General features: G+C 49.7%; 1 protein-coding gene across 9 annotated transcripts; it reads left to right on the forward strand.

Moving 5' to 3' along the window:
* Window positions 1–462: 462 nt before the first annotated feature.
* IGSF9B (immunoglobulin superfamily member 9B) lies at window positions 463–57729 on the forward strand. 9 transcript variants are annotated; one of them, XR_012492722.1, is made up of 22 exons: window positions 472–811; window positions 11465–11662; window positions 13464–13610; window positions 18764–18915; window positions 19194–19311; window positions 20644–20785; window positions 21100–21245; window positions 23854–23996; window positions 24316–24456; window positions 24539–24655; window positions 24937–25087; window positions 26198–26321; window positions 28619–28794; window positions 29869–30095; window positions 30965–31049; window positions 33187–33348; window positions 33723–33768; window positions 34380–36023; window positions 36657–36746; window positions 37515–37560; window positions 43454–43825; window positions 46469–46494. XR_012492722.1 is itself a non-coding variant. In XM_019719071.2 (22 exons), the coding sequence occupies exons 1-20, from the start codon at window positions 748–750 to the stop codon at window positions 37558–37560; spliced, it is 4119 nt and encodes a 1372-aa protein (XP_019574630.1). In that variant the 5' UTR covers window positions 472–747; the 3' UTR covers window positions 43454–43490; window positions 43704–43825. The 9 variants fall into 9 exon arrangements, 7 of the variants coding, with proteins under 7 accessions (XP_074177733.1, XP_019574630.1, XP_019574629.1 ...); XM_019719071.2 differs by lacking the exon at window positions 46469–46494 and having other exon boundaries at window positions 43454–43490; window positions 43704–43825; XM_019719070.2 differs by lacking the exon at window positions 46469–46494 and having other exon boundaries at window positions 473–811; window positions 43704–43825.
* The last annotated feature ends 12233 nt before the right edge of the window (window positions 57730–69962 follow it).

Here is a 69962-nt window from a genome sequence, read left to right on the forward strand (position 1 = left end):
AGAGTGGGGGTGGGGGAGTTTGCGCGTGACCTCTTTGAAAAGCTCTCCAGCAAAGGACGTTCCTGAGCTTTCCCAGGCTGCCGGTTCCTGGGTTTCCCCATTATTGAATCAGCATCGTCCTCCCGGGAATTGCTTTTAGCTGGATGAAAACCGGATGTTGTGTTCCCTGGGTGGGCGGGGGCGACGTCCCCTCAGAACTGTCAGGGATAATTGAGACTCCCAGGGTCCCGTTATCAAGCCAGAGAAGCTACCATTTCCTTTACCAGAAACTTGCCATGCAGTGTGAGCAGAGAGGAGAACATAGCAGAGCCGCTACAACGCCTTCTCTCTGGCAATGCGCATGATTCTGCGGCTCTGTGCTCGCCACACTTCAACGCACCTTGAAATGGGCTCGCCTTCGCGATGTGACGGACAGACCTCTGAGCCAATCGGTCCCTAAGCTTGTGGGCAGTAACCAATAGGCGGGAGGCAGAGGCAGTACCAGAAGCCCGGCTGGCTAGGCTTCACCGTGGCGCTGGCTGCGCTCTGCCTGGGCTGGTAGTGCAGGTGCCGCTGCGCTGGGGCCGGGGAGGCTGCGCGCGGAGCGGATCCGCGGAGGGATGGGGAGCGGGCCGCCAGGGCTGCAGGAGTACCCGCGCGGGGCGTAGGCGGGCGCGAGCGGGCGTGAGCAGGAGCTCCGGAGAGAAGTGTGCGGCGCAGGAGCACTTTGCGATAGGATGAGGCTCCTGGCTGGCGCGCGGTAGTACTATGATTTGGTATGTGGCCACTTTGATAGCAAGTGTGATCAGCACCCGAGGTCTTGCGGCTCAAGGTGAGTTGAAGTGCAGCGTCCCTGCTTTGCCCCTCCCGGCTCTCTCAGCCCCTTCCTCCCCGCCTCCGGCTCCCGACCCCGGCGAGCGCCGCGCCTTTCCGCGGGCGAGGCTCAGGCTTGGGCCGGGCGCGCTCCGGGGCACTGCCGGGAAGGGCGGGGGACCGCGGGGCTGAGGGTCAGGCGGGAAGGGGCCCCAGCCCGCGGACTGTTGGGCACTAGGGAAAAAACATCTTGGGATCGGGGTCGACTTTGTCCACCTTTGGCTCTAGGGTTTCACACCAGCATGCGGAGCCGGGTACCCTTAGCCGGAGCAGCCGCGTCCTCCAGCGTCGGGGATCGGCAGCTTTGCTAACTCTGGGTGCCGGGGAGTTTGCGGGTGTTGGGGCAGGCTGCAGCACGCTGACGCCCCGCGCAGAGCTGCTGCTCCGCAGACCGGCCTTTGCAGGGAGGTGCGACCCAGAGCCTTGGGACTCTCGGCACCCACGGCTAAGGGACAGGGCTCTCGGCTTGAGCGCGCCCACCGCTCCAGCTCGCGCCCCTCCTGACCACACGTTTTGGCAGCTGGAGGTCGGATCCTCCTTGCTGGGCGTGGGGGGTGGGGTGAGGTGGCGCACGGAGCCCCGAGGGAGTAAAGAGCTGGTTAAGCACGGGGGTCCCTTGGCGGACTCCGAGGAGTGTCCGATTTTGGCTAACCCTGCCAGGTGCCCGCGCAGGTCTGAGCCGCACCTGGATCCCGCCAGGTAAAAGTTCCCTGGGAGCGCGTCGCAGCCGGGCGGACCCCACGCCGCCCTCCCAGGCGACGCGGCAGAGCTGGCTGGGGGCAAGGGCAGCGGGGTAGGGTGTTCCCATTGCTGCATCTCGGAATAGAGGGAGGTTTTTCTCTTTCCTTTCCCTCCCGCTTGAGCTGGGGAAGAGGCTAGAGGGAATCCAGCGAGTTGGGTGATGCGCGCGTGAACGCGCGGGCTTTTGCTCTGGAGACGGGCAAGGAGACCTACAAGCCTCTGGGTGGCACCCCCAGCTCTCGGCCCTTGTATGGAAGTAGAAGCGGAGCCGGGAGGGTGCCAGGACTCTGAGCTCACTGTTCTCAGCGCGCAGACACGACCCAGCTGCGGGCAAGTTCACAAAGCCGGGAGGAGATGGCCGCGGGTGGGTGGGTGGAAGTTAGCAGGGAGGACCCGCTGAGGACAGAACCCACTCCTAGCGGCGCTGGGCAGAAGGGGTAGGGTCCTCTTGTTACCTGGTCTGGGGGTGTGCCGGGGAGAGGGTGAAGTGATTTGAGAAAGTTTCTGGAATGGAATATCTCCCGTGCTATTTTGGGGGGCACCGGGTCTGAAAACAGAACCAGAGGAGGGCTAAGTGAAGGGTGATTTTGTTAAATGATATGCTGACCTCGATAGTCTTAAAACTCTCCATTTGTCGAGTGCGCAAACTGAGGCCTGGACACTGCAGGAGCTTATGGAATGGGGATGGGTGTGCGGCAGGTCAAGTTGTGCTTGAGAATCTGTCTCTAGCCTCAGCCTCCTTTCCCCTATTTCGTTGTAGTCTTCCAATGCCCTCGTCCTCCTCCCCTCCAGTTTTTGGTATGTTACTTATATGGGACTGTCACTGAAAGCACAGAAAGATATGCTGGGATCTTTGAATAAAAAAGAGACACTACAGGGAGGCTCTGAAATAGCCTCCAAAACGGAGAAGTCAGGGTGCGGGGAATGGACTTTTTGCAAGTTTAAGCAAAGAATAAAGGAAAATGGGTTGATGTTGCAGCAACACACCGAATGGGCAGACAGAAGGAATGACTTCCTAATACCCATTGTTGTTGGGCATGAAGGCTATGCCTTCTTTCTGGGTATGAAGAGGTCCTTCTCTCTGGATGGCCTCACATGTACCCCTGCCTGCCACCCCTTATTGGTCTTGGGGTCTTTATAGCCTAAAGAGTCTCTGTGTGTGGTGGTTAAAGACTTAGGACTAGAGTCAAATGACCTGGATTCAAATCCTGGCTCTGCCACTTGCTGGCCCTGTGACTTCGGACAAGTCGCTCAAGCTCACTAAATGTCACTTGACTCATGGCAAATGAGGTTAACAGGATGAGCTTGTAGGATTTTTTGTGTGTGACTATTAGTGCTGTAAAGAAATGAGTGACTACCTGTTATATAGTAAGTGCTCAATAAATGTTAACATTACTGTTTTTTTATTATTGTTATTTCATTATCTCTGAAGTTCCTGGCCTCTTCTCAGTTTCTTCCCTTTGGGCCATTCAGGGCATAGGGAGCTGGGACTGTCGGGGGAAGTTCATAAGGCTGCCTCTGTCAGGAACCAAGTACCCTTTCATGGGCTGACCTTGTAAGGGGAGAACCTCTTATCACCGAGCAGCCCAGGGAGATGTGTGGATGGCATGCAGGCTGCTTGGAAAGCCTTTGAAATATCTGCAAAACTGACCAGAGTCTTGTCAGTGGCCAGAGGCTTGTGGGAAGGACACAGGGAGCCCAGGAAGCAAGCAGGTCATAGCCTCACAGTCTCTGCAGGCAGAGACAAGGGGGACCTATGTGGCAAGTGCCTGCTCGAATGAGAAACACCAGCAGTGTTCAAATGCTGGCTCTGTATGAGAGCTCAGCTGTTCTCTGACTGGCAGAGGTGACTTCCGAGAAGATTCCTGAGGGGGAGGGACTTTGAGATGCCATGCTTAGGGTTTGCCTGACGCAGGGGCTGCTCTAGCAGAGGGACGGAAGGGAACAGGCCCCTTAGATATTGTTGGGTTGGGACAGAAGTAGGGATGGGATCCCCCTTTTGATTTGAATCATGTGTCTGGAGGGGAGGGAGGTCCATGGAGAGGTTGGGGTGGGTATGGAAAAGAGACTAGAGAAGTATCTGGAGCCTGGAAGATGGTGATTGGAGTCTCAGCATCCCAGACATTTGCTGAGCAAGCTTTGGGGAGGCCCTGAGCCATAATTGACTGACTCTGGGCCTTGATTCCCATGGCTGCTTCTTCCTGTCTACCACAGGTTCTGTGGTTAGATTATCCCTGACTACAGGTGTCCCCAAATAAAGTGGGGTTTGGACTGAGATCCTGCTGGTATCTGGACCAGTGCCCTCTTCTATCTGGTTGGCCTTGACCCTCCGTTCTTCCCTTTGGTGATGATGAGAGGGAGATTTAGACCTGGAGGCTTCTAGCAAGACCTCATGGGCAGCCTATCAGCTAAGAAGGACTCAGCTCAGGAAGTGGCCAAGTGCTATGTGTGTGTGTGCATGTGTGTGTTCCTAGCATGCACATACTCTAGAGGTAGGGGTGTGTCTGGCCGCGTGAACCTGGGAGATGCTGAGGAGGGGATGTGTCAGAAGAGGCATGGTGGAGGGGCAGTGGGAAGAATCAGCTTTCAGCTGCTGGCCTGAGGCCCAACATGTGCTAGACTTGGAGTTGTCAGGTCCCAGAGCTGGGTGGTTTCATGTTTATGGCTCTGAGACAGAAAGCTGGGATCTAGTTACCCAAGGAGCAGAGGCTGCCTAGCTGGGGTGATGCTGAAACCCAGCATCTCCCTACCCCTCCCTTTTTCCTGGCTCCTGGCACTGTTCTGTCCTGGTGCCTGTGTTTTCTCTCTCCCCTCTGCCTGCCCAGCCAGGGCGTGGTTCTCAGAGCCTGGCCTACTACTCTCTCTTCTCCCTTGGCCTCTTTTTTCTTGCCTGCTGGGCACCTTCATATGTACCTTGCACAGGGACTGAGGGCTGGGAGGTAAACCCCAAAGGGGACCAGGCCTAAAATTTGATGTACTTCTCTTCTCCAACCATGCACGTCTGCACCTCTCTTCTTCTCTCTCCCCCCAACACCCTGTGGCCTTCTCAGGCTGGGGCCCAGGGGCTCAAGGGAGCAGTTCTTTTCTGTCTGCTCCCTAGGATGGGTTAAGCAGCTTGTGTGAAGAGTGGATCTGAATCATGAAAAGAACTGTAATTGGTGCAAGCTGTGTGAAGGTGTGTGCATGTCTGTATGTGTGTGTGTGCGCATGTGTGTTTATGTGCACATGCCTGTGTGTGCATGTGTGTTTGCATTGCACCTGTATGTACGTGTGTGCACGTGGGATGCAGCAGGACAGGGGGCAGTCTGTCTGCAGGCACGAGGTGGGGAGTCATTCCTCTCCAAGTGCTGTGGGTGGCAGTGAGACTAGACGCAGAGCAGATGCCTTGCTTTCCTTAGTCTCTGGCTCTGCACCTGAGTAGAGGTAGCCCAGAAGTTTTCAAAGTTGGAGGCTCAACCCAGACTCTGGATTGAATGATGCCTGAGTCCCCTGAGAGAGGCTTAAGTGGAGGGACAAACCCAGGCAGAGCTCCCAGGGACACTGACAGTGGATCTGTCCTACTCCAGTGGCTCTGGCACCATTGTCCATTATCCAGCACACCCCGGTGTAGAAAAGGGCTGGGTCCCTGGGAAGATGGGAGACGGTTCTGGGTTGGAGAGGCAACCTATAGCCTGGCCCCTCAGGGGCACTGCCCACGGTTGCCAGTCCAGTTTGCCCCAGGCAGCTGACCTATTTTTCTTAGGAATCTCCTGCTTTTCTGTTCTCTCTTGTGTAAATAAGCAGCAGATTGGTGAGCAGAGACAGGCCGTCATTAAGGTTTGGAGAATGGCTCCATGTGTGCCAGGCTTTGAGGGAGGTCCCAGCTAGCTTAACTGTCTGCTGAGGAGAGGGGACTGCAATAGTCCTTTCTTGGCCTGTCCTTCTCTTTGTCCCTCCCTCATCTCCCTTAGCTCCCTCCTGGTCGCAGGTACTCACCAAGATGGTCTGTGGCAGACAGCTTCCACACAGGCTTGTCTTCACGAATTGTCTGAGGTGAGCCACTGTCCTCATTTTCTGGCTTCAGAGTAGGGAATGCTGATGTTTCACTGTGAGTAAATATACAGCTTCGATTGCCCACTGACTTATCATGTCTATGCAGTACCTTATCCGAGGAGCGTGGCATGTGGCAGGCAGAGCCCACGGTGCCCTCACCTGGCCAGGCCTGCCTTCTGGCCCTGGAGCACACACGTGTATTTGGCCATGCATGAGTGTGTAGGTGTAGGCCTCAGGCCAGGTGCTGGGGAGGGCTTGGAGTGGGGTGTGGCTTTGCCTTTCTGCTGAGGAGCCATTAAAGGAGCAGAGCAGAGGTTGAATTACTGACTGCTTCCTGTCAGGGGCTCTTGGGGAAAGGGCTCTTGGAAAGACAATCTAACCGCGAGCAAATTAAGGTTGCTAATAGCATTGCTGCCTCGTGAGCTGCTGGGGGAGCCCAGCTGAGAGGGATAGGAAGGAGAGGTACCCGTGGGGGAAAGGAGGTGTGCCATTCCTGTCCCTGCTCCCTAGGGCCTTGCTTCTCAGATGGGAGACTTCACTGGCTAGTCCAGTCTGGGCTTACCTGACCTCTGACTTCTGACCAGGAGAAGTTTCAAGAGTCGTGGTGGCCGGAAGGGCTATGAGGACACCTATGGGAGACCATAGGAGATGGGAACTTCTCTGAGGATCTGCCTAGGCTGGGTGTGGGGGTCTTTGCCGGAGGCAAAATGATGTCCCAATGATCTCTAGCCCACATGCCTTCTGGAAAGGAGAACAAGGACATTATCTGATGTTTTGGACACAGGCATCTTTTCCATCTCATACTTTTAGAGTGTTCTTAGCTTTGCTCTGCACAGGAGGGAGTCTGTCCTCTGCTTTCCTCCTGCCATCCTTCTAGGCGTGTGCCTCTGTGGGCTCCCTGGAATCTCCTGGAGCCTCCTGGCTTGTCAGGGAGGAGCGATTGGGGGACTATCGGGGGCTGTGCCTTTTTTGGACTCAGCAGAGATTATTTTTAGGCTGGCAGATGGAGGTAGTGGTGGCTGTCGCTGGTATTATTAGACAACAGGCCTGTGGTTTGGGAGTCTGGTGCCCAAAGGAGGAGGGGGAGGGGGGAGAAGGAAGAAGAAGAGGGGGCTCCAGTAAGGACCTGTACTTGGGGGCCATGGAGGCTGGTGCTCACTCACAGTTTTATTACAGCCACCACCAGACCCAGGCAGAGACTCCTGAGGCTCAGGCATAGTGAGGCTTAGCCCAGAGCCAGCCAGAGTCAGCCAGCTGCCTACTTAAATGCCCACCCTGTCATCCTTTTCTGGTCCTGGACTGCAGGAGTCTGGCTGTCAGAACCTGTGCAGAGCATGTGGTGGGGAGGACACAGTCGGTGGGGGCTGGGGGCTGTTTCTTGGGGCAGCGGGGGAGAGGCCTTCATCCCTGGCCTGTGATCTATAGGATGGTATGAATGGGTGCAGCCCGAGGAGATGCCGGCTCCCTCACCTGCCTGCGTGACCTGGCTGAGTCAGGGAGCCTCCCAGTTTGCTTATTTCTGAAATGGAGATGGTAGTACTTCTGTTAGGTGGGCATCATGGGTATTGCATGAACTCCGTGTCACATGTCCAGCACAGAGCCTGGCATATGGTAGGTGTGGAGAGAAAGCTAGGTTTCCTGACAGCTGAAGCTCTCCCTGCATGGGGTCCTGTACCTTCTCTGGTATTAAGAGTGTTTCCCATTGTCGGCTGCCCTTCCTCCTAGAGCCCTGTCTTGGTGGAAGAGTGCCAGGTTGTGAGTGTCAAGTGTGGGGCTGTGCCAGGCCTGGACGCCTCATGGTGGTGTGCTCACGGGGCATCCAATGGCAGCTCTGGACCCAGCTCCCTGCTGAGTACCACCTGGCCTAGGGAGCAGGAGATTTGTACCCTGTGGGCTTTCCAAAGGTCAGCCAGACCACAGGGGCCATCTCATCCTCCTTTGCCCTCCTGCTCTCTCTTCCCTATTGAGAGAAAACAGCTCCAAAGTGGGTTGGCAGAGCCTCAAGGTGCAGATTTGCTAGGCTCAGGGTATTGCTGTGTCCTGCCTTCTCTAAAACGGGCATGTGAAATCCAGGACACCTCACAGCCTCCTACTGTCCTCGTCCCTGCAGATGCGGCTTCCCTATGAAGTTGCAGCCTTTTCCCTTTGGGCTGCTTAGGCTTCTGTGATGGGGGACTGGATCTGGGAGTCTCTACCCTTCTTGCAGCCCTTCCACCTCAGGTCACATCCATCCTTCTCTTCCCCTCTTCCCTCCCTCCCTCTCCCTCCCTTCCTCCCTCCCACCCCCTCCTCCCTTCCTTCCTATTCCCTTCAGAACCAGTGGGCAGTTGCTCCAGCCAACCCTCCCAGAGAAGCCTGCCTGCTGGCTCCCTGAAGGAGCAGCCTTATCTCTGTCCCCCTCTTGGTTCTGGGTCCTTCAAAGGCCTGTGTCTATGTCTCAGTGGCTGAGTCCTCTGTGCCCCTGAGTGCACTCTCTCTTGCCCTGGGCTGGGCTCTGCCTGTGTCTGCTTTGCCCTATACCCATCTCTGTCTCCTTCCTTGCTTCTTTAATCTCTTGCACCTTCATTTTAGGTTTGATGTCCTCTTAGATTTGAGTTCCTCTGTCTCTCCGTCATCAAAACCCTCTTCCCTCTTCATTGCCAGCCTGTTTACTTTTTTTTTTTTTCAAATATAGTGAGCTTTTTCGGAGAAAGTGTTTTATTAGACATGCTTTGGCTCAGAAAGGATCAGGCTTAGGGAGAAGTGCTTGTGGGTGATGGAATGAGAGAATGTGTGTGTGTGTGTGTGTGTGTGTGTGTGTGTGTGTGTGTGTGGTGTGAGGAGATGAAAAAAGCTGATAGTTTAGGATTCAGAAAACCAGGAGGAGGTGCTGACTGTGGAGGCCCCCACCCCTTTGCCTTCTTCTTGGCAAATTCCTTCTCGTTTGTCTTCTCATCTTTGGGGTACTTATCTCACTGTGTCCTCTCTCAGCTGCTTGTTTCTAGTGGACAGAGTCCTTGAGAAGAGATTTGGGATGGGGCCACCTGGCTAGGGGGTGAGCTTTGGGTGGTGCCAGTGCTGGGAGAAGTGTTGATGAGGCTGCCTCATTGCCTTGCGGTGAGGATGAAGGAGCAGGAAGTGCAATGAGCAGCTGGCACTGTAGGAACCCACGTCAGAGCGCAGAGCCGACCCACCTCCAGGGCTTGCCCCTCAGAGTCCTGAACCCCAGCAGCTGGAGAGCTCCAGAGCCCAGCTTCTCTGGTAGAGGTGGGCAGCCACTCCGTCCAGCAGTGCCCACTATTTCCCTGGCCCCTCTTCCTGCTGCCCTAGTCTATAGGCCCAAAGCCTTGGGAAGGAGCCCCCTTTTGTGGGTAGCCTCCAGGTACCCCACAGGTAACTCTGCTGCTGGGAATAACTCCTTCCTCTTCCACCAGGATCCTGTTTTTCCTCCTTTCATCTGCTCAAAAGTCTGTGCTATACACACATGTGCACACACTCACACACACACGTCCACATGCATACACACATCCTTTGGCCAAAAGCTACTCACACAAACATGCACACACACATGTGTACACATGTTGCCCCCCCTTGCTCGCTCATGTTGCCCACTGTTCGCCCATTCCTCCTGGGTGCAGGATCAGCCTTTGTGCTCATTAGATACTGGGAGGCAGGCTCTGACCCTGGGATTATTGGGGAGGCACCTGCTGCAGCTGGGCCCTCTCTGTGCTTTCCCTGAGGGGCTGGAATTCAAACGTAGTCTGAAGCAAGGTTGGTGGTGGGGGGAGTTGGGAAACCTGCTGAGGCCTCAGGCAGGTGAGTGCAACACTCTGCTCTGCTCCAAAAATACTCTGTGATCTTAGCTCTTTCTCTAGAAAACAGTGATGTCACCAGTAGCCAATCAGCTTCTGGAAGGTCTTGCCTCCTCCTCCTTCCGCAACTTGCAGGGGAGAAGAGGGAGAGGGGGAGGGGGAGGGAGAGAAAGAGAGATGCACAGAGACACACAGACAACATACAAACACAGAGAGAGATGAAACACAGAAACACACAAGCACACAGAGACAGAGGTCCACACAGAAAAGCAGGCAAAACTCCTTCCCCTTGCACAGGTGAACAGAAATCCACGTATCCCCCACACGCGCGTGCACACACACACACACACACACACACGCAGACACTGATAGAGACACAGAAACAGGGAGACAGGCAAGTAGACAGTATTACCCACATAGAGTGGGAGCTAGACACACACACACACACACACACACACACACACGGGACTTGAAGAGAGACAGACATAGAGACATGGAGGAGGACAAGAGAGCAGACAGACACAGCAGAGAGACACATAGAGTTAGAAACAGGCACAGAGAGACAGACATGAGGGAGAGACAAAGATGGGAGGAGACAGGCAGGAGCACAGGGGTAAGAGATGCAGTAAGAATCAGACCCAGAGGCACTCGACACATAGACAGCCAGACAGATAGACAGACAGGCACGGATGCTGCTCCCCTGGGCATCCTCTCTATGCTGTGGATGGTCCCAGCAGCAACCTCGTTTTCAGTCTCAATGAGCAGCTGCTGTCCTTGGTGCTGCCTGCAGGGGCCAGAAGGGGAGGTGGGTAGGGATGTGGAAAGCCCTGGTCCAGTCCGGGTTGTGTTGGGTAGTGCTGGGTAGTGCGAGGGGAGGCGGGAGGGAGAGGCTTCCCCAGCTGTCCCTTTGACTGGGAAGTAAGCTGGACAAGGTGACATTTTGGGCACGGAGGCCTGGTGTGGGAGTGAGGAGTGTCTGGCTGGAGGTTGAGATGCCACACCTCGGACAGGGGCCCAGGAATTTAGGGGTCCAGGAGCATGCTGTCTAGGTATGTGGAGCAGTGTCTGGGTTACCTTCAGCTCCCTGGTAGGGGTGGGTGTGGGTCTTCCCGCCTTGTCCCCCTCCCCTGTCTGAAGGGTGGGTGCACCCTGTCCAGCTATATGTTTTGTCCTCTACCCAAAGTAGGGTAGTTTACTCTTAGCTGGCTGAGGTTAGTCGGCCTCAGGGACCCCTCCTCTGTCCCCAGCATCCTGCTCTCCTAATGGTGATGTCTGGGGCTTCACAGCCTGGTAGGTTTGGGGCTTAGAAACTGGAGGGCTGGAGGCCCCAGCACCCTCCTCAGCAGCAGGCACATCAGGGAGTGGGAGGCGGGGCCTGAGAGGCCAGCTCAGACCCGTGAGGTTTTCCCTCTGGTGCTGCCCCTAGCAGCCTCTGCTCAGCTTGGTAGGGATTCCCTCCTGCTGTATGGAGTCCTCTTGTTTTGTGCTGCAAACATCAGACTGAGTGGGGGTGGGACGTAGGAGGAGGGCGGGAGGAGGGCTGGCTGTGCGGCGGCTTCTTACTGGCTCGGGTGGGAAGCATCCTGGCGTAGGAAGATAGTCTGAGTTTCCCCTTGGCCATGGCAGCCTGGGCCGTGGGCCCCCACAGAGAGGCTGCGGCCCCTCCATTTTCTCAGTGTCCAGACCCTTAGAATTCTTGGGTGGGGGGGTGTCACAGGGGACGGTATTGTCATGGCTCTGCTCTTTGGGATTGGGGAGGGAAGGGCTGGCTTGTAGAACTGAAGAGAACTGTTTCCCTCTGCTTTTTTGTCCCCTCTCCTCCTCCCTTGCAAGTTCATGGTTGGGGGACTTGGGGAAAGAGGTAGAGGGTGCACTGGGTACCCTCTGGGGAGTGAGTGAACTTCTCTTCAGGAAGAGGCTGGGGGGAAGCCGGCCTTCGGGAGGGGGCAGAGGTCCTTGAACATGGGCTGGGGGCTGCCTCTGGGGCTACCAAGGCAGGCTCTCCTTGTTACCTCCTTCTCTGCATCCCAACTTTGCTGTCCCATTAGCTGCCCACGGCCTGCGAGAGGAGCCCGAGTTTGTGACAGCAAGAGCCGGTGAGAGCGTGGTCCTGAGATGCGATGTGATCCACCCCGTGACAGGACAGCCCCCGCCCTATGTTGTGGAGTGGTTCAAGTTTGGGGTGCCCATCCCTATCTTCATCAAGTTTGGCTACTACCCCCCACATGTGGACCCTGAGTATGCAGGTAAGGTCTCGGCTGCTTTACCTCCAAGCCTTGGTTTTGGCAGGGCTGCCCCACCCCTCCAGGGACCCAGCTCTCAGTGGTCACGCTTCCTCCTGCCTTTATCTCTGTTCCCTCCTCTCTTTCTCTGACTGGTGTGTTATCTCTATTTTCCACAGTCTCTGCCTCTTTATTCCCATCCTTTGGACTCTGGTAGGTTTTAATTAAGTGGTTGGGAGGAGAGGGACAAGGGCGTGAAATGCAGACAGGAAGCCCTCCTAAACCTCACAGCCTGGGGCTTGCAGGGGCAGAGGCAGGAGGAAGAGACAAGGCAGCTGAGAAAGCCCACCTGTGGGCGTGCCAGGCTGGGCTGAGGGCCACTGTGTGAGGTAGGAAGCTGAGTCAGAGCCGCTGCCCGTGACTAGTCGTGTGGCAGCGGCAGCTGTGGGGCTTGCTCTGTCTGCCTGCACCCACACCTCCCTCTGGTTCTGAAGTTGGGCCTCATCCTGTCCCTGAGTGTAAGTGTGTGTCTGTGCCTCTGGCAGACACCTGCTCTCTGCCTCCTCTGCCACAATTATTCCTGCCAGCAGTGGCCTCACTGTGAGTCACTGCCAGTGCCTGCCTGGGGCGTGGGGCATGTGTCTGTGCATGTGAGGTGTGGGAGTGGGTGTACATACGTGTGTGTGTATATGCATGTGTATTGGGGTTTAAAAGAAGAGAGGAAGCCTGTGGGACACTGCTTTTCTTTACTTCTGGCTACTGAGGTGTGCATTGCATTTCTCTCAGAAAGCTTCCTTTTCTCTCTCTCTCCCCCTTTCCCTCCCTCTTCCTCCTCTACCTATGTCTCTGTTTCTCTTTTTGGCCTGATGGGTTTTGATAGTCTATTTTTTAGGCAGATTGCCAGTGCTGAGACAAGGAAGAAGGCAGAGAAGGTTGTGACTCTGGGGTGATGGAGGGCTGAGGTGGTGGGTGAGGGGAGAGAGGATGCTGAGGGCTACTGGGCATCCTCCCTCATCATGGAGGAAGTGGGGGCTACTCCCCATTCTACTTAGCTCCTGCTGCAACTCTTACCTCCTCAGCTCTGTGAGACAAAGATGGCTTCCTAAGTGGAAGAAAATGGAGTTAAGGAGGGGTCTTTGCTCTGCTGGCCAGCCCTTTCCTCATTCTCAGGCTTCTAGGCCTTGTGGCTTCACTTCCTGAGGGCGTTGGGCTCTGGCTAGATGAGCAAGCTCTCTGGCTCTGGCACCAGGCCTAGGAGGAGATCCCAGCATCTTGCTCCCCAGCCGGCGTTCCCTCTGCCCTGCCACAGGGTCGTCAGACAGAGAAGTGTGGGGTGTGGGCCTCAGCTTGCATAGAGGTGTTACTCCACCCGAATGGAGGTATCCAGGGCCTACCCTAGACCTTCCACCTCCCCTCTTTCCCGGCCTCTCTTCCTCTTTCCCTCCCTCCTTCCCTCTCTTTTCCCCCTCAACTCTGTATCTCTCATGCCTTTCCTTTGTCTCAAGAGATCTTCAAAAGAAGGGGCATATTCTAAGGAACTGAGGCTCTTCTCAGTGCCAAACACAGAGTTGCAGTGGCAGCTTGGATGGGGCCAGCTGAGGCTGGAGGGTTTGGGAGGGCTTGTGGCTCCATGGCGAAGGCTTCATGTTGTTTCCTTTGCCACCTGTGGCTGGAGGTTGGTACCAGCTATTCTTTTGGGGCCCTGCCATGGGAAGTGGTCTGCAGGGTATGATGAGCCCTCTGCCTTTGGCTGAGGTGGGGGGGTGTGTGGAGATGCTGGCCTCACCCTGATGGCTGCTGGAGCTCTTGTCCATTTTGTCCGCAGGTCGGGCTAGTCTTCATGATAAAGCATCCCTGCGGTTGGAGCAGGTTCGCTCCGAGGACCAGGGCTGGTACGAGTGCAAAGTGCTCATGCTGGACCAGCAGTATGACACCTTTCACAATGGCAGCTGGGTCCATCTCACCATCAACGGTGAGTATGGGCCTCCTTCCTGGGGATGGGGGAGCTACCTGGAAAGCCCACTCTCTGAGGGCCTGCTTTAGGGGAAGCCTGTTTGCCAACCGCACCCCATTCCTGCTGCAGAAGGAGCCTCGGTGTGACTGGGCCCTGCACTCCCAGAGTTGTCTCCCCGGAGCCTGTTGGGTTAGTGCAGTTCATGGGAGGAGTAGCTCCCTGGGCATGAGGTGGGGGTTTTCTGTGGGTGGTAGCGTCAGAGTTCCTTAGAAGGAGGTAGGAATCTGGTTCTTGAAACCAGGAGGGTCAAGGCATTGTGGAGGCCAAAGTGGTAACAACTGGCGCCATTTTCCAGCCCCTGGAAGACGCTGCTAGCCCAGGAAGTGCCTCCCCACTCTCTAGTGGAATTCCCAGAGCCCCACCATTGCAGTCTTCCTTTTCAGGTTGACATTTTGGTTCCTTGTTAAATGTAGTCATTTGCATAATATGTACAGAAGGTCTGCTGTGTACTAAGTCCTGCACCAGGTGATGGGAACACAATGCTGAGCAAACCCAGACTCAGTCCCTGCCTTTACTGGGTTTACTGTCTAATAAAATGGAAGAATCCTGAGAAGAGTAACAATTTTAATGGCTCTCAGTTATTTACAGCTCAGGTTAAATGAATTGTGCTGTGTGCGATGCTTTTCAAGTATCTGGGCAGAAAGCCCCAGGGAAGTTTAACTGTTTCCGGTGTTGGCCTAGGTTGGGGTCCTGGGTCTGAGGTGGTGATGGCACCCTGGGTCTCCCCTGTTGGAGTGTCCTGCTTATGTCACTGGGAGTCCTGACTTGGGAGGAGATCCTCTGAAGGAGCCAGTAGAGGCTGGAACTATGGAGAAAATTTGAAGGAGGGTGGTCCCCCATTGTGTGTGGGGAGCAGAGTTTTTTTGTTTTGTTTTTCTGGCCAGACACTTCTTGTTCTTTATTCAGTTTATGACAAAATGTATTCAGCCACTACTGTGTTGTGGACACTATGCTAGTTATTGAGGTTTCAGTGGCATATATGCTTTGGATGTGCACACACAGCTTCGGTCCTTATGGTTTGGATGTCTGCGACTGTAGATGCTGTGGTTGGGAGAGAGAAATTGATGTTGTTCCTGGCTTGGGAACTTCTCTCAGCGTTGATCTGCCCTGAAGGACAGCTCTGTCTGCCCTGCCTTGTGGGGCTGGGTCATTCTTCCCAGGGGTTGGATCAGGCCATGCTCCTTCTGGCTTGAGGATCTATCCAGGGTCCTGGAAGCACAGATTATTTTAGCCAGAGCTCTGGCCTCTGGGAAAAGCAAACTTAGAGACGGCAGCCCTAGGTCATTGTTAGTCTAGGCTGTCTGACCCGTTAGATGCAGTTCGCTCCTGTCAGCTAGTCCCAAGAGATTGAATGGAGGCTGATTTTAAATCTTGGGTGGGTTGTCCCACCACCTAGCAAGCTATTGAGTCACTTCCTTTTGGTGCCAGCTGTTGTGTGTGCTGGGAATGAAAACTCATCTTAATATTAGTGCGAGCAAAACATAATTAGGAAGGTAAATCTGCTGCTAAAAGCTTCACTGACAACACTGAGCAAGAAGTCCCCATGTTGCTTTCTTTCTCGTTCGTGCCCTTTCCTAAACTGGGCTGAAATCTCCTCCAAGCACCACCTCCTTTTCCTTTCTCATCGTCCTGCTAGTGTTCATTTTAGCAATCTGAGACACCCGGCGTTCAGTAGACACATAATAGGAAGTAGAATTTGGTGTAGAATTGTGTGTTCTATTACATCTCTGTCTTAGTTTTCACAAGTGAGAGTTGATTCTTTGGGAATTCCTAATTGCTCAGAGTGGAATGCACAGGAAACAAGATGCTGAAGAGATTTAGTTTATTTCATGAATCTATTGCATGTTAGCTGTATGATCCTTGGCAATTTAAGTCACTTCTCTGAGCTTCAGTTTTCTCAGTTATCAAAAACAATGCCTGTGTGCAGGGCTATTGTGAGGATTAAATGAAGTGCTGTGTGAGAAAGTGTCTTGCCCAGTGTCTGAAACGTTAATTACATGTGGGTAATTATGTGTAAGATGCTGGCCATCCTCCTTCTCAAGAGCGAAAACAGTTGAGATCAGATGGAAATGTATCAGCAGGGATGTGGTAACACAGGAGGTTCCCTAAGGCTGGAAGATGCAGAGGACTGTGGTAGTTTGAAAGTCCTTGCAAATCCACCGATAATTTTGCATTCAAAACACATTCGTGGATGTCCACTCTGTAGCAGGCTCTGGGGATTTGCAGCAGTGGGCAGGGAAATCCAGAGATAATTGCAATATGGACCTTGGGAGCACAGGGGACGGAGAGTTTTCTGAGGAACCTCTCAGAAAGTAGTTAGCCAGGTTCCAGAGTGGGAGAGAGGGAAGAGTATAACAGGCAAAAGGAACAGCAGGCCTGAAAGGCCAAAGGAAGGAGAGCCGGTGCACTCGGAATGTGAAAAGCTTGTTTATATGGAAGTGTCAAGCAGGAAAGCTAAGAATGTGCACCACCTGTTCCAGGTTTTAGAACCAGGGCTCCTCATAGAATACCAAGGAGCCTACCTCCCAAATAGGTAGAACAGCACAGACACTGTCCCAAGGTGACAGTGAGTTCTCTCTCCCTTTTTATGTCCCCTTCCCTTCATCTCAAGTTCTGAGGTTCCTTCCAGCATAAATATTTCTGCTATTGAAGGAAAGCGTCTGGAGCACCAACATCCCATTGCTTCCAAACTAGAGTGTTTAACGTCAGGCATTTCCGGACAGGGATCACCTTTGGAAAATGAAAGTCCAGTGAAAAATTAGAATTACAAATTGTCTCATTCTCTTTCTGTGTTTTTTTTTTTTTTTTGAAGATCAGTTGGGTGGAAATAAACCCAACCATTTCTTTATCACATATAAAATACCTGAAAAGTCCAAGCCAAGCCTTGCTTTAGGTTGGTGAATTCCTTGGAGGAGAGACCAGCCTATTTCTAACCTGCACTATTAATTATAGGGCACTCGTAAAAAAGAATTAAGCCTGGAAATTCAGTTGGCAAGCTAACACATAATTCAGTAAATAATTGAGAGTCAAACCATTATTTTCCTGAAAACTTGAAATTGTTCAAAGTACTTTTCTGATTAGCACCTAAATAATAAAGTAATTATGTAATTAGTAACTAATTTGTCACTTCAGGACGTAATTTAATTTATTATCTTTTCTTTTAAGCTTGACACCAGAGGTAATAGAGGCTGTGGCCATATTAACTGTATTTCAAGGGGCACGCTTGGTGAGGAGGGCTCTGTTAGAGACGACAGCACATTCCAGGACAGGAAGAGAGGCCTGGAAGTTAGGATTCCAAGGATCCCTTTGTAAGGATTTGGGTGACTTTAACCATTGTTTTTGGTATATTAGACCTTGGATGAGATTTGACTCTCTTGAGGATGTCTGTTGTGGTGTGTGTGTGTGTGTGTGTGTGTGTGTGTATGATGAACTGTGCTTCTTAATTCATTCAATATTCATTCACTCTCCAAGTGCCCCCCGTGTACCCGTACTGAGCTAGGGGCTCAGGAGATTATCGAAGAAAGTGATCATGTCATGTTCGTGCTCTTGAAGAGTTTTATGTATTTACATTTGTATTGGTCTATGGGTGTGTGTATATGTGTGTGTGCATTCATTCATTCGTTCGTTTGTTCATTCATTCGTCCATTCAACAAATGTTTGTTGAGTGCTCTATTACATGCCAGGAACTATGCTAAAAGCAGGGCATATAGTGAGATTTACAGAAAAGATCTCTGCTCTCAAGGAGGATTAGTGATAAGTGCTTTAAAGAAAATAAAACAAAGGGGATAGAGAATGCTGGAAGTGCTATCTCAGATTGACTGACCAAGTGAGGCAGAGCTGGCATCTTAGCAAAGACTTGCATGAACTGAAGGAGGGAGATCTGGGTATAGAGCTCCAGGCAGATAGGATGGCGAATGCAAAGGTCCTGAGGTTGGATGTTCTTGGCACATTTGAGGAAGACAAAGAAGACAGTGTGGTTAGAGCACAATGAAGGGAAAATGTGATAGATGAGGTTGGCAGAGGGGTGGGGTGGGGGGACCAAATCCTAAAGCCCTCTGACTAGTTCTTGGGTCAGCGCTGTCTGGAGAGGAGAGACCCCTCTGAAAGCTTCTCAGAGGCTCCTGGGGAGATGATAATGATAGCACTGGCAAGATAACCAACATTTTACATGTTTACATTTCACAAGATCCTTTTCACACAGTTTATCTCATTTGTTGCTCACATCAATTCTGGAGGGTGGGGGAAGTTTAGGTGAAGCCCAAAGAGGCTGAGTAACTTGCCCAGGGTTACACAACAAGTGGTGGGTTGACAGTTGAACTTGGCCCTGAGCTTTGGGTGCCTTGAGATGAGCTCACAATGGCCTGTCCCAGCCTGGCGTGGACATGTAGGGCTGGTGTTCAAAAGTGGGACCCTTTCTTGTCACTTCAGAGAAGCATAGCACTGATAGTCCCAGGGGCAAGGTTGACCAGGTCACCTCTACAAGCAGCTCAGAGAAATAAGACAGAGCCTCCGAAATGCTGATTATGCAAATAAGATGGAATTTTGGTCAAAACTCCAATGCAGGTGGTGGTATACAGGGACAACCTAGCATAATCAGAGGAGAGTTCAGAGGGGTGCAGCTTGTGGTACATCCTGGCTTCCATGGATAAAGACAGACAGCCTAGATGGAGCAGACAGCACACAGCCCAGATGTGAGGACCTGGCAGGGTCCTGGAAGATCATGAGGTGAAAGACGGAAGGATGATGGAACAGCCTGTGGAGCTGGTGGTGAATGTGGGCTCTGTGAGGGCCAGGGGAGAGCTGTCTGTCTCAGCGCTGAGTTCAGTGCTTCCCTACGGATGCTCAACAAACATGCATTTATTAGGAATTAGCCAAGGAAAATGGGAAAAGTTTAGAATTTGGACCCAGCCAGACTGACTTTGAATTCCAGGTCTTCCCTTCCTGTGTGAGAGTCATGGGTGGAGTGTTTTACCTGCCTCTGCCTTCCTTCCTTCATCCTCCACGTGCAGAGTTGTGCACGCTCACACGGACACAGGGCCTGGGGTGGGTGGGCGAGGCAAGCAGGGCTGTGGCCCCGAATCCCACCCTGAGCCTTTGTGGTTTCTTCGCAGCTCCTCCCACCTTTACAGAAACACCCCCCCAGTACATCGAGGCCAAGGAGGGTGGCAGTGTTACCATGACCTGCACAGCTTTTGGGAACCCTAAGCCCATTGTCACCTGGCTCAAGGAGGGGACACTCCTAGGTGCTAGTGGGAAATACCGGGTAAGTGTGGTTCTTCACTGGGGCCACTGCTCTTCCTTCTCTCTTCCTTTGCCTCTTTCTCCCTCTCCAAGTCTGTCTCCTACTTCATGTGCCCAGTGACACTGTGCAGAAGCACAGAGGGGAAATGAAAATAGAAAGCAGACTGGCTGGTGTCTGTGTTGCTGGAGGGAGACAGAAAAGGAGGCACCTGCCTCCGTATCCCGAGGCCACTTCCACCTGAGGGTAGTGTTGGCAGGGCCCACTGGTGGGTGCTGAGCTCTGTTTCACCTTGGCCCCAGGTGAGTGATGGGAGCCTGACGGTGACATCAGTCAGTCGGGAGGACAGAGGCGCCTACACCTGTCGTGCATACAGCATCCAGGGGGAGGCTGTTCATACTACTCACCTGCTTGTCCAAGGTAAGAGTGATTTATCCAGCCTCTTTGTGCCCCAGGTCTTTTTCAGGGACTTCCAGCCCCGCCAGCGGAGCTGAGGAGGGTTTTCCCAGGGCGTGGTTCTAACAGCTGGGGGCAGGTGGATGTGGGCAGCCCATGAGGAACTGGATGGGGCTTCTCCTACGTATTGTGTGCGCCATGGCTGGAGCTCCCGTGGTAGCCTGCTGTGGCCATCACACGGCTGGCATGAGGCCCCATGCTGGGTGGGTTTCTGGTTTTTGTATCTGTCCAGGTAGTGTCCTGCTATGCATCCACCTTCCCCAGGGGGGAAGACCTCCCTTAGGTCTCCATCCATTAGAGATCGCATCAATAAATAACGATAGGAATTCATCTAAACTTCAGACATTTAAATAACACTGAGGGCATTTCTGCATTTGGTAGAGCTGGGGGCTCTATGGTCCGCACCTGGAGATGTCAGTCTGCTCTGTCCGGGGCCCCAGAGTGCCCCAGAAGGGGAGGCATCTAGATGGCGGGGTCTCTTCTCTGTGCTTTGCCCATCTACCCGCTCCACCTCTGACCCACCACCTGCTGGAGGAGCAGGTGAAGGTTGGTGGCAGCTGTCCAGGCTGCGGGATGCTGAGGCACATGCTCTTCCTGCCTCCTTCCAACTTGGAGTGCTGAGTGGCAGCTTGGAGGAGAGCTGGCCTCTCAGGAGAGCCAGGTGGCAGCTCCAGCCTGTCTGGAAAGCCAGCACCGGGGACTGCTGGAATTCTACCCTCTGTTCACTCTGCTGTCCCCAACTCCTCTCCCCTGAGTTTGCCCTCTTAACCTCTGCCTGGTAAGCAGCACAAACCTCGTGCTCCTTCAGAGGCGAGATTGTTCCTTGCTCTGGACTGAAAGACGGGCTTTCACCCTTCTTCATGCCTCCTGCTTGGGGCTCTGCTGGAGAGCAGGATGGGCAAGAAGACCCGTGTGTTTATGGGGGAGGGGTTAGGTGGCTGGTTTGGGGAGCCAGAATTTATGAGGGATTTTGCATGGAGGTGGGGTACAAGTATGTACCAAGAAGGCGTCTACAGCTGGCTCAAGGGGGTGGGGCTCTCTGGCCACATCCAACACCATCTGCATCTCTGGGACCCATGGGGAGAAGAAGAACCTGAGCACTGATAGCATTGGAAGCGTCTCCATGACAACTGCCTGGTGTTATGCTGCTGACTCTTGGGGGCCAGTGCTGCCATAGCTCTGTCTCAGGGTTCAGGGCACTTTTCTGAGGCATCTCAGAGCTTCCTGGGAGGCCCTGGTGCTCTAGTTCTTCCCTGCCTCCCCAGGTGAGGTCATATTTGTTTCCTGTGTCCCCAGGGCCTCCTTTCATAGTGTCCCCTCCTGAGAACATCACTGTCAACATATCCCAAGATGCTTTGCTCACCTGCCGTGCGGAGGCATATCCCGGCAACCTCACTTACACCTGGTATTGGCAAGATGAGAACGTCTACTTTCAGAAGTGAGCACCCTGCCCTGATCCCTCAGGGAGGCGCCCAGACAAGTCCCCAAGGGCAAGGCTTCTGAGAAGAGGATGCTGCACGCTGCCTTTGGCCTCTAAGAACTTGGAGAGGGGGTGGTCGGTCCACATGTGCCACATGTGAGGGCCAGTGTCTGCATACTCCAGAGGGGCCCTGGGAATGCCAGGGCACACCGGGTCCCTTTCATGCAGGGGAGTGAGGGGACTCATTGCTATCTTGCCTCTGGTGTTTCATGGAAGATCCGTCTTCTCACTTGCCAACACTTTCCCTTCCATGTCTCCTTGTCTCCTCATAGTGACCTGAAGCTGAGAGTTCGGATCCTGATTGATGGGACCCTGATAATCTTTCGGGTGAAGCCTGAGGATGCGGGGAAGTACACCTGTGTTCCTAGCAACAGTCTGGGGCGCTCCCCCTCAGCCTCGGCCTACCTGACTGTGCAGTGTGAGTAGGGGTGAGGGAGAGCTTTGGTTGGTGGGGGTTCCAGAAGGTTCAGGCCACACTAGCCAGACTGGAGGCTGGAGGGCAGCAGACACCAAATGTTATTCAAGGTAATGTGGGGTAGAGGAATGACTGAGGCAGGAAGGAGGGACAGCGCAAGAAGAGGCCGAAACCTGGGCTAATCAATTGAGATGAAACAAGCCCTTATGGTGTGTCTTCTGTGGACCAGGTGTCACTACATGTGCTAGCTAACTCATTCCATCAGCCGGGCTTTGGTTGGATTCAAGGATTGGCAGACCTTCTGAACGACTGTGCTTGCATTGAATGCTAGCCAGCACCTCTGTACCTTGAGTGAGATGCTCTCTGGTGCTTTTTTCCTCAGGTATCTGAGGGACTGTAGCTTGAACCTGTGCAGGGTTAGAGTTCCTGCCAGCTGTCTGCCTTCACCTACCCTGGACAGGTGTGTGGGGTGAGGGTACACAACCCTCTTCTGGGGTGACCTGATGCAATTCTACCAACAGTTGCTCCTCCTTGCGTTTCTCTGGGGCTGCCAGAGATCCAAATCAATGAGCTGCTCCTCGTGCCAGAACAATCGAGGGCTTTTGTGCAATCAGAATAATTTCGTTTGCTAATCTTGAATACTTCAGCATAGTCATTGTTTCCCCACCCCCTGGCAAGCTGATAACTGTGAGAGAGAAGGATGAGTAATGAGGATTAATTTCTTCCTTTTGATTTGTTGTTGGCCCTGTCACTCAGGCAACAAATGCCCCATGTGGTTGTTGTAGGTGACAGGCTCTCCATCACTTGAGGGCTGGTGTGGAACTGCTCACCTCCAGGGGTGTGGAGTGGCAGGGTGAGAAGTGTAACAGTCTGGAGTCCGCATTTGAGCTGGGGACAAGTAGAGGAACAGTTGATAACTCCAGGAGGTGGGGCTCTTCTCCAACCCTGCTTCACAGAGCTGGTATTTGTACTGTCTACCGCTGCATGGATGTGGTGGTGGAGCCAGGCGAGCCCCATCCAACTCCTAACCTCTCATTCTCATCGTTTTCTTTTCTGTGTAATACTTTTGCTGTTGGGGGCATAGGCGTAATTTCTCCACTTCTGCTCTCAGCAAATTCCAAGGACGTTCAGCATGCTGCATTATGAGTCCCACGATTTTAAGAGCTATGAGGCCCATGAAAAGCTGTGTGATCCAACATCAGGTCTGTCCCACCCAGAACTGCAGTAGAAAAAAACAAGTCAAGAAGCTATTTATCAGTGACTTACCATGTGCCCTAAGCTGTGCTGGACATGAAGGAGCTGAGGGAAGGAAAGATGCCACTTGGAGCAGCATCTCGGCTGGCTTTTGTCGCCTGGGCAAGAAGGTGACAGTGGAGGATGCGGGAGAGAGCCAACGGGGGGTGATCTTCAGAAGGGTGATGAGTATAACCAGGTTGAGGCCCCATTCGCAGAGCGATGGGCCATTTGGTTTTTGAGAGAGGGGTGTGGTTTCCTGGTCTCTCTCCAGCACCGTCACCCACTTCCACTTGTCCTTTTTTACCTCCTTCCTGCCTTCAAAGAGAACCCGGGGGGTGAGATTTTCAGGTGGGTGAAACAAGGATCTTTATTTCTGCTAAAAAGCAGTGTTCAGAGTATTTCTCATTCATAAACCCTTTGAAAACCTTGGAGAGGAAAAAAAAAAACCCTCCACCATACAAAAGTAGGAAGCTATGTCTAAATATATAACTCGGCCTGGTATTTATGTAATGCTGTTCTCTGAAGAGCTCCAAATGCTTAAAAGATACCAGCTCATTCATCCTCACTGCTTCCCTGGAAGTTCTGGATCTTTCTCCTCGGTAGCCCTCAGGGAAATTGGGGAGAATCAAAAGGTGATGACTCACGCATATGACAGGGTGTGTGGCTCTTGCTGCTGTCCCGGGATCCTGGCATCTGTTCTGTGTCCAAGGCTGATTCTGTATGCCAACTGCACAAGTGGGAAACTGAGGCCTGGGAGACTGGACAACCAGCAGACCAGAGAGGAGAGAAGAACCACCTGTGGTTATGCCTCTGCCCACCTTATGCATAGAACTGCCATTCCTCTTTTGGCTTAGGATGTGGAAAGAGAGGTGCTGCTTGGTGATAAGGACTTGGGATAAGGAGCAGGTGGGGGAGGGTGTGGCCAAGTGTTGACTTTGAGGTTTTGAGTGTAGTAGGGGCTGAGGAAATGGGCATGAGAGCCCCTACCCAGCAGTAATGTTCACGAGTAGAAACATTTGAGGAGTGCTGCGGACTGGAGCTGGCCAGCATGTGCCTTTGAGTGCCTTCGAGCATTCAAAACAGAAGTGCTTAAGAATACTATAGGCCGGACAGACAAAAGAAGACTGCAGCCTGTGCTCGGTGGCCCGATGTGGCCTCTGGGCTGTCAGCCCAGGAGGGCCAGGGTTGCTCCATCTTGTTACAGCACTTTGCCCTGTGTTGAGCACTGAGGACACGCAGTGTTTACTGAATCAGTGGGTGTGAAAGGTGGTGCCTTGGGGTGCCTGTGTGGTGGCCCAGCCCCCTGCCTGGATTTCTCCCTTCGTGACTTCCCTTGTGTCTTTCTTCTCTCCTACCCCACACTACCCCTCTGCAGACCCAGCCCGTGTCCTCAACATGCCCCCCGTAATCTATGTGCCCGTGGGAATTCATGGCTTTATCCGTTGCCCTGTGGACGCAGAGCCACCGGCCACTGTGGTCAAATGGAACAAGGATGGCCGCCCCCTGCAGGTTGAGAAGGTGCTAGAGAGATGCATGCGGGGTCCCAATGAGATGCACCCTCCTGACCCTACGATGCTGCCTCTGGGGGTCTGGTTTCCTGCTAGGACTCCTCCACTTGCCACCAAAACCTCTGGGGAAGCAAAGAACTCCTTCCCATGGGGGTCTGCAGTCCGGCAGGGCACTTGACAACCCTGTCCCCAGGGTAACCGGTGCTCTGTCTGAGCCTGTCCCCAGGTTGGCTCGTGGAGATGGCCCAGCCCATGTCTGGTCTGGTGGGTCTGGGACTGAGTGTTCACCCTCTGACCATGGCTCACTGCTCTACTGTCTGCTCTGGCAGAATCTAGGTTGGACCTTGATGGAGGATGGCTCCATTCGAATTGAGGAGGCCACAGAGGAGGCCCTTGGCACTTACACCTGTGTGCCTTATAATACCTTGGGGACCATGGGCCAGTCTGCTCCTGCGCGGCTTGTCCTGAAGGTGAGGCCCAGGGCAATGAGCAGCCTCTGTGTGGCAGGTGCCCTTAATGCCTGCCTTCACAGCCTTGCCGTGTTCTCCCTAGGACCCCCCGTATTTCACGGTGCTACCAGGCTGGGAGTACAGGCAGGAGGCCGGCCGGGAGCTACTTATTCCCTGTGCTGCCGCAGGGGACCCCTTCCCTGTCATCACGTGGAGAAAGGTACCTCTGGGTTCTGGAGCTCCCGGGAAGCATGGTGGAGGGGAAGGACCCGATAGTGGCTCTCTTCTGAGGGGCCAAGTGCTGTGAAGCCTGGGTGACTTCCAGATGGGAGCGCTGGAAGAGGGGCCTGGAGGGGTGTAGGCCGAGTGCGCAGGCACTGCCCTCTCCATCCTCTTCTCCGACCCCTGAGTTGTTGGTGGCTTCTCTTCTCCCCTGCCCGACCTGACTCCTCCCCTGCCGCCCTGCTCCTGCCCTCCTCCTTGCCCCCTTGTTTGGCCAAGGTAGGGAAGCCCAGCAGAAGCAAGCACAACACCCTGCCTAGCGGGAGTCTCCAGTTTCGAGCCCTGAGTAAAGAGGACCACGGGGAGTGGGAGTGCATCGCTACCAACGTGGTCACCAGCATCACTGCCAGTACCCACCTGACTGTCATCGGTACGGGGCCCCGGGCAGGCGGGTGGTGGCCTGGGTGCTCGGGAGGTGTAGGCATCTTTCCCAAGTTATTCCACCCTGAACCAGCAGCTTGCCACAGGCAGCCCCAGACCTCTGTGGACTCTGTGTAAGGGAGGTGACATGGGGCCTTCCCGGGATAGGTCTTTTTCTGATGAGGACAGGCAGAATGTACCCAGCAACCCCCTCTGACACAGAAACAATGCACCTGCGTGGCCAGTAGCAACTGCTCAGAGCTCTGAGGGTAGACTCTAGAGGGAAAGCTGGAAGACCTGGAATGAGGGGATCTAGGAGGGGTGACTGCGCTGAGATCCACGGGCTGAGCCTGGCACTGAGCAGGTAATTGATGTTCACATTTCCTGGGGCACCAGGCATTCTCATCCCAATTACCTACCTGAGGTATGTATCCCCAGGACCTCAGTGTGCACCAGTTTGCCTGCCCCTCAGGGGATAGCTACAGTTGAAACAACAGCCAACACTTTTGTGGCATTTACTAGCAGTTCTAGACTCTGTACCAAGTGGTGCCTTGTCATTTACAACTTACGTAGTGGGAGCCACTATTGCCCCAGTGGACATTCATCGAAAGCAAGGCTGGCAGGGATCAAACACGTTGCCCAGTGCCACATCACTGATGAGTGGTAGGCCCAGGCCTCAAATCCAAGTTGAAGTTCTTAATTGCTGTGCTGTGCTGCCCCTCACGTTGGTGTTTGGGTGGTTATGGCTGTCTCCTGAGGCTGGGAAACTTTACAGGAGAGGGGCCTTTTGGCTTTGCCTGTGACCTTAACGGAGAGTGTTTCTGTGCTTGATAGGTGAGCACAGGACGTTGTCCTAGGGTGATGGAGGGTTCTGGTTTCCCGTTGGCCCACACTTCATGCTTATGCCCTTTCTTGCTAGATGGACTGGGCTGCATTGTGGGCTGGGTCTCCTCCTCCAGCCCTCCCACCCAGTAGGCCTGGGGGCCAGCTCCTCAGTGTCCCCACCCCTGGTCACTCCACCTGCGGTACGGCCTTTTGCTATACGCAGCAAGGTTACGGGTGCCCAGCTCAGTGGCCTCAGTTCTTTTCAGTCTGACAGAAGTCTCCACTTGGTCTCCAGGCACCAGCCCCCATGCCCCAGGCAGTGTCCGGGTCCAGGTCTCTATGACAACTGCCAACGTGTCCTGGGAGCCAGGCTATGATGGAGGATTCGAGCAGACATTCTCAGTTTGGTACGGACCTCTGTGAGTCAGCCCCGCATGCTTTGCTCTCTGCTTCTCCCTCCCCACCCCCACTTCAGTCAGTCCCTGGGGTGGGTGGAGGTTATGCAAAGGGTATGGTTCTTCGCCAGTCCTCCAGACGATGAGCTGTGTTGACACAGTGACTGAGTCCTTGTGGGGAATGGGCATGTCTAAGGGACTCTGGGTGCTCCTGTATTCCCAGCCCAGAAGGTTTGGGAAGCCGATTTGGGCTGTTGCCTGAGCTGTTACCCTCTGTTGCTCTCTCCCCAGCTTATCTCACTGCCCCTTTTTTGTGTCCTTAGTTCATTCTTCCTTTAGGTTCCTCTATCCTCTGGAGTCTGGAAGAGACTCCTAATCTTCAAGGGCATTGTGAAACCGCCTAGCTGGAAGCATAGAATCCAATTTTTATTCTGTCCCTTCCCCAGTGGTTCCAGAAGCCAGTATGAAGGGGCACTTACCTCCTGGCCTGGTCTTTAGCATGCGCACTTTCTCTGTAGGACTGTGTGTCTCCATTGTGTTTATATCTCTGTTATTAATTTAGCCAGATGCAGCATTTGACATCTTTGCCCAAACCTCGGGGTAGACAGAGATCTCAGAGTTGCACGAATCAGGATGAAGACAGGACGTATAGAAAAGCTGACCCACTTCCAATCACCTTAGGATCTCCCTCTCCACCACATTCCTATTACGAGCCAGGAACTGGCCACCTGAGTCATGGGTTCATCCTTGAGTGAGGAAGATGGGCCCCCTCACTTCCTCCTTCTCAGACCTGTGTCACGTGGGTGGGTGTTCTCCACCAGGCTCAGCCAAGGCCTAGGGAGGAGGAAACCTCAGATACAGAGGGTAACTCAGTGAGAGCCCTTGATATACTTCTCAACAGCAGGGGAAGTTAAGAAGGAACCTGCTCTTTCCCGTCATGGTGATTTGGTGGATATTTCCGAGTTTGAATATCCTAGGCATTTTGAGTTCTGGAGAGGCAAACTGGACCTAAATGGTGAGCTTGGGGAAGTCTGAGTTGCAACCAGAACACCCTCCCACCCCTTTTCTCTAGCCTTCCTGAGGCAGGGTAGGGGCGGGGTCAGGAGCTGGGGGTGCTCCTAACAACCCTGCTGGGTGCTGGGCGGCCAGGGCAGGGCATTTAGCATAGGTAAGCCACCTTTGGGGATGCCAGATCTGGGCATAGATCGGGGTTTCCCTTGCTGCTTGAAGCTATGCTCCATGCTGCTGCTCACCTGCATTGCTTTGTCACACTTTGCTCACTTGCTTTGGTGCCTGGGCGGGAAATGGCGGGTGCCAATGTTGGGAGATCTCCTTCCCTCCATTCTTTCTGACTGCCTCTAACTCTCCATGTATTGACTGAGACATTTGGCTTTTAGCTCCTTTTGCTATGCTTTCCACTGCCTCAGCTCCAACTCCTGGGCATACATGGTAGTGAGCCTTTAACTTAGAGGGGAACCCGTTAACCCCTAAGTGAGCCTTTAACTTAGAGAGGCATCCACTAAGTTGTAGCACAGGGCTGTGAGAGGGTTGCCTGATGTCTCCGTACGCAGGACGATGGCTCCTCCCAGTGGTGATGCCGGCCACTGCACCTGTAGAGTGCAGACAGGCTGTCTTCATTGCCAATGGGATTAGGTGGGCCGTGTAGAACAAGTGTTAGTGTTCTCCACGCACAATGTGCCCTTCCCTTTCATAGTGATTTTTAACCCTTAAGGCCTTAGGGATCCTGGTCCCCACTGTGGGGTAACCCCTGGTCATCTTTGTCATGTGCTCTGGACTTCCTCAGAGGACTCAAACCTGGTTGGACTGAGGGAGTCGTCTGGGTTTCTCTAGGTCCCACTTTTGGCTGTCCCTGGGAGGGTGGGTGGCCGAGGTCACTTGGGTTCCTTCTTTAGTCCTGCTATTGCTCAGTTGCTCATCGTCACTTTCGTACTGTGGTACCTGCCTTGTTTCCAGTGTCCTCGCTTTCCCAAGGCAGAGCCACTCTTAGGGTTATGACCAGGGTGAGATTCTCCTAAAATGCAATTGGTAATTTGACCAGGGTTTTGAGCATGACTTACACCTAAGGGTCCCTTTGAGAAGAAGAGGTACTGGCAGCAGCTGGTGACCTGGCATCGTGAGGATTGGCACAGCCAAAGTTGGGTAGGGCATCCCACCTTGGTCATTACCTCTTCCCGTCCTTGAACCTGGGAAAGCCAGGTCCACCAACTGCCACCTCCTTGAGGACCTGGCCTGCACTCCTGTGTCTCCAGTGTAACCCACCGCACCCCTTGTCCCCGATCCTCTCTCCTTCTCTTGGCCAGGATGAAGCGGGCACAGTTTGGACCCCATGACTGGCTGTCTTTGTCCGTGCCACCAGGACCCAGCTGGTTGCTAGTGGATGCCCTGGAGCCTGAGACAGCATACCAGTTCAGTGTCCTGGCCCAGAATAAGCTGGGAACGAGCGCCTTCAGTGAGGTGGTCACTGTGAACACTTTAGGTGAGGGCCCGGCCGGTGATGTCTTGTGGGTATTTCCCAGAGGTTCCGGGGTAGATAAAGGCAGTGAGGGCAGTGATGGTCCTGGCAGCTAACATTTACTGCTGACTATATGCCAGGCACCTTGCTAAATGCTTTATACAATCCTGTCATTTGATCTCCAATAGGATTTCTCATGTCATTCTGTGAGGTTTGTCTGGACCAAAGTGCCTCGACCAACATCGGAGCACTTTTGGGCCAGATTCCTGTTGCACCCTTAGATAGAAGGAAGAGGCTTTGAATTTTATGCTTCCTGGTCAGGCCACATGTTTGCATCTTTATGTGGCTTCACAGGGGAAATTGGGAATCCTTCGTCCTTCTGTACTCCTGCTGGTTCTCTCCTCTGGCCCCCGGCCTCATTCGGTGGCAGGCGTGTGGCTGACCCTTCCTGGACCCAGTGGCTCACTCTGTCCCTTCTGGCTGCAGTTTTGTTTGTTTTCCTCTCTGGGGCCAGAGAGAGCAGCTGGGAACAGGTGGCACCACTCCAGCCTGCTTTACTGCCACCAAGTGGGGCAGCAGTGACAGAGGGCTTACCCCACTCCTGAGCTCCCGTGTTGGGCCTTGATTTTCCACCTGGGCTAAGAAGGGAATTGGAAGAGTGAAGTGTGTGTGGGAAGATATTCCTACTTCCTTAGAGGAGAACAAGAGATACATTTTGTAGTATTTTTTTTTAAAGATACTATCTTATTAAAAAGATAATTGCAATTAATTCTTCCTTGTTCCCTGTAGTTCCCATTTGTTTCCTTTTGAGGAACTCAGTTCCCTCAGAAAAGACTTTTAGAAGTACTCTGAAAACAGGAGCATGGAGCTTTGGGCCCACTTGCCCTGCCTCCTTCCTTTGCGTCAGGAGGGCTCTTTCCTGTAACACTTTTGCCCCTGAAATGATGCATGCACTGGCATGTGGACTTGTGGCCTGTCGCCTTGGGGCCATGGTGCCCCCGGGGACACATGCTGAGCCAGAAGATGGCCCCAGGCTGATGAGGATGAGGTGACCTCAGCGCTCCTGTGCTGTCTCCCTTCTCTCTCCTGCCACTTCAGCATTCCCCATCACAACTCCAGAACCTCTGGTGCTGGTTACCCCACCACGGTGCCTCACAGCCAATCGGACCCAACAGGGTGTACTCCTGTCTTGGCTCCCACCTGCCAACCACAGCTTTCCTATTGACCGCTATGTCATGGAGTTTCGTGTCGGAGAACGCTGGGAGATGTTAGATGACGCCATCCCAGGCACCGATGGAGAATTCTTTGCCAAGGATCTGTCACAGGTGAGGACCTAGCTTTCCCTTGCTTCTTCTTTCCAAATTCTGAAAGTGACAGGACTGTTTCTAGAGGCACTGGAAGCTTTGAATGTCCTAACTCGGGTGTATGAGGTCTGGCCATGTACTGTGCCACACTGCTGTTCCGATATTCTCTCAGATCTGCTACCAAGGTTTGGAGTACTCTGATCCTCGTGACTGAGGTCCTGAACATTGAGGTCCAGCTCGGTGGCAGTGGGGAGTTGTATCGCCTGAGGGGTTTCTCTAGGCGCTGACACAAGCTAGGGCAGGGCAGGGCATGAGTCCCTCACGGTAACCTGACACTGACCTCAGCTCCTTGCTAGCTGCCTAACTGGGATGGGCAAGGCATTCCTCAGAAGGACTGTCTTCTAGCTTCACCCTTTAACAATTTAGAGCTCTGGAGAATATATTATTTTTATCAGCTGACCCCCTTTAAACTTTGATGTCTCTCTAGCTGGAGAGAGGGAAGCAGCTTATTTCAGGAATATAGATAATCTCATCTCTCTTTCTGTCTTTCTTCCCTGAATATTCATTTAGTACTGGGATTGGCAAATGGCGGCCCCTGAGAGCCCCTGTGTGTGTCTCTTCCCAACACTTCCTTCAATGACCTCACTTGAAATCAGCCATGGTCCAAGTGCTTACACTATGGTGATTGGCAAATGCTACAAATCAGGACTTTTTTTATAACCCGAGAGCTGGTGGTTAAACATCTCTAGTACTCACTGCTTTGGGTGCTGTGTTCTATGAGCCATCATTGCAGGGTCAGTGGTGCTGGGGTCAGTGGTGGCGGGGTCAGTGGTGGGTCAGTGGCTGTCTCCGGTCCCTTGGCTGATAGGGTATTGTTCCTGGGGCTGCAGGACACCTGGTACGAGTTCCGGGTTTTGGCTGTCATGCAGGATCTGATCAGCGAGCCCAGCAACATTGCCGGCGTCTCCAGCACAGGTACTTTGGGGGTGGGGGTGCTCGTACAAGGGTAGGGACATAGGCCCCAGAGCTCCACGGGAGTCCCTTTGTGAAATAGCTAATACCGGAAGAGAGGCCGAATTAGAAGCAAAGGAGTGCTCTAGTTGAAACTGTGAGTTGTTGTATTTCTTCTTCAGCCCATCAGATCCATGTTTCTTTGTCCATGATGGAATGGGATTTCTCTCACTAAGAGCTGCATTAATGACAGTTTCTATAAGATGGCCACAGAAAAAAAGTCGGCTACTATTCTCATTATAATAGTCAAAAAGAACTTGCTTTAAGTTATTTTGCTTAAAATTTGTTTCCTCCAGTGCGATCCTCTGTAATTGGTGGGGTGGTGAATAGGAGCAAAGAGACAGCAGGTCAACACGTATCTATTAAATGCCTATTGTAAGACTGCTTTATAATTATGGTGGTTTTATTTGGAAAATTGTTGTTTGGTGTTGTTTCCCTCCACTCCTTCCTCTCCCTGGATTTTTTTTTTTTTTCAGGCTCAGTAAAGGCAGTTCCCCAGCATTTTCTCAATTTCTCTTTCTTTTTCTTGGCCCTGGTCCCATTTCTACACATCTTTCTCCAGTTACAGTTACTGAAACATAGCAGGGTCCTTCCCTCCCCTTGTGGAGTGGTTCTTGGTATGGGAAGAGGTGCTTGCTTAGTGATAAAGCAGTGGCACCTTTTTCATGGGTGCTGCTCACACAAAGACCCCTGGGACCAATTGGCAAGGAGCTTGACCAAGCGCTGGGGTGGGCAGATATGGGGAGAGTAGGACAGGACAGAAGTGGCATTAGAGCATTTGGGAGGAGTGGAATGTGACTTCTGTCTCATATATTATGCACAGTGGGGCTTTTTTCTCTTAATACACAAAGGTACCTCCTTTAGGCAGCAGAACCCAGCATCCTTCTGTCTTGACTTCCCTTCAGGGAAGAGATGCAGAGAGATGGAGAAACAGGGAATCGAGCTTGCAGCAAGGCCAGGATAAAAGACTTGAGGGTTTTGTGGGCTTATCTCAGTGAACTGTTTTGTATTCAGTGGCTTTGTGTCTGGCTCCCAAAGGGAAACATACATAGTTGGATGATTCCTCGGGGTGAATGAGGATGCAGCAACCTCAGCATTCCCTGTAGTTAAGCCCCCATTTCCAGAAACTGTAGCAGTTATTCTTCTACTCAGCCAATCAGCATGCTTTGGATTATTTTAACCATTGTTATTATTGACATAGGAATGGATTCTGGCCAAATGTATTAGAGTATATAGATTTCCCCTTTGATGAACCTAAAGAATGACATAGCTAATATAACTATCCTTTGTATAATATGATAGACTGGGGTCTAGTCATGGCTCTGTCACTAACAAGCTCTCTGAATTTGGGCACAAAGTGAGCCTTGGTTCTTTACCTGCAAACGAGGAAATTGGACCTATTAACTACATCACTGCTGGCTCTAGCATTCTGTACCTAAGATGACCAAGATGTGCTCTTCCTCCCTGTAGAAGTTGCTCACCCTGTAGTTAAGGAGTTAGAAATGGATGGATCAGAATTGTATAGTCATAGCCGCTACCCCGGCTGTAATATTTTACCCTCAAGGAGCCTTCACATCTAGGCTCTCATTTGGTAGAGATGATATAATGGACGGTAGAAAACACCGAACTAGAAGTCAGAGTAACTGTGTGCAGTTGTGGCACTGATATGCAGTGTCTGTGTAAGCAAGCCTCTCTCATGCAGTCATTCACAGATTTTTCACTTCGAGATTGAGCACAATAACATGTGCCCTGTCATGGGGTTAATGTGAGAATATCTGATAATGTGCATGACAGCACTTTGTAAAAAGCTCTAGACAAGTCTAGATCATTATTGAAATTATTATTCCCCTAGGGGTAAGATATAAATGGTGTTTATTCTTTACTAGCTATGTGGTGACTGCTTGCGTTCTGTAAACTATCCCCTCTTCTCCCTACTCCCTGCCATTCAAACCTCTTCAGGGCTAGAATTGAACATGGCGCCTGAGCCTAAAATTGTCTGTACAACAGAGGCAGGGGAAATACCTGGCGACTGGGTGGGGTCCTGGGGTGGGGGGAGAGGGGGCAGAGAGGACTCATACATGCTCTCGGCCCCTCCCTGCAGACATCTTCCCACAGCCAGACCTGACCGATGACGGGTTAGCGCGGCCTGTGTTGGCTGGAATTGTAGCTACCATCTGCTTCTTGGCAGCTGCCATCCTGTTTAGCACCCTGGCCGCCTGCTTTGTCAACAAGCAGCGCAAGCGTAAGCTGAAGCGCAAAAAAGGTGGGTGTCTCCCCACACACACACTTTCCCTGGCCCTGTTTCAAAAGCTCCCCATCAGGAGAGATGGTCCATTTTTAGCATGGTCCCCCTTGAAAGAGGGAAACTGGATCTTATGGTTAGAGCTGCCAGTGGGACTTGATTTGAAAGAGGGAGAAAGGAAGCAGGGATAGTGGGGAGAGTCTGGTGGACCAGAACTAGGGTGAAGGTAGGGCCTGGTGGTGCGTGGGCACAGGACTCTAAAGTGGACCCAAAGCCACCAGATGTTGAAAGGAGCTGCCTCCCTCTGTGGCTCTGCGTGAGGTCCTGTTGACAGCTGGTACATGTTTCGCTGTCTCAGGCCTCAGCAGGCTCTCTCTCCCCTTGTTTCCTTCCAGACCCTCCACTCTCCATCACTCACTGCAGGAAGAGTCTGGAGTCTCCGTAAGTGTCCCTCGCCCCAGGAGAACTGTGACATGGCTGTTTGTGGTGTGTGGGTGGAGGGTGAAGGGTCGGGACAGGGAGATGGTTTGCTTCGCTCAGCCCCATGACAGTGTTTCTAAGCAGTTGACTGGTAGTGATCTGTGTAGTAATTTGAAGTTGTCCGCACTGTCTTCCATGGAGGTAGCAGTAACAAGGACAATCCAAATTCACAGATAACACATGTCTCTTAGCTTTGGAGTGCATTTCTGTGTTTTTTCGGGTCATCATAACAGATTTGCCTTCTTAATATATTTTTTATAAGTTAATATTAAAATGAGCTTGCCTTTCGTGAGCAACTTGGGAGTAAAGTTGTAGGTGTGACTAGAGCATGGCCAACAAGAGGGCCAGGGCAGAATAAAAGTAGAAATGTGGGTGTTCACTCAGTAAACACATCTAGACAATCGAGTTGGCCAAAGAGTTTCATGCCAGAATATGCAGCCCATCTGCAGTCTTTTTCCTTAGTCTTATCTTCCCAAGTGTTTGTGGTTGGTGTTTGTTAAGAGAGCGAAAATAAGTGATGGACCGGTGTGTCCCTTGCCTCATCCCTCCTGCTCTCTTGCCTGTTCCCACAGCTTGTCCTCTGGCAAGGTGAGCCCAGAGAGCATCCGGACGCTCCGGGCCCCATCGGAGTCCTCCGATGACCAGGGCCAGCCAGCAGCCAAAAGGATGCTGAGTCCTACCCGGGAGAAGGAGCTGTCCTTGTACAAGAAGACCAAGAGGGCCATCAGCAGCAAGAAGTACAGCGTGGCCAAGGCTGAGGCTGAGGCTGAGGCCACGACGCCCATTGAGCTTATCAGCAGAGGTCCTGACGGCCGCTTTGTGATGGGTCCCTCCGAGGTGGAGCCCTCAGTGAAAGGCAGGCGCATCGAGGGCTTTCCCTTTGCAGAAGAGACGGACATGTACCCTGAGTTCCGCCAGTCTGACGAGGAGAATGAGGACCCACTCGTGCCTGCCTCTGTGGCGGCCCTGAAGTCCCAGCTGACCCCTCTGTCATCCAGCCAGGAGTCCTACCTGCCACCACCAGCATACAGCCCTCGGTTCCAGCCCCGTGGCCTTGAGGGCCCCGGAGGCCTGGAAGGTCGGCTCCAGGCGACAGGCCAAGCCAGGCCCCCTGCTCCCCGGCCCTTCCACCACAGCCAGTATTATGGGTACCTCAGCAGCAGCAGCCCTGGGGAGGTGGAGCCACCACCCTTCTACATGCCAGAAGTGGGCAGCCCCTTGAGCTCTGTCATGTCCTCTCCACCTCTGCATACTGAGGGGCCTTTTGGCCACCCCACCATCCCTGAGGAAAATGGCGAGAATGCTTCCAACAGCACGCTGCCCTTGACTCAGACACCCACAGGCGGACGCTCCCCTGAGCCCTGGGGCAGGCCAGAATTCCCCTTTGGGGGACTGGAAACCCCGGCCATGATGTTCCCCCACCAGCTGCACCCCTGTGATGTAGCTGAGAGTCTGCAGCCTAAGGCCTGCCTCCCCCGAGGACTGCCCCCCACCTCCCTCCAGGTGCCCGCGGCCTACCCGGGCATCCTGTCTCTGGAAGCGCCAAAGGGTTGGGCAGGCAAGTCGCCAGGCAGAGGCCCTGTCCCAGTGCCCACCGCCGCCAAGTGGCAGGACAGACCTATGCAACCTCTGGTGAGCCAAGGGCAGCTAAGACATACCAGCCAAGGTATGGGCATACCCGTGTTGCCTTACCCCGAGCCAGCCGAGCCGGGGGGGCACGGCAGCCCCAGTACATTTGGCCTGGACACCCGGTGGTATGAGCCCCGGCCCCGGCCCAGCCCCCGACAGGCCAGGCGCGCCGAACCCAGTTTACATCAAGTGGTGCTACAGCCCTCCCGGCTCTCGCCTCTGACCCAAAGCCCCCTCAGCTCCCGTACTGGCTCCCCTGAGCTTGCTGCCCGGGCCCGGCCTCGCCCCGGCCTCCTGCAGCAGGCTGACATGTCAGAGATCACCCTCCAGCCACCGGCTGCTGTCAGTTTCTCTCGCAAGTCCACACCGTCCACGGGCTCCCCATCCCAGAGCAGCCGCAGCGGGAGCCCCAGCTACCGGCCCACCGTGGGCTTTACCACTCTGGCCACGGGCTACCCCTCCCCTCCGCCAGGCCCTGCAGGGCCTGGGGACAACCTGGATGTGTTTGGACAGACACCTTCGACTCGAAGGATGGGGGAGGAGCTGCTTAGACCAGAGCCCCCCCCGCCACAGTTATCTACTTCAGGGTGAGTGTGAGCTGGTTTCTCCTGCCCATCTTCACCTGGTCATCTTCCTGCCCCCATACCTTACCCACCCTCCACCCTGCCATCAACCCGAATGACAGGGCTTGTCTGGACATGCTGCAGCATCCCTTCGGGAGAGGAGTTCTGGTCTTGACGTCAGCAGGGTGTGGTCATTGGGGTGGGAGTGGGGCTTACCTGCCCAGGTACTCTGCCAGGAGCGTGAGGAGCTCAGCGCTCCCAGGAGGCCCCCCAGGGTGATGGAGTGGGCACACATGGGCAAGGGGTGGGACATGGCATGTCTGAGTAGTCACCCCAGTTCCTTGTGGAGTGGAGCGCTCACCACATCCCTGTGCTCCTGGCTCTGGGGATGGTTCCAGGGTTTGCCCAGAGACCTCGCCGTAGCCTCCTTTGCTTCACCAGCCTCTCCTTGTTTAGCAAGACTCTGAAACCTGACTTCCCTGGACCATCAGGCCAGGGGCTTCTATTCCCAAACTCCCGCCCTTAACAGCCTAGTGAGCCCCGGGCCCCTCCCACAGCCTCTCCAGAAGGCACATCCTGGAGGCTGAGAGCCAAATCTCAGGCTGTGAACCCCGTGCCTGGAGCCACATACCCCACCCCAACCTATATGCCTCACAGGAAGCTGCAGACAGACAGACAGACAGACAAGCTCCTGCAATCAGCCTGCCTGAGAGAGCACACTCTAAACTGTAGCAGCTGGTGTTCCAGGTACCAGAGTCAGCCTGGATGCCTGTCTGTGCCTCTTTTTCTCTGGTCTTTCTTTCCCTACCTTCCTTTCTCCTCTTCCTCCCCTTCCTTCTCCAGTCTGTCTTTCTTCCTTCTCCATCTTCTTGGGGTTGGCCCGACTTGCTCAGAAGAGCCTGCGATGTCTCCATAGTGCCCCCCCAGTCCCTCCCGCCCTCCCACCCTCCCTCTCTTTCTCTTTCTCTCTCTTTTTCTCTGGTTCCGTCCTTTGGTCGCTCTTCTTGATGTGGCCGCCTGTGCTGGGGAGCAGAGAGTTCCAGAGGCTGGCCTGGTGGTAGGCAGGATGGGAGGCGGCTGAGGAGGAGGGAGCCCCGTGCCCTTCCCCTGCCCCGTTTACTCCCACCCTCTCTGGTACCTGGAAGTGCAAGCCTCATCTCCCACTGCCATCCTGCTCCTGGTGGCAGCAAAAGGAGTGGGCCTCGGGAGGTGGAGGAGAGCTCTAGCTAGGACGCCAGGCGTGTGGGGCTGTGGCCGTGGCCGTCGTGCCTGTGTCTGTACAGGAGATGCTGTGTGCGCAGCCCTGTCGTCTGTGCTTTGCAGCGCTTTCATCTGCTTTGTCCCATCGTGCCGTCTGGTTCTCTGTCTCTCTCCTCTCCTTCCCCTCACCCCATTCTCTGGCCTCACTTGTCGGTTCTCTGGTCCCTGTGCTCCTCCCCTCCTCCCCTCTGGGTGTGCGTGGGTGGTTCCCCCACAGCCTGTGTTGATAACTGCTTTGTTTCTGATTGATCTCAGCTATCTGGGCAGTGTTGTCGAGACAAGCCTCTCCTCAGCTCAATAGGTAAGGGAGCTCCGCGGCTGGGGTGGGGTGGGGGGTGGACAGGCGGACGGGGCTTTGGCAGGGCCATCGCTTCCTTTACAGGGGAATCCAGACCATATCCCCTCACCCCCTCTGTGGGGGCAGCAGCCTCTGCTCCTCGATCCCCACGGCTTCTGGGTTCCCCACATCATGCTGCTCCAACAGTCCCACCAGGCCACGCTCGGGCACTGCCTAGCTGCAGCTTATCACCCCACCCTACATGTCAAGCCCTCTCCCACAGCCTCCCTGCAGTTTTCCTCACTCAGACACCTCGCCATCCTGCTGCCAACACACCTAGAGCTTCCACAGAAGCCCCTTGGGACCCTGCATGCACTCTGAGGGACCCAGAATGCCTAAGTTCCGCTTCGCATCTCTGCACCCGTGGAAACCTGTCTGGGGCCACACCGGTACCCAGAAACACCCTACCCCCTTCTCTGCCCTGTTTCCCCAGCAGCCTCAGGCATAGTACCCCCTTCCCCTAACCCACCCAAAACAGACCTTCAGGGTGGCTGGTCCCTCACTGTCTTCTTGAGTTCTTACTAATAGTTGGTCCTCTCACAGACCACAGGATTGGGGTGTGGCCAAGGTCCTTCCCTCAACCACTGGGTCTTCCTTAGGACCAGATCACCTTTGGTTCTGTGAGGGCAAGGGCAGGGAAATGTCACCACTTCTTATGATTCTTTCATTCTGCAGCCTGTTCTTGGCTGTTACAAGACTGAGATGTTTGCCCTCAGGTTCAAATTGCTCTCAAGGTCCCTGTAGTAGCCACTTCTGACCCCTTTGGATGACAGCTGTAGGGAGAGAGTCTTGGGAGGAGCTCCACAAGAGAGAGCACAGGCTTCCCCAGGCAGAAGGAAGTTGAGTTGGCAGGAGGCAAACATGGGGATGCAGCACTGCACTCCTTTCTCTGCTCTCCACCATGGTGACACATCTCCCACCTTCTTCCTGGTCTCAGGGGGTCTCAGGAACTGGGCATTTAGAGGGGTATCAAGTCTCTTAAAGAGGCTCTTAGGCTCTCTTGCTCTCATGGTAACTGAGAAGATGCTTCTTTTTGCCATGGTTGCCATTGCCATGCTTCTGGGAACACGTAGACCCCTGGCACTCAGATGGGAGAGGGAGAGCCTCCTTCTGGGGCCTCTGACTTCCCTAGGTGAGAAACAGCTGCCTCCCTTCGCCACCTGGAGCTGTCCAGGAAGGCCGATCATTCCAACTCAGTCATAAGAAAAGCGTCCCATAATGAGGATACCATGCTGTTTCTTTACAATCTGCAGTTATAAAAGTGTAGCAGCCAACAGGCTGTGGGATTGTATGAGGCCAGCTGGGGGCCCCACTTTCACTGTTAGCAATGAAAGAGCATGGAGGGGTCAGGAAGTCTTTGTGAGTTCAGCTAGGGGTCTGCTGTGGCCTGCCGGGTGGATGCTCCAGAGTGACAGTGACTAGACCGTCCTCCACTCCCCTGCTGTCCCTCCTCGTAGCCCCAATTATGACCCTCTGTCACCTCCAGAGGTGTGACAGCTCCAGGACCAGCTCTCACTCCTGGAAAGTGCCTGGCCCCCATTCTCATTTGCCACCCCTCCCCCACCCAACTGTTGCCCGCTCTCTCCCCATTCTCCTACTGCGTCAGATCTGGGACAGCTCAGCTAGCATACACTCACTGTTGTGGCAAACCCAGAAACCAGGGACCCTGGTGAGAAAGCATTATTTCCTCTGGGCCTGCCCAGCATCCCCAGCCTAGGAGAATAAGATCCTCCCGCAGCCTTGGAGTTAGACCTTGATGGTGCTGGGCAGCAGGAGCCACCGCTCGCCCTTCTGCTTGCTGAGGGCCTCCCTGGGCACGGTAGCTGCTGGGGCCATTGGGAGGCGTCAAGCTCCTCTTCAGATGCTGTCTTCATGCTGCGCCTTTGCATGTGTCTCCACTCAGTCTTGCTTGGAGAAGATGTGACACGTCTTGTCTACGTCCGTTCTCACTCTGTTCCTATTTCCTTCAATTTCTCTCCTGTTCCTTTTCCCCACACCTACAGTTGTTTCCCTGCCTCTCCTCCTCCTCTCTCTCCCCTTTCTTTCCTTCCCAACTCCCGTCTCAAAACGGGGAGTTGTATTGCGTGGACCTGTTCTTTTGTGAATGGCTGGGAGGCTGAGTGTTTTTCTCAGCTCCCTGTCTGATACCTGTAGCACCCCTATTCTCATATTGCCCTCTAACACCCTTTCCCATTAATACCGACCTTGACCTCCCTGATGCAGGTGGGTCTGGGAGCATGGATGGGGCCCCCTTTTACTACATGGATCATAGGCAGGAGCTGCTGTTTGGAATAAACTTCTCCCGACTTCTGAGGCCAAGCACATGGTTTGTGCCCTGATCCCACTAGAAAGGTACCATCTGTGGGCAAAGCTGAGTAGCAGCTGACCTCCAGACTCCTGGCTTTCTGTTTTGTATATGGAGAATAGATTTGCCCTTTTCCTGGCTACACCTTGTACGTGCGTAGATTTCCTCGGCCTTCCACCCACAATATGTAGTCAGATAAGCAGAGTCTGCTCTCAGGCAATTAAGAAGAGGATGGAAATGCTGTTTAAATCATTGCTTCTGCCTGTTGACTAGAAGATAGCTGCAAACTGGGTCAGAACGGTCAGCAATTCAGGCATTAAGGGCAGGAAATGTCCTTAATGGATTTTGGATTTTGACTTTCCTGTCCTGTAATTTGCCTGCATTTTGAATCAGGCTGTGTCTTTCTTCCACTACTCTGGGTCAGCACAGAGCTAAGCAGCTAAGGAAAGCTTAGCTGAATGGTCATGATTTGGGTTTTCTATGGATTTTATGAAGAGAGAGAAAAAAACGAGAGTAAATTCCAGGCTATTTTTGGTAGTTCTGAATTGCAAAGGAACACCACTGGGATAGAAAACTGCCGTTTATGGGGAAGACAGGTATGGAAGATCCAGAAATAACCCTAGGCTTTGAGGTCTTCACCTTTCAGTAATGCTTTTTCTTCCTGGCAGAAGGAGCACCACAGAGTTTGCAGAATTCCTGCATGTTTGAGAAGAATTGAGTCTGGTTAGAAAGAGAACTGGGGCCTCAACTTCCTGGAGAGCCCAGGGCTGGATTCAGTTCTGAGAGGGTCACCTATGGGTCAACCTCAAGTTTACTTGCCAATTTTATTCCAGGGGTAGATGGAACTGCTTAACCCATGCTTCCTACTGTCTAAAAGACACCAGCACCAAAAGCTTCATTACCTGAAGATCCCCCAGGTGGGCTTGACATTGACAGGGGACATGGTCACCCTTCCTAGAAAAGGGAGCCAAGTTGATTCCAAAGGGCTTTACACACTGCAGGTAAAGTCTTTTGGACCCCATTTCATATGTCTTTTCTGTATAATTTGCTAAAAATAAAGACCCATTTTGCCCCCTTCCCCCCTCCCTCCTGTCCTTCTGGACACTTGTTTATGTTTTTCTCCTGCATTGGGATTGTGTCTTTGTGCCTCCAGGAGCCTTCTTCTGTCATGTTTCTGTGTCTGAGTGCTGAGCCAAAAGCGAAAACAGGTGGACAGCAGGTGTCCTGGAAGGGCTGGAGCTTGGCTCTTTCACGAGGGTAAACTGGCTTATCCTCCTCAATGGATTTACTGTTTGAGAATTTTTGCCTAAAGCAGCCAGCTGAGAACATCAGTGACTGTTACAGCTAGTGCATTCTGGGGCAGATGACTTTCTCAGATGATGTGTGGAAGCAGTGTTTTTTTTTTTTTTGGATGTAGCTTCTATCCCTGCGTTACTAGGAAGAAGTTGGAAAAACAGTTTAGCCTAGTGTTGACAGTCTTGGCTCTACCACATAATAAATGGATTATTGGACAAGCTACCTGGCTTAACTTCAGTCTCTCCATCTGACAAATGGGGTCAATGTAGTATTTACCTCTTAGGATTGTTGTAAAGATTAAAGAAAATTATCATAGGGAACATAAATCGGTGCCTGGCATGGTAAGTGGTAAATAAATTCTGTATGATAAAAATGATAATGGTAACAATTTGTTGATTGTAATAATAAAAACATCCCTGGAAGTTTCACCTGGCTTGGAGGATCCATAGGAATTTTCCGGGTTTCTCTCATGCCCTAGTGAAACACCCTGGATTATGTCTTTATAGCACTGTTCCCTGGGTCCACTTGCTTGTCGTACGCCTCCTCAGACCACACATCACTCATCAGTATGGTTCTTCTGAAGAGGCTGGCTCGGTGGCACCAGGAGACAGATAAACTGAACAGTAGATTCATATCTTTGATTTTCCTTTTAGGCAGCATGAGAAGCCTTAGTCAAGGATGAGAAGGGGGTGAGGACATTCCACCAGCCCCCTCACGCCCTACTCATCTCCATCCTTTGCCCGCCTTCCAAATTCCCTTCCAGCTGCCGCTGCTGCTGCTGCTGCTGTATAGATCTCTGTGGGTAGACTGTGCAGTTTGTGAAAGAGGAAGGAATGGGGAATTGGCAGATTGGGTCTTTGGGGGTAGAAGACCTGACTTCTAATGGTGAGTGGACTACTTCTCTATGAGACTGTGTATGTGCCTGTGTGCACATGTAGGTGTGACTTCTTAGCTCCGTGCTATCAGGGGAAAATCAAGAAGTTGTCTCTGACCTGAACTTTGGAGGAGCTTCTTGATACTTTGTTTATTGAAGTGCTGTGGAATGATGACATCCATCAAAGAAGATGAAGGTTGCTTCATTGCCAATTAATACAGGAAACCCCAGAGACCAGAGGCTTACCTACAATTAGTCTGTAAGTTTTTTCTTCCCTCATTCCTACAAAGATACCCATTGTTGGGGCAATGCAACTGCAATCTTGCCATCCCTCTGTCATTTTTAAAAATACTTTGGACTGCTTGCTCACCATTGGGAACTTCTTTTCCCCTCACAGGGTTATCTGTTCTTCTTAATCAGGATACACCCCAAACCAATTGGGATGGAGATGGAAGAGGGAGATGTGGGGACTGAGGCAGAGTGTTTTTCATCTCAGTCCACCACGGCCCTAGAATGTCTCTGCTTCCCTGATTGTGTGCTAATGTCAGCACTGGTGAGAAGGAAAGAGTGACCTGTCTGTCTGTTTCCCCCTTGCTTTCTCAGGCTCCAAGTTTGGCTTATTTTGAGAAGAAATGCCATTGATAACATACCTTCTAGATTTTCTTCTTGTATGACTCTTGAAAAATTCTCTCCAATATGCACAGATTGTCACAGATAGCCTATCCTCTCAGCTTTCTTTGGTCCCCTTTGTCACCTGGGCTGCATAGGCTTCAATTAAATCATTGACTAACCATGCATTTGATCTATCAGGCAAATGGCAACATCCACTCAACTGGGGGAGAAAAAGAAACCTATACACATGGTCTCTCCTAACAACCTCGGTTTCTTTGTTAAATCTTAAAATATAGAGATTCACTGGATACTAGCTACAGATGTCATGGGTTTTGCAAGGCTGCCAGTTTTGGACACTAACAATTGTGATCTCCTTCCACCCTCTACTATTCTCTTAACATGACTGAAGAAATCTGAGCCCAATCTGCAGAGGGTCATGGAGACAGTCCTGCTGAAATGTTGGTAGATGACAAGTGTTTGTTGCTGTTAGCTGCCTAGATCTTGTAGATGGAGCAGAAGGACACCAGTGAAGCCGGGTTTCTTATTTGGCCTTGGCCTTCTTTTTTCTAGGGGAGGACAGTTAATTGGGGTTGGAGTTACTCACCTCCTGCTTTAATCTGCTCTTTTCCTTTTCATTTAAAGGTCTTGATTGTGATGGTTCCTAAGAACTTCAGGAGTTGAAGCTGCTTCCTTCTCTGACCTTACTCTTCCCAGCTTGAGTTCTGTGTGACGGGGCTTCCTATTAAAGTCTCTCTCTCTCCCTTTTCTAGGTCTTCTGATTGCTCTACAGATTCGTTTCCGTCTGAGGTAGGCCTCCCACTGCTGGAGCTTTCTACTAGGCTTTCTCCCTTCCAGGAACAATAGAAAGACAGGTGTCAAGGAACCCTTGTGGACACCTGGGACTCCATTGAACTGTACTCTGTCCTCCTATGGGCCAGCTATTTGCCTTTCTTCCAGTCCCGCATCAAAAGCTCCCTGTACTGGGAACTGACCTGTGCCTCTCTAATTGTCCCTTTCCAGAACCCATCCACCTGCACCCGGGGATGCTGCTGCACCTGAGAGGCTGGAGGCTCTGAAATACCAACGAATAAAGAAGCCCAAAAAGTCATCCAAGGGCTCTTCGAAGTCAAAGAAACGATCTGGTAAATGGCGGGAGATGCCATGCTCCTCTTTTTCTACTTTGCCGGCCGTTTTTATGGGATTGTTTGGCTCAGGATCTCAACCTTGGGTTGTGTCTAGAATTGAATCCACCAGTTCTTTGTTTCTCTTTAACACTAACTTTCAAGTAATACACAAATATAATTTTCATGAAAAAATGAGAAAGATGAGGTTAAAATCTCTTGGTTGTCCTCTCATTTCTGTTTCCTCCTATCTGGAAACCATCCCTTTCAGTGCTATGTGTGTTTTCAGAACCTTTCTGTGCACAGGTGTGTACCTTTAGAAAAGATATTATATTGTTTTAATGTATTTTTTTTATAACATAAGTAGTATCTTAGTTTTTTCAATTCTGTAATACACCTTATGTATTTCCTTGCTAGCGTATCAAGCCTTCTAGCTGGTCATGGGAATTATGGGGTCCTGTTCAGTGCTTAGGGGACATTGTGGCATGGACCCAGCTTCTGCAGGTTGACCAGGTTTTTCTCAATGAGATAGAGTAAAATCTCTTCACCTTGTAGACAGACACCTCTATTCAGCCCCTTTTCAGATGTTGAAAATTCGTTAATATTTATCATGTACTACTTTTTACCAATTGTTTTAGGAATGTGACAAGCTGTCAGACAGGACTGCTGAATGGTTTTTTGGCAGATCTTTAATAACTACTGTAGAGTAACTTTCTTTCGAGACTGGGTTATGGAAAAGTGTTATACAGAGGCCCCTGGAATCTTGGGGAGAATGTGAGCGCTTATTTCTTACTTAGCTTTTGGGCAGTGCTATTATCCTATTAGTTTATAGATGGGAATACTGAGGCAGAGAAAAAGGAAATGAATTTTTTGGGTTTAGGTGGGAAATTGGAGCCCAAAGCTGAATTTTCAACTCATGTAAACTCATTTCAGTTTAAAACCTATCTATCTATCTATCTATCTATCTATCTATCTATCTATCTATCTATCTATCTATCTATCTATCTATCTATCTATCTATCTATCTATCTATCTATCTATCATCTATCTTTCCTTCTCCTCCTTTTTCTCCTCCTCCTCTTCCTCCTCCTTCTTTACAAAAAAGTCACATCAGATGCCAATATTCTCTCTTGTTCTGTTTACAGTGGTCCTTTCCCCTTACGTGTTAACAACTCCAAAATATGTCTTTAGCCCTGATCTCTTCCAGGAGCTCAAGTCTCATATTTCCAGATGCCTGCTGAACATGTACTTGGGTGTTTTATAAGACTTTATGATGTCCAAAACAGAATTATTGACAGTCCTCTCCAAATCTACTTCTTCTCAGTTTTTCCCTAATTTCGTAAACGGCTGATACCAACCCAGTTGCTCAGGTTACGTCAGCCGTGATTCTTGATTTTTCTCTTGCTCTTATGTCTGACGTCCAATCCATTTGGTAAGGTCTGTTGGCTCACCTTTCAAAACAGATCCTGAATCTGACCACTGTTTTCCTGTCTCGCTGCTAAAACTAAATTCTGACTCATGCTTATCTCTCGCCTTGACTATTCAAACAGCTTCCCAAATGGTCTTCCTGCCTCCATCCTGACCACTTCTACAGTACATTGTACAAACAGCAACTAGAGTGATCTTTAGAAAATGTAATAGCATACTCTCTCCTTTGGTCAGGGGCATGCACACACACATACACACAAACTTCTGATTAAAACCTTCCAGAAACTTCCCACTGAAACCAGAACAGATTTCGAACTTCTGATGATACCCTTGTCTATCTTCCCTGCCTCACTTCCTCTGCTCCTTCTGCTTTAGCCCCGGTGGCCATCCTTCTGTCTCCAGAATATGTGACATTTGCTCTTCACTCAGGGTTTTCACACTTGCCATTCCTTCTGCTTGGTACACTTTTTTCTCAGATCTTGGGAAAGCTCATAATTTGACTCAACTCAAGAGTTATTCCAGAGAGTAGCAGTGCCTCCATTAGTTGCTATCTCATAACCCTCTTTTACCTTTTTTTGTAGCACTCACAGTATTTGAAAATTTTATTTCTGTACTTTTAAAAGTCTTTACATTTTGTCTCTTCCTCCCCACCCCACACTAACATATAATCTTCTATAAAGCAAGGGCTTTCTCTCTGTGTCCCCAGAAGGGCCGTGAGGCACAGGAGTGGCCCTGGAGTCTGGAAGGGCCATGCTGACTCCACTGCGTAGAACTGAGATCCATCATAGCTTTGGGGAGAGAAAGGAGTGGAGGATGAAACAAATGTTTTGAGTTCCAACCCCAGTACCTAGGATGATGCCTCAGACCCAGGAAGCATTAAAAAATGATATAGTAACACTTTTTTTAATAAAAAGAATATTAAGTACTAGACAAAAGATATTAAATAAATATACTTACTATTAAATAAAACATAAATATTGATTGACTAGATGCACCCTACTTTCTTAGCTTTCGTGAGAACTAGAGGAGCACACTTGGGGTATTGGTGGCCCTGGTGGTGAAGAAGGTGGTTTCTCTGCTACTGTTTGCTCTGGTCCCCACATTCTCAGGTGATCCCTTTGTTTAATACCAGAAACTCAGAATATGTGCCCTGGTGAGTGTGTGAGGCTGCAATCTTCCTTTTCACTCAGTTTCTTTTCTTTTCATCTGTTTCATGCACCTCTTCTTCCTTCCTAGATGGTCCTGCCTCCCAGGCTCAGCAGCTTCCAAACTCTCAGGTTCTGTGGCCCGATGAAGCTGTCTGTCTCCGAAAGAAGAAGAGACATTCTCGGCCAGACCCCTTTGCCCGCCTCTCAGACTTGTGCCACCGCCAGCTTCCAGAAGACCAGAAGGCGATTCTCAACAGCATGGATCATGATGACCCCGGCCATGCCACTCTCCTGTGACAACACAACTCTAAGTGCTCCCAGAGCGAGAATGCTGGGCTGAGCGCAAGGGAGGGACACGTGGTGATGGGTGCTGGGGTCTCGTCTTCCTCATCAGTGGAGGCATGGCATGGCCGGTAGTTCTGAGGGCTGCTCACACCGTTGTTCTCTCTGTTCTCTCTCTGGCCAGAGCGGGAGTCTCCTCCAAGTCCTGGCCAGCTGGCCTCGTCTTTGGGACATGGGGCTAGGGCAGACATTTTGGCTATGGGTGGAGATCAGAAAGTGAAGTGGGGACAGGGAGAAATCTTCCTCCTCCCCACCACTCCCCCCTTCACTAGACTGATTTCTCTCACCTCTTTAAAGATCTTTGGAAGTGAAGAAGAGGAAAGCAATGGCTTTTACTGCTCTCTGCTTCTGCTTCAGTTTTTAAGTCCTAGGAGAGGACTGAACCTCCATCCTGCCTTCCTAACTCTACATATATATAGATATAGATACAGATGCATAGGTATGTAGTTGGTGGGTTTCTCTATGTGTATATATATGTACATTGAAGCAAAGTGCTGTTTATTTCTGTGGTCAGTGAAAGAAGGAGGAAGAGGGCAGCAGACAGGTGGGGCTTGTGAGTAGGACAGGCAAAGACCTGGCTGGGTGCCCTGATGTCTGTCTTGGGGATTATTCTTTCTGAAATAGGATTCATGCCTTCTCAGCTGAATTCACCATTTGACTCTCTACTTTCTCCCACCCAGAGCAGACACTGGAGCTTGCTATGATTTCCAGCTGCCTGCACTGGGAGTTGGGCAATGAGTTACCACAGAACTAAACACAAGCCTTTATTTCTTGGTTCCTGGGTGGAGAAAGGGTGGCAGGCAAAGGGCAGACTGACATCTTCCTTGCATACTCTGGCTCAGAAGTAGAAGCTGCTTCACAGTAGGGCTGAGAGGCAGGCCCTGATGCACAAACTGGAGCTCATCCGTCAGTGCTTTCGGGTAGAGCCAGGGCCTGGAGCCTTGGGTCCAAAGGGCTTCCCATTCTGGAGCCGTGTGCGCTGATCGCCAAGCTGCTGCTGCTCTATTTATATTCAGCCTCTGGCTCGGCACCCTCTGGAGTGCTGTTCCAAAGCTGCTGACTGGGTTCCTCCTTTCCTTTTGTGGAAGCTAATTTCCCAGATTGATTAATTGCCACTTGTGGGGAGCCCGCCGGTGGCTCCTTTCCGTGTTCTCCACATGCTGCCTGCAGGCTCGTCTCTGCCCTGGACCCCCCTCCACCCTGTGGACCCCAGCTCCAACAGGATGGCAGCAGATGAACCTAGGATGCCTCAGATTTCTGGGTTCTGGGGGTGCTGTGGATCCCCTCTCTTTCCCCAGTTCTATTTAAGTGGAACTGGCTGAGGCCTGGGAATGAAGGTGGAAGGGGTGGTAGGTAAGCCTTTCTCTGCCAAAGTCTTGTCCTAGTTCAAATTGTCAGCACCCAGAAGCTTCCATGAGGTCATCTTAAAACAACTAAAGATGTCTGTTTCTCGCTCTTTTAGCAAGATAATGGTGCCGCCCAAGCACAGGGCAGACGGCCCTGAGGGTAGATGGGGGTGCATCTGGTTTCTCTTGCCTTCTTCTTGTGTAGGAGCCTGCCCTTCTAGCTGCCACAGAATAAAGGCGGCTATCAGGTTCTTTGAAGTATTTCCTTCTCGGTGCTGCTGTCTTGGTGGGTTTGGGGACATCCACCTCTCCCCAGTTACCTGCTTCGATGTTGGCCAAGTCAAGGCATTGGAGGCATCTGCAAGTCTCATTGCAGTTGCAGTGGCTCAGCCCGGTGACCTCGGCCAGGTTGGACCTCAGAGCCAGGAAGCTGCTCCTTGCTGGGAGCTTCCATTTTAGGGATGAGTTCTCTGCCACACAGACCCTAGTCCTTCTTTTCTGTCGCCTAGCGAATGGGGACCAGTTCCACCCATGGGGTTCTGCCATGCAAGTCGCACAGCCTCAGTTCATTTCTGAACACAATGAGCCATGGTGAAGAGGGGGAAAGTGGCAGTTTCTGGCCCTTATCTTGTTGACTGCCTCATCTCTCTGGGGCTGGACCCACAACCTTGGGGTGGAACCTGGACCTTCCAGCTAGCGCACTTCTCTGGGCATCTAAGTCCACTTTACCACTGGGAGGCAGCGCCAGCAAAACCGAAGAGCAGAGGGTTGGGTGACTGTCTTTCCTGAGGCAGCACTACCTCTGTCACAGTACCCCGATCAGTGTGACTCACTGAATACCATTCCTAGGGCATGTGGGGCCTCATACCGTGTCAGTTGGTAGCCCCTGTCTACTCTTCAGGGCATGCCATTTCTCACTCTAGGCCAGATCCTGGCTGGAATGTGAATGTAGATGCCAGGGCTATAGGTCTTCAGGATGAGTTAGTCCAAACTTTCTAAGCTCCGTGCTGGGAATTCTAGGCCCTGTAGGTTATAAAAGAAGAGGAGAAGGTGAGGTAGAAGGCTTTGCTTCTTTAGGATGTCATACAGGGCTGAGAGCCAAACTCCGGCTGAGGTACTTCCGACTATGGCTAACTCGGGGGATCCACCAGTGAGCTATCGCCAGTGCTAACAAAGGTGCTGACTCCTTCCTTCTTCCACTGGCAGTGCCCCTTACTGCTCAGCACCTCAGACCAAATGGTTGGAGCACTGCTTTGTGCTGGCCACTGGGTGGCAGCTCCGCTGGGCATGCCCAAGGCTGGGGAACACAAGGCCAACCTCTCTCAACGGCCTCCGACTCATTCCTCCTCCCAAGAGGGCTTCCTTCTTGCGACAGTGTCTTTGAAGGCCAGCAGCCTTCCTACACCCCTGGGAGCTATTTCGGTCTTTCCTTTAAGGACTGTGATGGAAATTGGCAGAACACGGCCCCCTCTGTCCATATGATGGAGGGTCAAGGTGTCACAGACACACAAGTGCTGGGTGTGTGCACATGTGTGGTTGTGAATGTGTGCATGATGGGGGTGTAGCCATTGCTAGGGACCAAATGTCCTTTGTATTCTGCCCTTGAACAATTGCAATGAGCACTATTAAGCTTCCTAGGACTTTCATGATCCACCGTGTGGGAGATCAAATGTCTTCCAAACTTCCCCTTTTGTGGTCTGGTAGCCTTGCAATAGAAGTAAGAAGTAACTCAGATAAAAATCTATTCCTGTGTCTCAGTCTTTTGTCTGCTTCTCCATTCTGCATTCTGACTGGAAATTATGGCTGTTTCAGCCATAGGTGATTTCACAGACCAGGAAAAGGGTCAGATGCTTCTAGAAGGGGCTTGAGGCTGAAAGCACTTAGGGGGATCTGAGCCTGCAATTATTTGGGGAAAGAAAATGAGCAATAAGGAGAAGGGGAGTCCTGTGTCTTGATTTGCTGGCTGACCACAGTGAATGGGTTTCATGGCAGGAGAGGGGTCATGTTTGTGGATTGTCATTTGTTGCTATGGCCCCGCCTCTGCTGGTGAACTCTGCCAACCACATCTCCCAGTCTTTCTCCCTAGCAGCTTTCCTTTCCTGAGAGATGCGGGGTTGTGAGGGGCCTTTTGAGATTCCACTTTCTCAGCAGGAAAGCTGCTTCATCCCACAGGACTAGCAGGGTCTGTGTCCCCATTTGAGGAGGGGCCTATGTCCCATGATAATGCTCTTGGGGGAATCTCAAGCAGGAGTGGATGGAGGTGAGAAATTATTAATATTTTTAAATGTTCTGCCTTTATTTTTGACTTAGGATTGAAAATATTTGGGGTTGAACTGATTTCAGTTGTTTTCCTGTGCCTTTTTCATGCAGAGGAAACTGGGTAGAGTTCAGAATTTCCTGACTAGGTTTTTTTTTTTTTTTTTTTTTTGTCAAGGTTGACAAAACAGTAGCTTCAGGGAAGAAACAGACTTCACTGAGCACCAGGGCGACTTTGCCACTCCCCAGGGTTAGAATCTAGGATTGAGGTGTGTGTGGCTGGAGCTGTTTCTTCCAGTGTTGTTAGAAAAAACCTTTTTGGAAGTTGGGGTGGGTTGGGGAAGAATTGTACATAAAGTACATTTTATTATTATGTAGAGAAACATAAGAAAAGGTTAATCTTGGGCTTGCTTTGCTTGCATGTAAAGGAGCTTTGGGGCGCATCACAGGGGTTTCTGGGGAGCAGCAGGAAGGAGCCCGAGGGTGGAGATGGGTGGTTCCCTCTGGGAAGAGTCCACATTCTCACCAGGCCTGTTTGGCCCAGCTCTGCCTTTCTATCTTCTCCAGAATAAAGGGAGGCAGGCTCAGCAGGCTGGAGGCACGGAGCCCCTTGGGGCTGTACTTGTTGCTTTGGAGAGAGGGCCCAGGAGGTGTGTTAATATCCAGATCAAGAATAGGTAGGTAATTAATTGCATAGGTGTTTCAGAAGGGGGAGTTAGAGAGCTGGAGCAGAGAGAGGAGGTCAAGATCTTTTGCCAGGTATCTATGAGGCTGAAAGGGGAATAGAGAGTTAGGGCAGTCATGGAGTAGAAAGTGGGGATCCTGGGATAAGACAGTGAGGACAAAGCCAGGGGACAGCCTTAACCTTTCTCTCTGGGGCACATGATAACTTAGTTACCACTTAGGGAGCAGCATACAGGTTGGAGGTCATCCTAAGGAATGGAAGAGGAGTGATTACCCTGTGATGAGGGCAGGTGGGGAAGGGGTGGCAATGAAGTTCATTTTGGGGGCAGTTTTGGGAGGGTGATACTGTTATTGCAAAAAGACTGTGGGGCTGGAGTCTTGGCACATAGGCCCAGACTGGATCTTGGAAGAGGTCTTGCTCCTTAGCTAGACTTCCTTGCTTCTGCTAGAATTAGCCTATAACACTAAGTGCCCAAACCAAACATGGACATATTTTTGTGATGTCTTTCAACTTTATCTATTTGTTATTGGGGTCTCCTCAGGCCCAAAGCTAAGATAGTTGTCTTGAGATTCCCCAGGCTATCACCAGTTCTGCGTCAGTGGAGAAGGAAGAATCATTCTTGTGAGCTTCGTGTGTTTGTTCTCATAAGCAGAAATGGCAGGTGGCCTTGCATGATCTGACACTGTTCCTGAGACTTTGCTGCTGGTGATGGACAGGAGGGACTGGGGTTTGACTTTTGCATTTATTACCCTTTCCTATTGAGGTACAGAGACTGCCTTCAGACCATGAAGCTACACAGCGGCTTTCTACTTAGAGGTTTGTCCTCAGTTTCTCTTACTTTGATAGTTCAGGGCTACCAGTCTGGTTGACATAAGAGGGGAAAGAGATTTACCCTGATGCCACACCAGCCATGCCTCTGTCCTCTTTGCTGTCTCCAAATCTTCCAACTTTCAGATCAAGAGGCAGAATTAAAAATCTCTTCTTTAGAAGAAGTCAGTAAACCAACGATCAAAGCTCAGATTGGACGTCAGCACTCTTAGCAACTTGGTTTGGTTAGGGGTGTCTATTACCACCCTTCCCTCTGGCTGGTAGTGAGGCCACACTGGTCCAGTGTTTTATTTCTGGGCCGCTCTGTCTGTACTTTCCAATAAGGCTTTCATGAGCAAATACAATAAACCCACCAGATGTTTTGTGTGTTGGGTTGCTGAGAGGGTAGAAGTGTGTTCATGACCTCATTTTAAGTTGATAGAATAATTCACAATAGATTGAGTCTGATCCAAAGACACCTCTACACTCCAAAGGTTTCTGTGTAGGGTAAGGAGCAATTAAGCCTTAATACAAACATCATTAATGGCTGGCCTTGCCTCGTAGAAGGAAGAGTGAGAGTACCTTGATTGCTAGATATTTTGGTAAAGCAGCAAGCAGCAGTTGAAATCACTTGGATTTTCTCTTCTGTGGTAGCTCCATAGTAATAAATAGGGTTTCTGAAAAGGGATGATGACATAGTTGTCAGCTTTGTACCACTGGCCCGGAGAGCTAGGTTAGGGAGTTAGAGTGGTACAAATTCTCAGTTCCTGTCCTTGGTCCCGTGGCCCTCTGCCTTTCCCATCCCACTACACGTGATATTAATGTCTGTCTGGGCCTGGTCTTTAGGAAATATGCTCCACCTCTCCCTGGCACTGGGTTTCCTGGGTTTATTTTAGGAATTAGGGCAAGCTCTTCCCTTCCACCCCGTATACACACCAATTAGGTTCCCTTTCCTTCCTCACCCCACTTCTTTATGGCTCCAGGGATCTTGAATTTGTGCATGGTTTACAATGGGGAGGTGGTTGGGTTGGGCTGGGAATCTGGGAGGGGAGGAAGTTTGGGCTGGGAGGGGGGATTTGCATTTTCAGCCTTAGAAATACCACAAGCATGCTTTTGGGCTATGTGTGGGGTTATCAAATATGTAGATGGAAGAGGCAAATGCCAACTCTCCTCATATTGGTCGTGAGGGCTTAAGGCCTTTTTGCTTCCTTTGGCTTAGGGCATCTATGAAACCTTGTTTCCAGTAGAGGGGAATAGACCTCCTCATGGTCATGTTGCAATCTTTGGAATGGACATTGTCAATCACTCTATCAACAAATATTTATATTGCCTACTATGAATAATCAGAGGTCGGTCATAAGTAGACTGTGTCCTGGCTGGGTAAGAGAAATAGGATTTTCTCACCTGTCCCTCTGCGGTTACCAGGTTCTCAGTCTGGTCTCTAACCTCCAGCCAGCTGTCTATTCTGTGTTCCTTTCCTGGGCTCAGCAAGTAAGAGTATGTGTATGAGATTGTGTGGATGGTGTGTTTGTGGTGTGGTGTGGTGTGTGTGTGTGTTGGTGGTGTATGGGGTGTGTATGTATGTCCTGTGGTGTGTGGGTGTTTGTGTGTGTTGTGTGGGTATTTGTTGTGTGGTGTGTGTGTGTGTGTGTGTGTGTGTAGAAGAGGTTTTTAGGGACACACTGATTCGCTTGAGGAGCATCAGGCCTCTTTTTAGTTGACTCATTCTCTGCTAGGCAACCTCTGTTTTGGTAGGAGGGTGAAATTAGTAATACACGATCTTTAGTGTATTTTTTATGGAGATTGTAAATAAAATTATATAAATATATATAATTTGTTCTATTTTAAGGAGACAGGGGAACTTATGTAAGGGGGCGGGTAGACACAAGGCAGTAGTTGTGAGTGGGAGGCTTCAGGCACATGAGACATCTCGGGAGTGGGAAAGGGGAGGGCAGGAGAATAAAGCTGGGCCAGAGGAGTGGGGGCTGGTGCCCTCAGCACATATATATACATAGACAGCAAACCTATATAAAGTCTATCTAGCTAGCTTATCTATATATCTATATATCTATATGAAGTCATAGTTTGCTTTATTTTTATACCTGTGCTTATAGATGTTTGGAGCAGGACCACCTTCCCAGGTGGCCTGAGATTCTAGCTCATGCCTTGACGCCGCTCCGTCCCCATCCTTCCTCTACGCTTCTTCCTTCGAGACACTATTCAGAGTTGCTTGGGTATTTCTGATGGAAATGTGTATATATGAAAAAATTTAAAACAACAAAACAAATAGTCCACTTGCAGAAAAGACAAGTAAGCTGTAGGTTGTGGGAGCTCCTGGACTAATAGCCCCCAAACTGGGGTCCACAATATTTCTTGTAGCTTGAATGCTTTGGCGCAGGTGCTTAACGTAGTGAGGATAGAGAGCTGAATCCATCCCCATGTTGCTGTGGGTTGGTACTCAGTTCCTCTGAAGGAATCGGACTCAGCAGCGTTAGAAAAGAGGAAGTGAAGATTACCTAGGGGCTTACAATACTTGACTTGGTTTGTAGCACTTTGACTCAAGCACTCCTGGAGGGTGTTGCAGCGAGAGGGAGGCATCTCACGATAGCTTTGTGTGGCTGACTGCATGGGTTCAATCTTGGAGAACACCCTGCTTATTCTTGCTGCAGTTTCTTGGAACCAGTGTGAATGTGATATCTAGTATAAATATATCATATATGCTTTTCTCAGTTACTCTTTTAATTGGAAAATAAGATGGCATTGGAAACGGAATGGTCCAATTCTGGGGCACTGAGTGGAGGATGAGGAGTGAGAGAAGACATTTGGGCGTAATGGGGAGGGTGGGGCCAGGGGGAAACTCCTTCTGGCACCTGGCTTAAGACTTACAGAACTGAACAGTATATATCAGAAGAATCTGACCCAGAACTGGAGATTCTGGGGAGTAGGAGCTCACTTGTGTTTGAGCGGGAAACTTTGTGTGCCCTGAAGAATACCTCTCTGAGAATTCAAGACCTCATATATACTGCAAGGGCCATGCACTTGCAACCTCAGCAGTTGTCCCCTGGGTGCTAGCTCTTTCTTCTGACTTGCCAAGAGCTGAGAATGATGTGTTTGAAGCTGATGTAGGGCTAGATGGTGCAGGCAGCCAGGAGAGACTCGTAGCTGCCATCTCTCTGCTCTTACCCTGCGTGTCCATTAAAGAGGCAATACTAACCCCTCCTCCCCAACCCAAACGTCATGCTGCCCAAGAGCTTTTATCTCATGGAGGTTGGTCACTTGAGGAACTCAGCTGCTTCAGCCGTGGGAAAGGCTACTTTAACATTTTGAGGGTATTATGGGAAGAGTAGGGTGGGGTGGAGCTTGAGTCTGACTCCTGACCCTTCTGCCTCCACAGTGTAGACCTTATGGGTCACTGTCCCTGACTCAGGCACTGTCCTTGAGACCCTGGGATTGCCCACTCAAAGCACTTCCCATTTCCCAAGGATATTGAAGGAAAAACGGGCTCTGTTCATGCAGTACTGGAAGGGCGCCACTACTGGGGCCAAGTGGTTGTGTGTCCATCCTTGGAGGCGACTAATCTGGCCGTTTTCTAAGGAGGCCAAAGGAGAGTCCAGCCAGATGTTTCTTGTAAGATTTTTCAGGGAGGTTGAGCAAGAGTAAAAGCAGCACATTCTATTTCCCTTGCCGGCTTGCAATCTCTTTCAACCTACCAAAGCCTCCTCACAAAGAGCACTACCCATTACTGTTCTTTTCACTCTTAGAGCAATCCTCCTCTCTTCATACGTGCTGTCCCACTTCTGGTGCACGTGCAACCAGCAGAATAAACCACTTGAGCATCACAGGCCGCTCAGAGGGTTAGTACCTCCACTAGGTCTAGGGTTAATACTAAAATTCTACTTTTCTCCACATTGAACCCAAGGCTTGATCCTTAGAAACCTCAGTGGCATCAAAACATATGCGACCAGGAGTCACTGACCTGCACATTCCCATCCCATCCCATTCCTCAGCCTCCAACCAGGCCCCTCAGGTATGTGAGGAAATGTGAAGACCAGAGACATAGCGCATACCTTGAAATTGTGGAGCTTGGAGGGGATATAAAGCTTACTTCTGCCCTTTCCATAATTCTGGCCATGAGCCCTCAGAAAGATGGTGAAGAGTGTACATTGGAGGGGAAACGATAGATAGCCCAGCAAAGATCCCTAATTCTTCTGAAGAACCAGTCTTTCACAAAGGCACAAATCAAATGAGATCTGATTATACATGGAATAAGCAAAATGTCCATCTTTGAACCTCTCAGTTAATGGACAGGTTGGTGGGGTAGGTGCTCTGATTAAGCCCTTGAGGCCTGCAGCCACTGCTAGGAACACGAGCTGTTCCATGTGCCTGTGCCATACTCCCTGGTTCCCATGTAGTGAAGGGGTATTGAGTTTGAGTGCTTTTCCCTTTGGCAGGTGGTGGAGGACACTGTAAAGTTGTTTTAATTATGCTACCTCTGCTCTATGGAACGAGTGTTTGGAGCAGACAGTTCCACTGGGAATTGCTCACCCACGGATCAGTGTACGCCCTATCTTTTCCCCCTTTACATTAACTAGTAGCTTGGGGAAGAGGGGTTTGTCCATTGCTCTTTGGCTTTTTGCTAGGCCCTTCCACTCCTCTTTGTGTAGGTGTTCAAGTGGAGCCACTGTGGGCAATATAAAAGTAGGAGGAGGGGGAAGAGGAGAACCTATCAGCACACTTCCTGTCTGTAAGGGACTGGCCATGGTATTGGAGTGTGGGGTCTCTCCTGTTGTTTAGTAAACTACAGTGTCCAGGGACTGGGAGTGGATGCAATATGGAATGATCGTGATCGCTGGAACTTTAGACGGAGGTGTTACAAGGGGAATGGCTGGTTTAGGAGAGAATAGCAGTTTAAAGCTCCATTTACCAAGTTGTGCACATCAATTTCAAAATGTCTTAATGTCTCATTCGGATTTAATTTCCTAACTACCATCTGTGGGGCCAGAGATAGAGGGCATGGATGGTGTGTGCTTTCACCAGGTGCTCCTTTTTCACAGTCACTGACTGGAAGGGACACATCATGCTTCATATCAGTGACACTTGGCTCCTTTTATCTTCAACTTTTCTTCTTGGCCAGGAGAAATTTATCATCCTAGGTATAATTCTTCCATCACACACCTGGAGGCAACTTTGTACGAATTGCTTTTCCTCATCTCACCCAGTGGTCTGTAGACATATAAAGTGGGGTGACGAGGCATTGTGGGTGTGGGGGGGCTTCCGATGCTGCCTCTCCAAAACCTCTTAAAAACTTCATACCTCTAGATGCCCAGTAGCCTCTGGCATTAGTTCTTCCTTTCTAATGAGTCTGGACATGACTATCAGTTTCGTCGTGGGAGTTCTGGCTCTCATTTCGAACTCATTTATTTCCTTTTTCAACTTTCTTTGGGGGCTACCCTCCAACCATGCCAAGTCTTCTGAAGACTATTCAAACCTCGTTTCCATTTCTTGAATGTCGAGTATTACAACATAACTGCGCTAGGGTGCTTTATGGTGCTGTTCTCGAAGAGGCCAGCTGGGCTGAACCTCCTTCGTCCCACTGGTTCCGTACAATTTGCTGTATTTTGTCTTTTATTTGATTTTTTTTTCCCTAGGGGTTTGGGGTGGGAGACATAGGGGTGGCTTTTGTGTTCTCTCTCTCTTTTCTGTATGTATGGACTGGTTAAAGTCAGTTATCATGGGCAGCTGACTTCATGGTATTGGTTGACTGACTTTGGTTAACTGTTAAAGACAAACCAACAAACTGTACAGCTGCACACAGAACACCTTTGAGTGTGAACTTGAATGGTAACTAGAGGCTTACTTTTTGAACTTCAGGTATGTAACTCAAAGTAAATAAAAACACTATTTTTTCAGTAAGCTTTTTTTCTTCTTCTAAGAGACAACTTAGAAATCAAACTATAAGAACATTAAATCGGTGCTGTACCAAAGCCTTATATGAACACAGTCTATACACTGTATAACGTGTCTCTGGTGAGCTTTGCTCTTTTCACCCTCTTCTCAAAAGCCTGGGAATGCCAGCGGGTGCCAAGCCTGGGGCTGGGTCTTGGGGACCTGTGGGCCAAGGAGACCCCTCGGATCAGAGGACGATGATGCAGGTGGGACACCATTCTGCTTTCTGAGTAGACTCTGAAAGGAAATCAGGCATTTGTGTGTATGTGTGCATGTGTATGCCTGTGTGAGGGCTGCTGTGTTTGTGTGTGTACATATGTGTCTGGGTGTGCTTACAGGTGCACAATTCCAAAGTGAATGCACTAACTGGGGGCCACAAAGGGTGATCCAGGTTGGTTCTGGGAGTGGGGTGGTTGTGGTACTGCAAAGGGGAGCATGTTCGTTCCCCTGTTTCCTGTCTGCTTCCCTTTCCTTGCTGTCAGGAAATGGAGGTGTATGGAAATAGCTAGACTCTCCACCAGGTGCTTTTTCTTCAAAGTCTGCAAACTCTAAGCATTTATAAAGGGCCCGTCCAAGAGGCAGGCATCTCCAACCACCAAATCAGACTTCCAAGACAGGGAGGAAGCTCTCCTCAGCTCTGTCTTGGAAAAGGGGGTTCCTCTTGCAGGGTCCTGTGGCCCTGGTTCTGGGCCTGTGCCAGCTGCCACCCCGCCAAGTGGGCTCTGGTTGGCAGTCCCCCCACTCCTCCCAATTCACAAAGGAGACCTGACTGGAGATGACCCCCGAGCCAGGCCTGATCTGTGGCCCTAAGCAATAATGCCCGCCCTGGCTGCCGAGCACAGTGACTCCTTTGGCCTTACACTCTTGCCAGTTAAAAACTGAGTGACACCCCAAACTCAATTAGGGAAAGAATGAATCTGTGGCCTACTGTGGTTCAGGCTGCCAGGCCAGGCTCCACTCACTGGTATTTTCAGGCTTGCCGGCTACTAACCAACTCATCACCAGTAACACTGCATGTTCATATAGTGTGTTAAAAATCAAAACAAGAGAACACATACATAAGCAAACAAACAAAAAGAGGAAAATAGGCACATCACATGACAAGATGTGTAGCCCCTGAAGGTATCCTGGGAGTGTTGCAAGTTAAACTGATTAAAAGAAGTTTAGTATTTAATTGTGTCTCATGTAACATTACTTTGCTTCAGAAATGTTTTGTATTTTGATATAAATAAACATTTGCTAAAAAAGTTCACTTCTAATTTTTATTTATACGTAGGAATATTTTCTGATGTCATCTAATCTCATATCTGGCTTAGGTCTCCCTAATCAACCCATTTAAAGTCATGGCTCAAAATGATTCTGAAAGGACTTGAGGCTTGGAGATTAAGGAACTACTTTTCATTCATTGAGCAAATATATATTGAAGGTATAATATGTGTTAGTCATTGTTCCATTCACTTGGGACCCATCAGTGAACAAAATTGATTAAGATTCCTGCTTTTCTAGAGCTTATATTCTAGTTGGAGGGAGACATATGAGGTATGATCAAACAATACTGTGAATGTTTAAATTTAAAAAAATTTTATTACAGTAAAAGACACATTGCCATTAATCCCCCTCAAAATACTCCCCCTCGCTTTGAACACACTTATCCCATCATTCTTGCCACTTTCTGAAGCAGTTCTGGAAGTCCTTTTTCGTGAGTATTTTTAGTTGTGCTGTCGTGGCTGCCTCGATGTCCTAAGTCATTTTGACTCTGTGGAGGAACTAGAAGTCGCACTGTGCCAGATCGGGTGAATAAGGGGGATGTGGACACAGTAATGTTTTTATTTGACAGAAATTGCTACATACCAGAAGCGATGTGTGACACGGAGCGTTGTCATGATGGAGGATGATTTAAGGCACACTTTAAAACACACCTTTTCTCAAACGTAGCTCACACCCGACTGACTGCATCGAACAAGTTGGAACTTGTCACACACTGTTACTAAGGTTTGACGTGCTGCTTCCTGTATTGAAGATCCCTGCCTTTTCATTGGATGGCACTCAGCAGCAGCATTCACCGTATTTTTTGATCACACCTCATACAATAAGCAATTATTGCAATAAGAAAATTACATAGAATATAATACGGTGATAAGTGCTTTTTGGGAAAAAAAATAGAGAAGGATAAGGGGCATCTGAAGTGCAGAAGGTCACAGTTTAAAGTGCTCAGAGTGGGCCTCACTGAGAGGATAACGTGAGCAAAAAACCGAAAGGGGAGTTGCTTATCTCAGTGTCTACTGCTGTAGATTTTTTTCCAATTCCTGAAACCTTCAAGAACTAGGAGAAGATAAACTGACTCTTCAATTATGTGGTGAAGATAGTTTTTTGGTTTGATTCTATTTTGTGTAAATGAGGCCCCCCGACTCTAACAGAGTCTGGCCCTAGGCAAAATTTCACATACAAGAATCTGGGGCAATGGCTCTGTTTTTTTTTTAAACTTCTTTTTATTAGTTTCAGGTGCACAAAACAATGTAATAGTTAGACATTTATCATTTATATCCCTCACACTCTAAAGAAAAGCATAAGTGAATGAACTAATCAGCAACAGTCTCAGAGACAGAGAGGAAAAACTGAGGGTTGCTAGATGGGAGGGGTGGGTGGAGATAAGGGGGAAGGTGAGGGGATTAGAAAGCACAGTGGTAACCACAAGATTGCTACAGATACGCAATGACTCTTCTATGACAGAATTTTTACCTTTCCTTTGACTAGAAGGGGTTATCAGGCATCCATATCTTATGCTATCATCTCCAGGGTTGATTGGGTGGATTTAACTGCCTAAATTAGCATACTTTCTTTCCCTTATCACATCATCTTGTTTCTTGAAATCCTTTCTTCCTTCTGTTCTATCTTTGGTTATCTTATCCACTCTGGTTATCTTATCAACTCCTTCTATGCTTATTTTCAATTTCATTTAGTCTCTAGGTGGACGGCAAATACCAAAATATGGTATTCCTGTTTATGCCTATAGTTCCAAGTGAAGAAATCGGTCAACCCACTAGCCAAACAAAAACAAAAATAGGTCCATCTACAAACTTGAATACATCTGCCGTAGTATAAGAAGTCTCTCTATAAAATTCCCTTTTAAAAGCCACAAGATGGGCTGTTACGCCAGGAGAGCCTTCTAGTGTCTGTATAGCTTTCTTTTCTCTAAATTATCTCTCACAATTCTCATCCCTACCTAGTTTCCATTTTCTCTTTCTTCTGCCTTCCCTTTTTCTTAACATGCCATAATGAAAATATTTTGGTATTGCTTATACATTTTGGTCTTAATTTTTGAAGGCAGATACATGGAGTGTATTGTAGTCTCCTGTTTACATATAACTGAGTGTGGCCTACATTACCAAACCCACTCTGCGAAGACCAGTTCTTCAAACTCTTCCACATTAGGCTGTGAACCAAGAACAGTCCCCTGAAGCCTCTCATGGAAGAGATTGTGGACCGAAAAAAGACCTTTTTTTTTTTCCTGCAGGTTTGTCAGCTCTGTGGCAAAACTAAGGTAAAAAAGAAATTAAGTGGTGAGGAAAAAAAAAACCAGTTAGTGTCAAGAGGCCTTTCTCTGTGTTAAATGATGTTATTTAAGGGACTTTAATCTGTTTTTTAAATTGGCCCTAAATTCATGTTGACCCAGTGCTCCATGCTTTAAAAATTTCTTTCACATGTATTTCATTTGGTGCTCCCAGTAATATTATGGGTTAAGTGAAATAAGTGGTGTTGGTGTCTTTTTCAGAAAGAGGAATTGGGGAGGGGCGTGAGCCAATCAACCAATGTTCCTTTCCTTTTCCCGTCCCTTCCTCTTTCCACCGCCCTCCCCGCATTCCAGCCTTTCCTTTTTTCCATACCCTTCTTTGTTCCACAAAGGCTTTTAGGCAGCAAGAAGTTGCCTAGAAAATAAAACGAAGCCTCAGGTTTTAATCCTAGTCCAGTACTTATCCCCTTAGGCTTCCTTTCAGATGGACACAACCCAGTCCCAGGTTTGTGTTCCCCACGTGAGGTCATATAGCCCCTTGAGTCTGGCAAATGAGACTTTGGAACCAGTCGAGCAATGACGATACATTTCTTAGAGGAAATTTAGTAAATTACAGTGACAAAGAATGGTAGGGGAGAGCCCAAGTGACAAGCTTCGTAGTCTTTATAAACCGCAAGACATTGCTGATTTCAGAGGTCAAGGCCCTTTGCTTTTAGGTTTGGGAGAGAAAGCGGGCTGGTCCTAGGGCAGTACAGGGCTGTTCATCATCATGTAGATCACATGGTGCAGAGACAGCTCAGGTCAGACCTGTAAACTAGCCCATTTCCTTTTATGTCCCCAGCCTCCCCCTTTTAGGCCCTTTCCCCTATATCCATTGAACCCTTTTCCTCTGTGATCAGAGGCCTCGTACCCTTCTGTGTACAAACCTGGTGTTAAAGAAGGATTTCAGGATGCTTTAGTTTCTTCATCAGTTAAGGGAGGTGGGCAGGATCCTTTCCCCAGGACCATAAATTCCCAGACTGTAGACTACTCTGCTCTTGAGAAACTGCTTTTCTCTTTTACTCCTTAGCCCCGGTCTATAAACCATCTCTACTTACAGTAGTTTGCTCTCTCTTCCCACACCCCCTGCCACCTGGGGAAGAAATCCTTATTTGGTTCTGCCATTTACAAACTGATGAACTTGGGAAAATCACTTAACTTTTCTGAGGGTGCTACTCTTGCCAGCTTCCCTCCTCCAGAAGCATTGGGTAGGAGGCATCCATTTTCTGTGTACACATTCAAACATTCTCTATGTATACATTTTCTATACTCTCCAAGGGCAGGGGGCGCTGATCAAGCTCTCTCAGGGACCCCCTTAGCAGCACCAAGTTAAGCCACAAGGTTTAGTAGCTCAGCCAGCAGCCATTCCAAGGAGAGAAAAGACATTCCTTCTTACTGGCAGCCTTAATCCCTATGACAGATTCTTTTGGAGCTCTTATTCTATTTGGCGTTGAGGGGGAAGCACACCATTTCTGCCCACATAGGAGAAGAGGGACAAGCCTCTGGGCTCATACAGGCACTCTGTATAGGCAGCGACTCTGGACTGCAGTCTTCCCTTTTCTCTCCCCCACCCCCACCTCTGTCTTACCAGCTGCAGAGGCAAGGTGGGGTGCTGCTGGTGTCAGCAACCTGCCTCTTGATAGGAGGTAACTGGCCCTGTTGAGAACGAGAGGTACTTAGCTCCTGTTTTCCTCAGTTTGGGGCCTTTGCTGCCAGTTTGAAGATAGCGGGTTTATTTTCTGCTAAGTGCCCTTTGACACTTTGTCACACTTACTCTTTGTGTGTCTGCCTCACTCATGTGCAAGCTCCTTGGAGGTTGGGCCCTATCTATCCTGTTCACTGGAGCCCAGGTGTCCCTCACAAAAGAGAGATTTAAACTTATTGAAAGAATGGATGACTGTTCATAAAATGCCCATTTTATTTGGCATAATTTAATTTGGAGGCCGTTGGTAATCTTGGTAAGCATAGCTTCAGCAGAATGATGGGAATAGAAGACAGACTGCAGTTAGCTCAGGCATGGGAAATGAGCAGTTAGAGACGAAGTCTATAGACAACACTTTTAAGAAGTCTAGTGTTTTAAAAATGTACAGTATTAATAGAAAATTTGAGGTATAGTAAGGTCCACAGATCAGGAGGCAATTACCATTGAAAAGATCATTTGTTACTCACAGTTCCCAAGAGGACGGGACATTCTATGCCAGAAGGGGCCACGTGAGTAAGCACCAGTGTTGGTCTGGAGACAGAAGTGGGGTGGCGGGAACTGTGGACAAGAGTCTTGTCCATAATTATGTGATTTTATTTCTGGCTTCTCAATTCTATTCCACTGGTCTGTTTTTCTGCCAATACCATGCTGTTTTGATTATTGTAGCCTTGTAGTACAATCTAAAGTCAGGGAGTGTGACACCTCCAGTATTGTTCTTTTTTCTTAAGATTGCTTTGGCTCTTCGGGGTCTTTTATGGTTCCAAACAAATCTGATGATTTTTTGTTCTATTTCTTTAAAAAAGTGCCATTGGGATTTTGATGGGGATTGCATTAAATCTGTATATTGCTTTGGGTAATATGGCCATTTTAATTATGTTGATTCTTCCAATCCATGAGCACGGAATGTCTTTCCATTTCTTTGTGTCTTCTTCAACTCCTTTAAGAAATGTCTTATAGTTTTCATCATATAGGTCTTTCACATCCTTGGTTAAGTTTATTCCTAGGTATTCTATTCTTTTTGCTGCAATTGCAAAAGGAATTATTTTTTGTATTTCTTTTTCTGAGATTTCATTGTTAGTATATAGGAATGCAATGGACTTTTCTATGTTGATTTGTAGCCAGCAACTTGACTGTATTCGTTGATTGTTTCTAATAGCATTTTGGTGGAGTCTTTAGGTTTTACTATATGTAGAGCATCATGTCATCTGCAAAGAGTGATAATTTAACTTCTTCTCTTGAGATAAGCCTGTAATGATATAAATTTCCCTCTTAAAACTGCTTTCGCTGCATCCCCAAAATTTTGGTAGGATGTATTTTCATTGTCATTTGTTTCTTTGTATCTTTTGATCTCTCCTCTAATTTCTTCTTTGACCCAGTCGTTCTTTAAAAGTATGTTGTTTAATCTCCATGTATTTGTGTTTTTTCCTGCTTTCTTTTTTCAGTTGATATCCAATTTCAAAGCCTTGTGATCATAGAATATGCTTGGTATGATTTCAATCTTCTTAAATTTGCTGAGGCTAGTTTTATGTCGCAATATATAGTCTATCCTTGAGAATGTTCCGTGTACACTAGAAAAGAATGTATAGTCTGATGTTTCAGGATGAAGTGCTCTATATACATCACTTATGTCCATTTCATCTAATGTGTCATTTAGGGCTGCTATTTCGTGATTTATTTTCTGTTTGGATAATCTATCCATAGCTGTCAATGATGTATTTAAGTCCCCTAGTAGAATTGTGTTTTGGTCAATTTCTCCCTTTAGCTCTCTTAGTAGTTGCTTGGTATATTTCGGTGCTCCCTGATTGGGGGCATAACTATTGATGACTGTTATGTCTTCTTGTTGTATAGTCCCCTTTACCATTATGAAATGTCCACCTTTGTCTCTTGTTATCTTTTTCACCCTGAAGTCTGTTTCATCTGATATCATTATGTCTACACCTGATTTTCTCTGGGTACCATTTGCTTGGAGTGTCAATTTCCACCTTTCACTTTGGGTCTATGCTTGTCCTTGTAGCTGAGATATGTCTCTTGGAGACAGCATATGGTTGGGTTTAGTTTTTTGGTCCAATCTGCTACTCTGTGCCTTTTTATTGGTGAGTTCAGTCGATTTACGTTTAGGGTGATTATTGATATGTGAGGATTTCCTGTCATTTTATCTTTAGTTTTCTGGTAAGTCTGTGTCTCCATTGTTTCTTTGCCTTTTTGTTGTTGCCTATTATTTCTGTGTGGTGGTATTCTATGATGTTCCCTCTGTTTCTTCTTTTATTTCAGTATATATTTCAGTTCTGGATTTTTTTTTGAGTGGTTACCCTTAAGTTTACGTAAAAGAAAGTTTGATATTTAGAGTATTCCATTTTCTTCAGCACGCTTACTTTCTCTATTCCCATATTCCGGTTCAGGCCTTTACTCTCCCGCTTTTTATGTTTTGGTTGCCACAAACTGTCCCTGTTGATGGTGGTCAAATAGCCTCCTTTAGTATTTCTTGTAGTACAGGTCGTGTATTAGAAAATTCCCTCAGCTTCTGTATGTCTGGAAAGGTCTTTATTCCTCCTTCATATATGTAAAGGATATCTTTGCTGGATATATTATTCTTGGCTCATAATTTCTCTCTTTCAATAGTTTGAATATTTGGGTCCACTCCCTCCTGGCTTGTAGAGTTTCTGCTGAAAAATCTGCCAGAGGGTAAGGGGGGTGGGAGGTGGAGGGTGGGAGATGAGGGTAGGGGGATCGAATATATAGTGATGGAAGGAGAACTGACTCTGGGTGATGAACACACAATGGGATTTATAGATGATGTAATACAGAATTGTACACCTGAAATCTATGTAATTTTACTAACAATTGTCACCCCAATAAATTTAAAGAAAAAAAAAATAAAATAAAAACAAAAAAAAATATCAAAAAAAAAAAAAAATCTGATGATTCTCCAATGGGCTTTCCTTTGTAGGTTACCGTCTTCTTTCCCCTGGCTGCCTTGAGGATTCTTTCTTTGTCGTTGATTTTAGACAGCTTCAATACAATGTGCCTTGGAGAAGGCTGTTGGGATTGAAGTAATTGGGTTTTCTATTTTCTTCTTGGATTTGAGGATCCAGTTCTGTCCACAAGTTTGGGAAGTTGTCATCAACAGTTTATTTGAATTTATTGTCTGTTCCCTTCTCTCTTTCTTCTCCTTCTGGTATGCCCATTATTCTTATATTGCTCTTTCTGATGGAGTTAGAAAGTTCTTGTAGAGTTCTCTCATTTCTTTTAAGTCTCAAGTCTATTTCTTCTTCCATCTGTGTCATTTCCAGGTTTCTATCTTCGATGTCAATGATTCTTTCCTCCATCTGGTGAACTCTACTACCTAAGCTGGTTATTTCATTCTTAATTTCTTCTATTGAGTTCTTAATCTCCAGAGATTCTATTTGGATCTTTTTTAAAATTTCAATCTCTTTTGTAAAATGTTCATTTTGTTCTTTGACTGTGTTTCTGAGTTCATTAAACTGCCTTTCTGTGTTTTCTTGCATCTCATTGAGTTTTTTTTTAGAACTGCAATCTTGAATTCTCCATCATTTAAGTCACATATTTCCATATCTTTAAGTTCCTTTTCTGGAGACTTTTCACTTTCTTTCTGAGCTGTCTTGTTGCCTTTGTTATTGATGGCAAATACTGATTTATTATTTCTCTTCTAGACATCTACAGGAGTGGCTTCTGCAGCAGGTTGATAGGAAGAGGTCTTTCTTTTGTTTTCCAGTACTTTTTGGTAGAATGTTTTATTTTCTCTCTGACTGCAGCCTTTTTTTCTCTCTCACATGGTAGTGGTATGTTTTCTCTGCACTACCCCAGGTTCTCACACAATGGGGGTTTCCCTGGGAGACGGGCTTCTCCTCTGTTAATAGTTAGCCTGGGTCACAGGGCGTAGTGTCCGTGTGGGTATGCAGAGAGCCCATATATTTCAGCAGTTCTGTTTACTCCTGCAGTGATCCGCCAAGATAGGTGGGGCCAGTGGCGGGTTGATTTGTGAGAGGTGGCCCAGAGCAATGGCAGCAACCACCACCAGGCCTGATCCTGTTTCCACAGCTTCCTCCCCTTTGCCGGAACTATTTGGGCTGCGAATCTGTGTCTGTGGTCCACAGTTCTCAGAACAGCAAATATTCTGTTCTTTTGATCAGACACTGCTACTGTTCCGCTTCTAGCACAGGGCAGGTGGGGGCGGGGCGAGCTCTGGGAGGGTAGGGAGGGGGCGGCTAGTCTCAGTGCCTAAGGCTTCTGTTCTCTGCTCGTCAGTGAGGGCTTAAACCACCCTTTTCAGCCTTCTTCCCTTAGTCTTTTCTCCGAGGTCTCTGCCGTGAGCGTTGGGTTCAGCCGTGTTATATGCTGTCCCCTCAGCCCTGTGGGCCATAAACGGAGCCCTAGCAGTCTGAGTTCTTCCCTCTCCCACAGCTGTGGTAGTTCCAGCATGCAGCGAGCTCGGAGCACTGAGCTAGGTCTGTGTCCTGCGCCCGTGAGGCTCCGTCTCCACACTTCTCCCTTCCCTCCTCCCCCACTGGCGCAATTCACCCACCTTTAGGTGAAATCAGTAGTGGCCCTTTCGTCTTGCCTGTGTGCTGTGCAGGGAGTCCTTTGTGGAGTTATAGTTGTTTGATTAGTTGTAAATTCCAGTGGAGATTTAGAGGCTCACCTCACACCGCCATTTTGATGACCGTTCAGACAAGAGTCCTTATTGTTGTTTCCATGGGAAGGAATGTGTGAGGTAAGGGAAGCAGCTTTTGAATTGGGTAGTTTGGATAATTTCCATAGGCTCCAGGATGTAGAGGCTGTCTCTAGTTGTCTAGTACTAGGCCCTGGGGTGATCAGGGCAGGTGGATAGTGTCTCTGAGTGTGAGATAAAGGAGGTGGTTGGGAGTGTGAGCTTTGGGTTGGTTGGTTTGTATTTCAAAAGTGTACTTGTGGGCAAATTATCTACTACCTCTAGGAATCAGTTAGCCCTGGAAGGGCACTCCCTCCAGGGTCAGCAAGGCCACAGATGTTGAAGCATCAGAGTACAGAAAATAAAAGACAGGATTAATATGCCTCATAGCAAAGGGGAGCAGAGAGATGGGATGGTAGCCAGTGAGGGCATGAAGACACAAGGATGGGCTTTATTTGGTTTTAAGTTGGGAGAAATTAAAATATTTTTTAATGCTGTTGGAATGAACCAATAGAGGAAGAGATTGATAGTACCAGAGAGAAAACTATTTATGAAAGTATCAAAGTCCTTGATAAAGTAAAGGAGATCTCGTCCACACATGGATGAATTGAATTTTGAGAAAATGTGCGATACGAGTATTTTACCCTTTGGGACAAGAACCAAGAAGATGCCATGATGTCATGGGAATAGAACAGAGTTCTCATTTGATGACTTCTGTTTTCTTATGATGTGAGAGACAAGGTTATCAGCAGAGAGTTCATTGGGGTCATAGTGGTGGTGGGAAAAATATGAAAAACTACTAGAGAAATGCTAAGAATTGCTGGGCTGTTTTGTGTGTTAATTAGAGGTTGGTGACACGTTATGATTTACCCAGATTTGAGGATTTTCTAGAAAAGTATGAGGGAGGGAGAGAAAAAGGTAGTTGTGGGAGACTATAAGATAATCATAATAAACCACGGAATCTAAAGTCAATAAGTAAATAAGGTAGAACAAGACTGATAAACACAAATAAGGTGATGGGCCCAATGGTTTGGAGTCTTTAAAAAAAACAACTCTTACTTTTTTTTAAAGATTTTTTGTTTGTTTGTTTATTGGGGAAGGGAAACAGGACTTTACTGGGGAACAGTGTGTACTTCTGGGACTTTTCCAAATCAAGTTGTTGTGTCCTTTCAATCTTAGCTGTGGAGGGTGCAGCTCAGCTCCAGGTCCAGTTGCTGTTGTTAGTTGCAGGGAGTGCAACCCACCATCCCCTGTGGGAGTCAAACCAGTAACCTTGTAGTTGAGAGCCCATGCTCCAACCAACTGAGCCATCTGGGAGCTCAGCTGGCAGCTCAGCTCAAAGTGCTATGTTCAATCTTAGTTGCAGGGGGTGCAGCCCACTATCCCCTGCGGGAGTCAAACCGGCAACCTTGTGGTTGAGAGACCACGCTCCAACCAACTAAGCCATCTGGCCACCCGGGAGCTGAGCAGCAGTTCATTGACTTCATTCTAGTTGCAGAGGGCACAGCTTGCTGGCCCATGTGGGAATTGAACCAGCAGCCCCGTTGCCCAGATCTCGCTCTCTGACCAACTGAGCCACCCGTCGGCCCCCAGCAGTCTTGATTACTACCTTTATTTTGCAGGGGTGCAGCAATGTTGAGCCACTGTGGTTGAAGAATAGGAGCTTGTGTTCATAATTTAAAGAAAGAAGAAATTCTATTAATGGCCAGGTCCATGGTATGACTATGGGAATTGATGGCTCAGGTAGGGTGAGAGGAAAGTTCACTGACGATGAGGAACTCAAAGAACTAGGAGGTCAGAGTGGTGGATAGATCACCTAGGTAGGTCATCACTGAGGATGATGGCAGAATTGGGAGGAGAGCAAACTATGAGGCAGGAATTAAAATCTTGAATGAATGAAACAGAGTCTTGAGGACAGGATATGTCAGCAACAAGGAGTGTGAGGAGGTGGTAGATTTGAAAGGCATGAGTCTCAAAGGAACATGTATAAGGGGAGATAAATGGTCTAAAACCAGCAGATAGAATAATTTGATTTACCACAGCCTACATTCTGCTGTAGGGAACCAACCAATCAATCAACCACTTAATCAATCAATCCATCAATAATTGTATAGGCATCATGTCAAGAAAGTGACTGATTGGTGGCTTTAGATTGGGTAGGTAGGGAAGACCTCTCCAAGGTAACATATAAGCCTTGTCACATTGGTGATAAAAAGGGACCAGCCAGGTAAAGATCGGCAGAGAAGACTGTGGGAGGTAGAAGGTGCAGTTAATGCAAA

This window comes from Rhinolophus sinicus, linkage group LG16, assembly GCF_036562045.2.
Source record: "Rhinolophus sinicus isolate RSC01 linkage group LG16, ASM3656204v1, whole genome shotgun sequence".
NCBI lineage: Eukaryota > Metazoa > Chordata > Mammalia > Chiroptera > Rhinolophidae > Rhinolophus > Rhinolophus sinicus.

What these genes read in the sequence shown, in the direction of transcription:
- IGSF9B (XM_019719067.2), top strand. Translation starts at nt 748, where the DNA reads ATGATTTGGTATGTGGCCACTTTGATAGCAAGTGTGATCAGCACCCGA. An exon ending in GGCCTACCTGACTGTGCAGT is followed by an intron (nt 21,246 to 23,853) that starts GTGAGTAGGGGT and finishes ACCCCTCTGCAG; the next exon opens with ACCCAGCCCGTGTCCTCAAC. An exon ending in AGGAAGAGTCTGGAGTCTCC is followed by an intron (nt 33,769 to 34,379) that starts GTAAGTGTCCCT and finishes CTGTTCCCACAG; the next exon opens with CTTGTCCTCTGGCAAGGTGA.